Source organism: Cibotium barometz, chromosome 36 (assembly GCF_041138505.1).
Source record: "Cibotium barometz isolate CiBa-2024 chromosome 36, ASM4113850v1, whole genome shotgun sequence".
Taxonomy (NCBI): Eukaryota; Viridiplantae; Streptophyta; class Polypodiopsida; order Cyatheales; family Cibotiaceae; genus Cibotium; species Cibotium barometz.
This window is the reverse complement of record NC_141081.1, coordinates 27477912-27550000: the sequence shown is the minus strand read 5'-3', so window position 1 is coordinate 27550000 and position 72089 is coordinate 27477912. Positions and strand designations below refer to the sequence as shown.

At 41.5% G+C, this 72089-nt stretch overlaps 1 protein-coding gene across 2 annotated transcripts; it reads left to right on the top strand.

Annotated features, from left to right (window-relative positions):
* The first annotated feature begins 16977 nt into the window (after positions 1–16977).
* LOC147617716 (sec-independent protein translocase protein TATC, chloroplastic-like) lies at positions 16978–38912 on the top strand. 2 transcript variants are annotated; one of them, XM_086775967.1, is made up of 5 exons: positions 17389–17515; positions 17751–18172; positions 37235–37527; positions 37618–37908; positions 37999–38912. In XM_086775967.1, exons 2-5 carry the CDS (start codon positions 18091–18093, stop codon positions 38221–38223), a joined length of 891 nt encoding a protein of 296 aa, XP_086632093.1. In that variant the 5' UTR covers positions 17389–17515; positions 17751–18090; the 3' UTR covers positions 38224–38912. The 2 variants fall into 2 exon arrangements, with proteins under 2 accessions (XP_086632092.1, XP_086632093.1); XM_086775966.1 differs by lacking the exon at positions 17751–18172 and having other exon boundaries at positions 16978–17515.
* Positions 38913–72089: the final 33177 nt, after the last annotated feature.

Sequence of the window (72089 nt, the reverse complement as noted above, 5' to 3'; positions counted from 1 at the left end):
GGAGCATGTTTGGATTGGTAATTAGCGCCCAGTCCGGATTTTTCAATTCTCTTGGTGCTTAAGAGGCAATGGAAAATCCGGGCCTTCCCCATACCATCGTACCCAAACATGCTCCGATGGGGACCAAACTTTGCAAGCATGGGGGGGGACCCACCCCCACATGCTTGTAAAGTTTGGTCACAATCAGAGCATGTTTGGATTGGTAATTAGCACCGAGTGCGGGTTTTTGAAGTCTCTTGGTGCTTATGAGGCCATGGAAAATCCAGGCCTTCCCCATACCATCATACCCAAACATACTCCGATGGGGACCAAACTTTGCAAGCATGGGGGGAGACCCACCCCCACATGCTTGCAAAGTTTGGTCACAATCAGAGCATGTTTGGATTGGTAATTAGCACCCAGTGCGGGTTTTTAAAGTCTCTTGGTGCTTAAGAGGCCATGAAAAATCCAGGCCTTCCCCATACCATCGTACCCAAACATGCTCCGATGGGGCCAAACTTTGTAAGCATGGGGGGGACCTACCCCCACATGCTTGCAAAGTTTGGTCCCCATCGGAGCATGTTTAGATTAGTAATTAGCGCCCAGTCCGGATTTTTCAAGTCTCTTGGTGCTTAAGAGGCCATGGAAAATCCGGGCCTTCCCCATACCATCATACCCAAACATGCTCCGATGGGGACCAAACTTTGCAAGCATGGGGGGGGACCCACCCCCACATGGTTGCAAAGTTTGGTCACAATCAGAGCATGTTTGGATTGGTAATTAGCACCCACTGCGGGTTTTGAAGTCTCTTGGTGCTTATGAGGCCATGGAAAATCCGGGCCTTCCACATACCATCATACCCAAACATGCTCCGATGGGGGCCAAACTTTGCAAGCATGGGGGGGGGGGACCCACCCCCACATGCTTACAAAGTTTGGTCCCCATCGGAGCATGTTTGGATTGGTAGTTAGTGCCCAGTCTGGATTTTTCAAGTCTCTTGGTGCTTATGAGGCCATGGAGAATCCGGGCCTTCTCCATACCATCGTACCCAAACATGCTCCGATAGGGACCAAACTTTGCAACCATCGTACCCAAACATGCTCCGATGGGGACCAAACTTTACAAGCATGGTTAAGGACCCACCCCCACATGCTTGCAAAGTTTGGTCCCCATCGGAGCATGTTTGTGTTGGTAATTAGCGCCCAATCCAGTTTTTTCAAGTCTCTTGGTGCTTAAGAGGCCATGGAAAATCCGGGCCTTCCCCATACCATCGTACCCAAACATGCTCCGATAGGGACCAAACTTTGCAAGCATGGGGGGGGGACCCACCCCCACATGCTTGCAAAGTTTGGTCCCCATCGGAGCATGTTTGGATTGGTAATTAGTGCCCAGTCCGGATTTTTCAAGTCTCTTGGTGCTTAAGAGGCCATGGAAAATCCAGGCCTTCCCCATACCATCGTACCCAAACATGCTCCGATGGGGACCAAACTTTGCAAGCATGGGGGGGGGACCCACCCCCACATGCTTGCAAAGTTTGGTCCCCATCGGAGCATGTTTGGATTGGTAATTAGCGCCCAGTCCGGATTTTTCAATTCTCTTGGTGCTTAAGAGGCAATGGAAAATCCGGGCCTTCCCCATACCATCGTACCCAAACATGCTCCGATGGGGACCAAACTTTGCAAGCATGGGGGGGGACCCACCCCCACATGCTTGTAAAGTTTGGTCACAATCAGAGCATGTTTGGATTGGTAATTAGCACCGAGTGCGGGTTTTTGAAGTCTCTTGGTGCTTATGAGGCCATGGAAAATCCAGGCCTTCCCCATACCATCATACCCAAACATACTCCGATGGGGACCAAACTTTGCAAGCATGGGGGGAGACCCACCCCCACATGCTTGCAAAGTTTGGTCACAATCAGAGCATGTTTGGATTGGTAATTAGCACCCAGTGCGGGTTTTTGAAGTCTCTTGGTGCTTAAGAGGCCATGAAAAATCCGGGCCTTCCCCATACCATCATACCCAAACATGCTCCGATGGGGACCAAACTTTGCAAGCATGGGGGGGGACCCACCCCCACATGGTTGCAAAGTTTGGTCACAATCAGAGCATGTTTGGATTGGTAATTAGCACCCACTGCGGGTTTTGAAGTCTCTTGGTGCTTATGAGGCCATGGAAAATCCGGGCCTTCCACATACCATCATACCCAAACATGCTCCGATGGGGGCCAAACTTTGCAAGCATGGGGGGGGGGGGGACCCACCCCCACATGCTTACAAAGTTTGGTCCCCATCGGAGCATGTTTGGATTGGTAGTTAGTGCCCAGTCTGGATTTTTCAAGTCTCTTGGTGCTTATGAGGCCATGGAGAATCCGGGCCTTCTCCATACCATCGTACCCAAACATGCTCCGATAGGGACCAAACTTTGCAACCATCGTACCCAAACATGCTCCGATGGGGACCAAACTTTACAAGCATGGTTAAGGACCCACCCCCACATGCTTGCAAAGTTTGGTCCCCATCGGAGCATGTTTGTGTTGGTAATTAGCGCCCAATCCAGTTTTTTCAAGTCTCTTGGTGCTTAAGAGGCCATGGAAAATCCGGGCCTTCCCCATACCATCGTACCCAAACATGCTCCGATAGGGACCAAACTTTGCAAGCATGGGGGGGGGACCCACCCCCACATGCTTGCAAAGTTTGGTCCCCATCGGAGCATGTTTGGATTGGTAATTAGTGCCCAGTCCGGATTTTTCAAGTCTCTTGGTGCTTAAGAGGCCATGGAAAATCCAGGCCTTCCCCATACCATCGTACCCAAACATGCTCTGATGGGGACCAAACTTTGCAAGCATGGGGGGGGACCCACCCCCACATGCTTGCAAAGTTTGGTCACAATCAGAGCATGTTTGGATTGGTAATTAGCACCCAGTGCGGGTTTTTGAAGTCTCTTGGTGCTTATGAGGGCATGGAAAATCCGGGCCTTCCCCATACCATCGTACCCAAACATGCTCCGATGGGGACCAAACTTTGCAAGCATGGGGGGGGACCCACCCCCACATGCTTGCAAAGTTTGGTCACAATCAGAGCATGTTTGGATTGGTAATTAGCACCCAGTGCGGGTTTTTGAAGTCTCTTGGTGCTTAAGAGGCCATGGAAAATCCGGGCCTTCCCCATACCATCGTACCCAAACATGCTCCGATGGGGGCCAAACTTTGTAAGCATGGGAGGGGGGACCTACCCCCACATGCTTGCAAAGTTTGGTCCCCATCGGAGCATGTTTGGATTGGTAATTAGCGCCCTGTCCGGATTTTTCAAGTGTCTTGGTGCTTAAGAGGCCATGGAAAATCCGGGCCTTCCCCATACCATCGTACCCAAACATGATCCGATGGGGACCAAACTTTGCAAGCATGGGGGGGGACCCACCCCCACATGCTTGCAAAGTTTGATCCCCATCGGAGCATGTTTGGATTGTTAATTAGCGCCCAGTCCGGATTTTTCAAGTCTCTTGGTGCTTAAGAGGCCATGGAAAATCCGGGCCTTCCCCATACCATCGTACCCAAACATGCTCCGATGGGGACCAAACTTTGCAAGCATGGAGGGGGGGGACCCACCCCCACATGCTTGCAAAGTATGGTCACAATCAGAGCATGTTTGGATTGGTAATTAGCACCCAGTGCGGTTTTTTGAAGTCTCTTGGTGCTTATGAGGCCATGGAAAATCCGGGCCTTCCCCATACCATCGTACCCAAACATGCTCCGATGGGAGCCAAACTTTGCAAGCATGGGGGGGGACCCACCCCCACATGCTTGCAAAGTTTGGTCCCCATCGGAGCATGTTTGGATTGGTAGTTAGCGCCCAGTCGGATTTTTTAAGTCTCTTGGTGCTTAAGAGGCCATGGAAAATCGGGGCCTTCCCCATACCATCATACCCAAACATGCTCCGATGGGGACCAAACTTTGCAAGCATGGGGGGGGGACCCATCCCCACATGCTTGCAAAGTTTGGTCCCCATCGGAGCATGTTTGGATTGGTAATTAGCGCCCAATCCGGATTTTTCAAGTCTCTTGGTGCTTAAGAGGCCATGGAAAATCCGGGCCTTCCCCATACCATCGTACCCAAACATGCTTCGATGGGGACCAAACTTTGCAAGCATGGGGGGGGACCCACCCCCACATGCTTGCAGAGTTTAGTCCCCCATTGGAGCATGTTTGGATTGGTAATTAGTGCCCAGTCCGGATTTTTCAAGTCTCTTGGTGCTTAAGAGGCCATGGAAAATCCGGGCCTTCCCCATACCATCGTACCCAAACATGCTCCGATGGGGATCAAACTTTGCAAGCATGGGGGGGACCTACCCCGACATGCTTGCAAAGTTTGGTCACAATCAGAGCATGTTTGGATTGGTAATTAGCACCCAATGCGGGTTTTTGAAGTCTCTTGGTGCTTATGAGGCCATGGAAAATCCGGGCCTTCCCCATACCATCGTACCCAAACATGCTTCAATGGGGACCAAACTTTGCAAGCATGGGGGGGGACCCACCCCCACATCTCTGAACCGCTGAGCATCCTGCCCCGCAGCTGATGACGCCTCAAGGCACATTTCACACATGCGCCTGCACCATCATGCTCTCCCTTCCCGTGACTAGTCTCAAAGAATGACCAAATCACTGGGATACTAGACTGCACATGCCACCTATAAATCCATAAAAGATAGTCTTAGTTATTGTTTTCTTTAAGATGTTCTAGTGAATTTAGTTTAATTGTAAATGTAAGAAAACGATAAGTACTACCTGTAGAGCCAATAGAATTGTCGTGATGACTTGAAATGTGCGCCACAACCATCCGACCAAACCCATCGCTGGACACGTGTGATCCCACAATCTCCTAAAAAATCATCATGGAGACGAAAACAGTGTTGCACAAAATGTGCATCATGTGAACGATCATCCACTGATATAGAAATAATACTCTCGAATAATGACACGGGTCTCGGGGATACTCGCTATCCCATCTACATGAGCCTCTGCATGTCGATAGCTAATGTGGACCATAATAGCAACCTAGTGAGGTAAGCAATACCTACGTTTAGGACACAGAAAATCAAATAAGTAATGTAGCTCAAACATAAAACAAATAGTACAAAATATAACCATTACCTGCTCTGAGAAGTTATACTCAGATTGTATCTCCTGAAAAGGTGTGAAGGTGTAGTTCTCTGCAAAATCAATCACAAAGACGACCACACCAATAGGAAACTCTGCCAGGCATGCTCGGAACTAACGATCCTGCCACTTGGCACAATGACTGTGCCGTATATAGGGGTAGATCTGCTCCCTAAATGTGGCTGTGAAGTGACAACGTGGTGTATGTTTGTCCACGAGCTACAACTTCCTGGACTGTCCACCACTCTGGAGCTGGTGTGTCACATACTCATAACGTTGCCATGCCACTATCTCTTGGTCACTTGCATCAAGATCTACCATCTTTAGATGTGCAAGTGAACCACATGATGTGCAATGGCTCTCCACACAAGGCATCCTATGGAACTGGGCATCCTCCATGCGTGCACACAAAAGAGAGTGGATGAAATCACGTGGACTACGAGGCAACTCTCTATGCCCACTAAGAGAATGGAACACATCATAAAAAGTTTTGAACTCAACATGGTAGCGACAACAACATGTGTCACGCTGACGTGAGTACCTCACAAACCAACGCTTACACCCCTCAAATGACCTTTGCCCAATTTTAAGCTCTGGATACGAAGCCACAAACTGAGAATACAACTCAGTTTGGGTCATTTCAAGAAAGCAAGCACCGTGCTCAATGAACACTCCTCTTGTCACTCTCTTACGCAAAGCTTTCTTGAAAACTGGCGAGGCACGACAATTCTCCCCCAAAAACTTTCTATCAAGGTTCTAGTGGTTTCATCTAGTAGGCGATCATGCCTAGCTACACGACCACTACTCGCCCACGAAGCACCAACCTCATTGGCATCTAAACTTTGTCGTCTAATAGACCCAACTCTAAGTGCGTGTGGTGCTATGGAAAGGATGCGAGATGTGGCACTAACCTTACCCTTCATTTGGGAGCTACTTATGGGGCTGCCACAATAGCCCGTCGAGCAGCCAAAGCGTCTGCAGAGTTCCTCTTCTTGTTAACTATATAGGAATGACGAACACTTTGTAGCACCGCCATGCCAGCTCTCCTCTCTCTTCGACCTCCAATGTCGGAAAGCGCCCTGTAGTTGGCCATGTTGGGCAGATCAATCAAAGCATCAAGCACACATGCCTGTAATGAAGGCGTGAGGTCTTTGAAATAGGAATGGAAGATTGCATGGGCACGACGATGTGCCCCTGACTTTGATAGTTCTTTCCTATCCACACGAAGGGCGCCCAAAGGAGGGGGGGTGGGTTCTTGTAGAAGAGAGGACTCAGGAAGGGCGGGTTCATGTGGATTATCTAAACTAAGGGGTAGTGGGGGGGAAGAGGGCAAAGGGAGAGGAAGTGGAAGAGGAGCAGCAAGGCTTGGATCATCGCCAACGGAAGGTGTTGCTCGTTGACGTGCTCTCCACTCTCTCTTTCTCTCACGAGCTACCCTTCTCCTCTCCTCCTCTTGAACTTGGTGGACAGGGGGGGAGTCTAGTCCTATCACGTTTCCGACTCCTACGACTTTGAGAACCCATTCTCAAGGAAGCTAAGAGAGAAAATATTATAAAGGCTCAATGATGGGATAGTACTAGAGATAAGTGTGGGATAGTACTAGAGATGTGTGATTATATAGGAAAAATAGGTTATCCACTTCAAATCTCATTGGATTTCCTATCTAAGATTGATTGGATAACTAAGATAAACATAAAGATAATTAAAGATAAACTATTATCCACTTAAAAATTAATATTATTAATAATATTTATTAACAAGTCTAAATATTTATCATTACTAGATATATAAATATATCTTTAAAGATATCTTTTATTTTATAATTATATAATTGCTTTTTTTTAATAAAGTACTTTTTTCAAATTTTATTCAAAGGTTTATTCTGCATAAATTTTTTTCAAGAAATATTAAATTAAAAAATTTATTTTTAAAAAATTAATAATATAAACTTTAATAATAATATTATTGATTTAATCCCAAAATATAATCCTTTAAAATTAGTGATTTTAAATTCTTTTATTTAATAAGTTATATATATTTTATTATTTAAAATTCTATATTCTATTTCTCTAAATTATTAAATTAACTTTTTCAAAAATATGTTTTTGAAAAAAGAGGGGAGGTGGGAAGGAGGTGCCACGTGTCACATGCGTGCATGACACGTGGCATTCTCTTGACATGTGGCACTATTATGGTTGATGTGGCAATTCCATGATGTGGCATGCCATGTCACCAAGTGCGAGGTGGCATGCAAAGGTGGCAAGATGATGTGGCATTAATGATGACTAGGATGATGAGGTGGGAAGTCAACTAGGTTGATCATGTTGACATGGAGGGTGGAGGTGGCAAGCTGAGGTGGCAAGCTGCTTATGTGGATCCTCTCGATGCTCATGTGGACATAAAGTGGCATACATATATAATATTTGTGCCTACCCAAGCTTCACACATGGAATGAAACCTAAGCTGTGAAGTTTACCAAGCCTAGATTTCCAAACCTAACTAGGATTGGTTTTAGACTTGAAAAGGGGAGAGTGGACACAATATGGGAATTTTCACTTGGGAGGATTGAAAATGGACCTTCCCATACTCAAATTAAGCCAATTTTTTTTTTAATAAATTCACGGCAACAAGAGTATTGATCCCTTGAGTTTTTAGATTGAAAGATTCAATATTTAATTTTCTAGAATTAAATTACTATTGATTTAATGGGCCTCTAACAGTCATAATAAATTTTCCAAAGTAAATCTACAAAAATCCAACCGTTAGATTTGTAATTTTACCTTATACCCACATTATACTAATCTTTCCCAATCTAATCATCACTAGATCCATACAATTTGAGCATTTTAAATGGTAGATATGGTGGGAGGATAAAATAGTATGTTTTTTAACAATTCTAATACCTTTTAAATAATATAAAAAATAGTAGAACACATCAAAAATTACTCGATAAATCAAGTTAAGCTCTATGTTATTTGTATTTGTGATATGTAAAGTGGGAACATCATATGAGTAATAATGTAAAAGTTATAGGCAATTTACTCACATTCACTGTACCTGTCTAAACCTACGAGACAGGGCTTGTATACAAACTTGGTTCCCAAAGAAAAGGGGATTTGCAATTATTGGATATTCGATCAGATTATAGTTTTAGGTGCTCAACTTTGCATATAATGTTTCATTAGAAGACCTTGAAGTGAAACTCCTTAGCTAACTATGAGAGATTAGCTATTCTTCTTGAAAAAATGCCTGTTTTCCAGCTAAAGCCAAGGGCGCCCACTACATGAAACTAGATAACCTCATCTTGCAACCACCCCATAACTACATTTCCTTGCTACATGTAAGTGCTTTCATCCCTATGATCCATATAAATCCTCACTAGAAGTTGCATATAAGGATTCTTGATGTCTTAGGTCCAAAACAGTCTCCTCCATGTCTCATGAGAGATATGAGCCTAAGCTTGGCTAATATAAGAGGATATTGGATTATTCTCGTCGATGTACTATTAACCGAATGGACATGATCAGATGTATATCATTTTTCTAAGAATTTGTCCTAATCTCAAGTGCATTAGCTGGAATGGTTCAAAATTGAGAAGTTTCTTACTTATAATTATCACCCTTTTTCTCACCCTCTATATGACGTGTCAAATTTTGATTCTTCAAGTCATCAAGAATATATACTAGCCACAAATCTTATCACATATAATTGCACAATGTAGCATTACAAATACACTATTTGTTTTTATGAATAAAATTTAAGTTTTTAAGCAACTTTTTTGGGTTTTAACAAATGAATCAAGCATGAATACACCCAATATTTTAAGAGAAAAAAATGAATAGATGAATGCAAAAATTGAAAGAACTCAATCGTATTCTATACAAATATGTCCACATTGATAAGGTTTTCCCAAAGTTTCTTATGAATTATACAAGACACGCACTTAAGTCATATTTCCTAGTCTTCATCATCTTTAATAGTGTGCCATGTAATGTGATATAGTGAGCCTATTTTGTACGTGTCAGTGGATTATAGAGACATGGAAAGACGGTCTAGGCGAAAGTTGTGAGAATAATGCAGGGGAGAGGGTAAGCTTGAGCTCCTTATAAACAAACTTCTTCACACACACAAAAGAGTGGACAAGCACACAAGAGAAATGGATGGCTAATTTTTTTTTATTCTTCTTCACTTCTCTAAAACCATAACATGAAGATAAGAGTACATACTATATGAGAAAGTACTCTACTACTAAAACATATAAGGTCCAACCCAATTATATAAGTTAACCTTATAACTATGCCATTACTCTAGTAAACCAAAGTGGCTGTCATACAACCTGTAAACCATTGGTGGCACATTAATCATTATCTCACCAACCATGCCAGTAGCATAAGTGTGAAGGTATCATCTTGGTATGTCATCCATATCCACACTAGTAGTTGAGCTCGATATCTCAACACTCCCTCTCAAGCTTAAGTCTTTCATGAAGATCTCAGCTACCTGATCCTCTGTGCTAACATAAACTAAATCCACATCACACTTGCTAGAACCTTATACCTCACAAAATGCTAATACACCTCAATGTGCTTTATCCAAGCATGATACAATGGTTACTCGATGCTATGCATGTTGTCACAATAAATGAAAACCGTTCTATCCATTGGGCTCATCCATATCTACAAGAAACTTCTGTAACTAAGCTACTTAACATGTCACCATAGTAGCAGCACCCATGTACTTAGCCTATGTACGATATATCTTTAAGTAGCTTCTATAGCAGCACCCATGTACTCAGCCTATGTAACATATATCTTTAAGTAGCTTCTGTAGCTGCACCCCCTTTGTAACCCATGGCACCATAGCAGCACCCCTGTACTGACCTTTGTAACCCATACCTTCAAGTAGCTTCTATAACTAAGCTACCTCACATGCTGCCATAGCAGCACCCATGTACCTACGTACGAGAAAAAGAAACCATCAGCTTTTTCTCATTGTGGACTTTATGTGCATGTGCAAACAATAAAGGACACATGCAATGAAGAGAATCCATGGCTCTGATACCAATACAATGAAGAGATCCATGACTTTGATACCAATGCAATGAAAATATCCATGGCTCTGATACCAATGCAAGAAAGGAATCCATGGCTTTGATACCAATGTAATGAAGGGCTCATGTAATAAAGGGAATCCATGGATCTGATACCAATGCAATGAAGAGATCCATGGCTTTGATAACAATGCAATGAAGAGATCCATGGCTTTGATACTAATGCAAGAAAGGAAACATGACCAAGCTAAGATACTGGGATGGATCTACTCGAGGCATGGAGTAGGCATGGGTGTAGGTCACCATCCTAAGGTAATAGCCAAGAAGGACATGGAAGCTTGGGGCATGGAAGCTCCAAGAAAGCTGTATTATATGATAAAATGGCAAAGTGATAATAGGTATAATAGCCTAGACCACGATCACTTATATAGTGCTTGGACATTTTACATTGGCTAATCGTTATACCCATGTCCCAAATCTATTCTCAAGGGACCCAAGGTCCTTGTGTCTAGGCCCATACCCATACATGTGCATGTGCATATATAATTGCTTTATTACAACACGAGTATCCTTCTAGATGCATCTTAATTTGGATTCCTCGGGACTTACATATACTCACTCGATCAAAGCTTACACCATTGAGAGCTCAAATGTTTAAGATGATAGACATAATCTATCATCGACTCATGCTCTTGTTGCTTAATGTTGTAGAGCTATGCCATTAGGTTCCACCTGTCACCACTTCTAGCAAATCTTGGCACAAAGACGTTCTTAAGCAGAGTAAAATTGACCTTATCCTCCGTCTTAAGCATCCTACCACACTGATGTGCTTTCGCACCTAATGTTTGGGAAACAAATTGATCTTTGTGAGCTTATCAATGTATCCAATGCAACTAGCCTAGTGATAATCATGTAAATCAAGCTACCTACTATGCTATGCACCTATACATAGTAGGGTCCTCCAATATGTCACCAAGTATCAGTTACACTAATTAATGAGCATGAAAAAGACTGATAAATTTAGGACATCTATCAAAACTTAGGACATAAATTTCATATTTTTCATGACCTTATAGTCCTTTGATGAGTAGTGAGGAGATGAATGCCAAGAGTAAATCATCCTCCAGTAATATGCAAAAGTAGGTCTTCTACTCTAACACAAGTAGAGATAGAGGTAGGTCTTCATCTAGAGGTGGAGGTGTAGGTCAATGTAATAGGAATCATGGATAATAACAACATGATTCACAATCACAAAATAGGTGAAAGAGCCTGAGCTGAATGGTTAAGAAATCAGAATCAAAATAGCATAGAGTGCTCTTATTAAGGTAAACCAGGTCATATAGCAAAGGACTGCTATAAAAAGTCGAATGACATAAAAAGTGAGAAGTTGCAGTACAAGGGAACAAGTAAGCATGCTAAAAATAAAAATTAGAGTCGAAATATCAGAGTGCCATTATTAAGGCAAACCAAGTTATATAGCAAAGGACTACTATATAAAATGCAGAATGACGTAAAAGGTGAGAAGTTGTATTATAAGGGAACAAGTAAGAATGCTAAAGATAGAAGTAAGCAACTACTTATGATGTAACATATGCTTAGTTCCATGATTGTAGATACACCGAATTCAAGAGATGTATAGTGTAAGAGAACAAGTAAGCATGCTAAAGATAGAAGTGGGAAGCTACTTGTGATGTAACATATGCTTAATTCCACGTGAAGCATGCCAATTGGGCAAGTAGGATAAGTATTCATTTTTGTATAATAATAATGTAAGTCAAAGACCTTTGGATGTGGTGCATTAAAATGTTTGGGGACCAACAAAGATGACATCAATCAGATGATGCCATTATTATGTATCTTTCACCACACCGGGAAAGGGTAGGTGTACTTCATGAAAGAGAAAAGCGAAGTGTTTACTTAAAGCTTCAAAGCTATGGTAGAGAAAGATAAAGGCATACATATAAAATACCTAAGGTTAGATGGTGGGGTATAAAATTTCTCCTATGAATTTCAGTAACTATTTGAGAGAGCATGTGATAAAGAGACAATTTATACAAAGGTGCATCTGACATCAAAATGGGGTTGTAGAAAGGAAAAATTAGCATCTTAAAGAAGTCGCTAGTGCACTGATGAATAAGAAAGAGATGCCTTTCTGGAATGAAGGAGTAGCAAATTACAATTTATATAAAAAGGATGCCCACTGCAACAATTCATGGCATGATGCCTAAACAAAAGTTTAATAGAAGAAAACCAGATTTGGCACACTTAAAAGTGCTTGGGAAGCAGGTTAGATCCCAAGGTAGAAAAATATATAGTCATTGGTATTTCCTTGAGTAGAAAGGTTATAGATATTATTACCCCATTATCCATGAGATGTGAGTGAGCAGGGATGTTGTGTTTGATAAAATGAGTAACTGGTATCCGCCAGAGGTTAAAGCAAAGAATCAGATGGGTGCCTTACATGCAATCACATGCGCTTAGTGGACCAAAAGATAATAAAACACATAGATCTAGACATGGGTATGGTAGATTAAGGTGTGTAAAAATGGATTATTAGCATCAACATCTTAACATACTAGAAATGTAAGAAAGAGATTAAGATTAATGATAAAGTTAATGACAAAACTAGAGCATAATGACAAGGTAAGAGATTTAGCAAAAAGCTCATATGATAATCCATTAGATAGAGTGTCTTTTTATAGGCTTGAGTACAACTCCATTAGCTAACTAATGTTAGTCCTAAGCTTGATTAAGCTATCCCTAATCTTTAAGACTAATGACAAAGTTAATGGCAAATCTAGAGCATAATGACAAGACAAGAGATATAGCAAAAACCTCATATGATAATCCATGTGACATAATGGCAAGAGGTTTAACAAAAAGCTCATATAATAATCCATTAGATAGAGTGTCTTTTTATAAGCTTGAGTATAACTTCATTAGCCACTAATGTTAGTCCATAAGCTTGATTAAGCTACCCCTAATCTTTCCTAGATTTGAGCACCATCTTCCTTGAAGTGAGCACCCACTTGGCCTCTTTCCCTCCTTCTTCTAGATGCCTACTGTTGGCCTCCACATGGGCTGAACATTTCACACTTTCTTTTATATTTGGGCTCCCTCTGAGCCTTTGAACCATAGTCCATGACTTATATAACACATACAAATGATTGAGGGTCAGATACCACTCCCCCTTGCTCCCAACATCATTTGTTATTTCAATAGGAAAGTCCTCTAGTAACGGGTCTATTGTGAGACATTGGTCAAGCAGGTTAAGGCAAAGTGTTAGGTATGCTAACGTGTCATGTGGTGGTACTATAGGTGCTCAAAATTCAGCAAGTTCAAGGGAAAATAAAGTGGATTAGCCTTTTATGATGCAAGATGTTTTAGTAGGTCACTCCTTTGTTGATCGGGATAGTGGCTTAGAACAGAGCCTTGATGAGGAGTCTGGAATCCTACTCCTGGTGTAGAAAGAGGTAAAGCATTGTTGAGAACACCCAAGGTGAACTACTAGAGTTAGATATCCAAAGAAAAATTTGAGATAGCCCATCATTATGCATATATGGTCAAAGCTATATAAAGTCCACATGTTTTAAGGAGGTATATAGCACATCATTATGCATATATGGTCAAAGCCATATAGAGTCCATCAAATTGATAGGTATATAGCCCATCATTATGCATATATGGTCAAAGCTATATAGAGTCCACATGTTTTAAGGAGACACTTGGACATAAGCAGTAGAAAGATACCATGGGCGAAGAGATGGCTGCGTTACGTGCTAATGAGACATTCAATTACCTAAAGAAAAGAAGGCAATTTTGGATGTAAGTGGGTCTACAAAGTGAAGTATAATTAGATGGTTATGTTAGTAGGTACAAGGCAAGATTGGTTGCTAAAATGGATATGCACATATATATGGCATTGACTATGAGGAGACATTCAATCCGATTTGCTAGGATGGAAACTATGAGAGTAGTCATTGCTATGGGGGTGCAACTTACATTAGATGGATATGTAGAGTGCCTTTTTACATTGTAACTTACATGAGGAAGTTTACATGGTGCAACCACCGAGATATGAGGATATACACATCAAGATTTTGTTTGCATGTTACATAAAGCCTTGTATGGGTTGAAGTAGACACTTAGAGCATGGTTGGACAAGATAGGCGTGTATCTTATCACTATTGGATTTCAGATATCCAATGCTAATTTCTCACTTTATGTGAAAAAGATTAACAGGGGAATTATGCTAGTGGTTATCTATGTTGATTGGCATACGAGTCTGCGATGATGACATTCATAAGGTGAAGATACTTATTAAGAAGAACTTTAAAATGAAATATTTGGTTGATTTGGCTTTTGCAGAGATAGAATGCTTTGGACATGATGTCCAAGTATAGTATGAGAGGGTGTAAGCTAATCTGAGTGCCACTAGAGTAGAACACTAGGTTGATACAAGTGATCTCTTGGAGGATCCTACCATGTACAAGCGCATATTAGGTAGTTTGATTTACATGACTATTAGTAATCCAAATTTAAGCTATTCAATTGGATCAGTGAGTCAGTCTCTATGGAGGTCGCAAAAGGAAACCACATTTAGATGCGGCTATAAGGATACTCATGTATATAAAGCCCACCATACATTGTCGATTTTTTTATGGGGTTAAAGTATAACAAGAGTATAACTATAGGTACATGGGTACATAGATGCAGATTAGGCTAGTAGTGTCTTATACAGTAGATCCACATGTATATGAAGCCCACCATACATTGTCAACTTTTCTATGGGACTAAAGTACATAAGAAGATCTGTATGTTTATAAATCCCACCATACATTATTGACTTTTCCATGGGATTGAAGTACAACTATAGGTACTTGGGTACACAAATGCAGACTGGGCTGGTGTGTCTCAGATAAGAGATCTGCTAATGGTTATATATTCTCTTTTGGGAGTGATGTATCTAGTTGGAGCAACGAGTAGTAGGCCGATGGTTACTTTGTTGAGTACAAAGGCTAAGTACATAATAGTAGCTAGTAGTTGATAGTTACTTAGAGCAGCCAAGTAGTAAGCTGATGGTTAGTTTGTCGAGTATAGAGGCACTGCTATGGTGACATGTGAGGTAGCTTGGTTACACAAGCTACATGCAAATATGGGGATGAGCCCATGGATAGGGCATCTATCATTTATTGTGATAACATGGCCAGTATATAGTTGGTTAGAATCCGGTGTATCATGCTAGGATGAAGCACATTGAGGTGCGTTCTCATTTTGTGAGGGAGAAGATTCTAGTAGATGATTATGTCAGCATAGAGGACTAGGTTGCTAACATCTTCACAAAGGCATTGGATACAGAGAAGCTTCATAGGTTTAGAAGCTTATTTTGGAGTGCAAGGTGTATGGAGCTAAGCTTAAGGTGGAGTGTTGAGATATCGAGCTCAACTAGTGTGGATATGGATGACACCTTTGCACTTATGTCACTAGCATGGTTAGTGATAGTATGGTTGATATGTCACTAACAGTCTACAGAAGATGTATGGCATCATCCACTTTGGTTTATTAGAGTCATGACATAGTTCTAACACTAGCTCATATAGTTGGGTTCACAAAATAGGCCATGTATACTTTAGTAGCAGAGTACTTTTCCGTGTAGTATGTACTCTTATCTTTCTGTTATGGCTATAGAGAAGTGAAGAAGAAAGAAGAAAATTTAGTCATTCATCTCTCTCATGTGCTTGTCTACTCGCGTGTGTGTGAAGAAGTTTGCTTGCAAGGAGCTCAAGCTCACCTTGTCCCCCACATTCTTCTCAAGAATCCTTCACTAGCGTATATCATCTACTCATCTCATCAAACATAAAATCCCTGCTTACTCGCATCTCACAAGTAGTGGAGCTATAATATCTATAATCTCTCCGCTCAAGGCAATAACCAATGAATATACATTTTTCTACCTTGGGATCTAACTTACTTTCCACCTCATCTGCTACATGTACATAAGTAATATACCCAAACACTTTCAAGTGTGCCAAATCTAGTTTGTCGCTAATACACTTTTATTTAGGCATCATGCTACAAACTGTAGTGGTGGACATCCTATATTCATAATATAAACTATAGTTGCTAATGTCTTTAGTCTAAAAATAATGAGGCATCCCTTTCTCATTCATCAATGCACATTTAACTTTTGCAATATGCTTATTTTTTTCTTTATACAACCCCATTTTGTTGTGGGTGTACCTAAATCGAAATGTGTCTTTATCCTATGCTCTCTCAAATAGTGGACTGAATTCATTGGAGAAATATTCTCCCCCACCATCTGACCTTGGTCAATGTCATCTTTGTTGGTCCCCAAACATCAAAATTCACCACATAAAGTTCTTCGACTTACATATTTATTATGTAGAAATGCATACTTAGCTAGCTGCTTGCCCAATTGGCATGCTTCACATACTTTGTGTATTCTGTCCACTTTGAACTTTGGCATGCATATTCTTAAGCCGGCTGAATATTGACATGTCCAATGCATTTATATGACAACCATCCGAGAGAGAGCATAAGAAATTGAAATTACCATGGGGCCACAAAAAATGATTTTAGTGTCCAACTAATCAATTAAATTAAGTAAAAAACAATGTTGTGATATGCACAGTTATGAATCTACTCATTCTCCTATTAAAACCTGAAGATTATCAACAAACACATAATTTAGAAGTCAAAAGTGAGAGAAATAAAAGTCACTTTTACTTATTCAAATAAAACCAGCTTTATATCTAAAATCAATCTTTATTTTTATGTGTAGTCAAGTGATCACACGAGATATTTGCCCTATCCCTGTGTACTCGACACTTTGTTTTTTGTTCTCTTGAACTAACTACTTCATTTTGCAGCATCTAAATCATCATCGTGTACAGCAGGGAGCTAGAGTTTCGTGTTAAACCTTGGCCCTCTGCAGTTACCCATTTGGGTTTTTTAAAGGGTTACTCTCTCTCTTTCTCTCTCTCTCTCTCTCTCTCTCTCCAGTTATCATTTAGGGAGAGGACCCCAATGGCTGGAGCCGCCCATCTCATCAAGTCAGTTCGCGTGCCAGAAGCTCAACTGTGTGGATACACTAGTCCTGCTTACATATCTTCAGTGAATTGTTTATGTGCTTGTCCTGCCATATCCAGGAAATGGGTCATACCCTTGGATCACCATTCAGATCACAGACTGCATCTTACAAACAGTAAGGGCAAGCGTCACCATAGCTCCGGACAGTTCATGCTTTGCCGTGCGGAAAGCAAAGAGGAAGGCCCCAGCACTGGTCTTGGATCAGCAGTAGAGGAAAGACCAGTTGGTATTTTCTGATGACCTTATGCACTCACTTGATATATTTATTTTAATGTCACTTGCTAAATATTATGTGTCTTGCTGATTGCCATGTTGCAAAGAGAAGGGGTCTTTTAAACAGGGTCTAATATCCAATTCTGATGTGATGTTGGGTGTGAGGGGAACGTGAAGGAGGCTTGATTCTTTACTTTGGATCCATAAACAAATGTGAATTAAGTTGGATACCCTCTTGTGATGTACAGTAGATGTAGCACTAGGAACGATGATCTTTGCCACAAGGCGTCTCTAGTGGTGGATCAGCTCAATTTTTCCTCAAGGTTGTGCGGATGGCGGAGAATCCCAGGGCGTTGCAGGCCTCCCATCTGTTTTTCATGTGGTGCTAGGATGTGGTCAAGTTACTTTGAGACATAGAACATGAGATGTGTATGTGAGATATAAGTTTGCATAGCAATTGGAGCCAGCTGAGGTTTTTCTCTCTTCTGAAGAATGACTACAAGTGGCTAGAAGAAGAGGGTGAGACAATGTGCACGACAGTTGTTAGCTAGTTGGAATCAATTTGAATATCAGCACCATTACTTCCACATGCGCTCGAGGTTTTGTAGGAGGGAGTCCCTTGACAGGAGGAGGATACCATATGAAGGTGGCCATCAAATCCTTTGGCTTGGTAAGTGATGTGAAGGTGTTGATATTCTTTTATTTTTTACCAACCTACATCTCTTTTTATAAAAGGTGCGGATGTCCGCACAACTTGTTAGATAACCATGTGATGGAGGCAAGATGCATTAGTCCAAGTCCTCAGATCCAGATTCTTGGGAATAGTTATCCAAGTTCTTCTTTCCCATCTCCAATTTGAACAATTGACGAAAGTTGATAGAGACAAACTGTCTCTTAAACACATGCTGAAAGTTAGCCCATGTTGTTGGTTTCACATCGCTTTATGCTAAATCTGACTAATATGATGTGCATTAGTGTACTTGAACAGATAAAAAAAAGTGGGCTACTTCCCAAGCGAGCTATCGAAGTAAAGTTTCTCACACTCCTCACTGGAGAAAGGTTTTGGATGGAAGATAACCTGCTGAGTTACTAGTTGCAGCTTGGGGAGCTTGGGAGCGTAGCTAACTGTTTTTGTAAATCAAGCACAGTGGAATACAAAGAACACAAAAGGAGATGCAAAGGGGTTGAGGAGTGGGTGATGGTTGTCCATATGGTAGAGGAGGCTTCACATTGCCCGTATATTGATGATATGGCTTGAGTATTGAGAAAAAGCAGTGTAAAGACTAGGATCAATACCAGAACTTGCCATAGGAATCAGCGGTTCCAAATACCAAGATGGTACGTGAGGCTTCGAACTTGGGCACCATTTCCCAAGGATGCTTCAGTGAGGGCTGCTCAAAAATTGTAGTTCATACATAGTGATGTATGTGGTCCGATGAGGACTCCATCCATTGGAGGTAATCTCTACTTCGTTACGTTCATTGATGACCTTTCTATGCTATGAAATAGAAGTTAGAGGTGTTTATGTGTTTTAAGCACTTTCAGCTCATGGCTGAAAATGTCTCTGGATGTAAGATTCAGACATTACGTACAGATGGAGGGGGGGAGTACATGTCCATGAGTTCAATGCATAGTTGTCTCAGAAAGAGGCATTCAACATCATTGTACCGTGCCCTATACACCTCAGGAAAACAGTGTATTTGAGAGAAAAAATAGGTCTCTCATGGAAATGGCACGATGTATGGTCAAAGGCCAAAGCTTGCCTCACAAGTTTTGGATGGAAGCTGTCATGTGTGTAGCCTATGTTCTTAACAGATATTCGACCAAGGCTTTGTAAAACATCACTCCTTGCAAAACTTGGCATGATAGGAAGCCATCCAAAGCTTGCCTCACAAGTTTTGGATGGAAGCTGTCATGTGTGTAGCCTATGTTCTTAACAGATATTCGACCAAGGCTTTGTAAAACATCACTCCTTGCAAAACTTGGCATGATAGGAAGCCATTCGTGGTTCGCATGCGTGTATTTGGATGCTTGGCTTATGCTCGTGCCTGAGCAGCATCGCACAAAGCTTGATGACACTGGAGTGTTATGTGACACTGGCTCTCCATGAGTGCATCATTCATTATTAGGATTTACCTTCTTAGGAATATTTTGTCGTATGCCGTGGCCCCATTGTGCGCCCTAGTTCGGGACATGTCAAGCATGAGCTACATAGGTCAATCTCCACAGCCATATAGAGTCTGCATGTGTCGGTCCTCTTACCCACATGGAGGATTCATCAATTCATGCATGTAGAAGTTTAGCCATAGCAGTAGTGCATGTAGTTACATAGTAGACAGGCTTATGGGCCACCAAAGGCTAGCCCATGGCCACAAGATTCAGTTGACAAGCATTAGATGCTTGAAGCTTCATAGCATCAGCCGACAGCACTACCTGCCCATTAACACCCAGTCGGCCAGTATCAAAGTCACCCAGTTCTGGTCGGCCAGCATCAGGGAGTCGGACAGGCATAAAAAGCAGCAACAGAATTTCACACAGCATTTAATGCTGTAATTTGGGCTTTTTTGTCCACTTTCAGCTTGCTGACAGCACCTGGACTGAACCAACCAGCGGCCAACCTCATATAAAAGCAAGTGCTTCATTCCTTAGTAAATCATGCATCATTAGAAAAGTTCAGCAGCAGCCAACCTCAATAAAGGCAAGCACTTCATTTCTCAGTAAATCATTCATCATTAGAAAAGTGCAGCAGTAGCCAACCTCATATAAAAGCAAGCGCTTCCTTTCTCAGTAAATCATTCATCATCTAGCATGTGTGCATCCCTAAGTTTTGGGGTTGCATAGTGGTCATTGAAGAGCAATTGAACGGAGCTTGGAAAGCATATGTATCAGCCTACGTTTGGTCTACATCGTCCTTGCATTTGGTAGTCCTCAGTCATCTTTCATACTCATTGTAAGTTCTCCAAAGAAATATAAGCAAATACTCTTGCTTGTTGGGGGGGCTCTTGAGTGGGTAAATTGGGACCCAATATTGTGTCGACTCTTATTTTCTTTTTCTCTCTTCTACTCTCTCTCTCTCTCTAAGTGAAATTGTACAGACTCACGGGTATAAAGAAGGCTTTGTTATGCGTTACAACGATCAACCTCTTGCATGCTACGTTGGTATCAGAGCATGTCTAGGTCGTTCTTAGGAAAGTTTTGCATCAATGCTAAGGTTTGCATGTAAATCAGTAAATTAGGGTTTGTGAAACCGATCCCGTCAAGTGGGAAAGACTCCGTTGGACACCCACACGCTTAATAGCACAACTTTAAAACCACAAATTTGAAATGGACAACTTAATACAACTGAAATTGAAATGAAATGAAATGGAAAGATGGACACCAGCACTGGGGCCGGAACGGGCCGACCCCCCCTCAATATATGATATATTTATTGGGAGTATTTAATGAATACAATGCTCCATGGGTTCCAAGAACCAGATGATGTCCATGTACATATGAAAACAGTACCAAACAAATAGGCTCGAAGTCGAATTTCGATGTAGAAGCTCGAAGCAGAACGACCACTAGTGTGGTCCAATCTCTACGGTCCTGTGCTTTCACTGGACTCCGCGGAGAGTGCCTCACTGGTGTTCCGAGACCACGCACAAACAGGCGCTCTCGTACTAACGCCTGGCTCTCCCGATCTCAGTACCTTTGGACCGAGGTTCTCCAATAGAGCTTGGACAACCCGGCACCGAACGGGTGTTGGCCGAGCGGGATGAATCCCTTATCAGATTTAAACATAAAATACTTTACTTAAATCTGAAATTCACTTACTTGTAGATGGTTGATAGAAAACTAATACTCGTGGTATGATGAAGCCACCCAGGAGATGCGAAGTCCCCTTGATGAAGACTCAGTCGCCTCGTGGTGAACCACCAAGACAAGTATCACCGCCAAAGGCACAGCCGCCTGCTGTGAGAGAAGAAGCATCCACTTGCAAGGGAGGAGATGCTTGGCTGCAGTGTGGAGGAGAATGAGCAGCTTGCTGGATATGGATCGCACAGCCACCCGCCTTTAATGGAAATGGAGAGTACAGCCGCCTGCAGGTGGTGATGCTGTGCACAAACGCCTACAGGTGGTGATACTCAGCCTGTATAGGTAGGAGGATACCTGCGCAGCAATCAATCAAACTGCCTGTAGCCTGTGGAGTTGCCAACAATGGTGGAGAAGATAGTATGCGCAGCCTGTATAACTGTAGAAGGTGGGCAGCCTGCAGGTAAAGCTGGCGCAGAGGTTAGGGCAGCGCAGCCTGCTGGAATTTAGCCGCCTGTGGGAGCAGCTGCAGCACTTCAGAGTCGCCTGGAAGGGTTAGGCGCAGCAGTACATCAGCCGCCTGGTAGGGGAGGGAGAAGCAGCCGTACAGCAGCATGCGCAGCTTGTATGGAGAGAAAGAGCACACTCACGCCTGTATGGGAGTGAAACAGTCGCCTGCAGGAGAGGTAAAGGCATGCGCCTGGTTATTCAGAAACGCAGCCAGCAGCCTGAGATGCAGTCGCCAGCAGTAGAGGTAAAAGCATGCGCCTGGTTGTTGTAGGAGCAAAAGCGTAGGCGACGTTTTTTGATCTTCACGTGGATGGAGTAATCGGGTGATGTCCACGCTTGAAGGAGGAGGTATTCTTTTATAAAATTAAAGTGGAGTTTACTCCACGCTTGCATGTGGGTGGGGAGTTTGGGTAGGTGACCATGCCCACCCCCACACTCACTTAAGTGGGGCTTCCTACCTTGGTCCCTAAGTGGGTGCCCAAAGGGGGTGCCCACATTTAAGTGAATGTGAACACTTAACCTTATAAAACTAAAGGTTAGAATTAAAATAATAAAAACAACATGTGCAACATACTTACCACCTGTTCTCATGCACTAAAGCTCGTCAGAATACAGAGCAGACTTCACGACTCACTGGCAGGCGTCCTTGCTCAGTAAGTAACACGTCAAGCAGGCAAACACACAAATACATGTCATGCGAAAACAGTTTCAAGCATGCAAATCATGTGTGCATGTGCAAATAGTAACATGGACATATCTCCCGTTCATGGAACAAGTACAAAATATCTGTCGGCACAAAACTGGCACGACGTAAAAAAAAACATAAAAACCTGGTCTTCCTATGGAGTGACAGTCCCATAGGTAAGACACAGTTCCTGGCACGAGTCTCCCTATGGTGTGACAGTCCCATAGGCAAAACACGGCACGAATACTGGCTCTTCCATGGCGTGACAATCCCATGGGTCGAACACAGTCCAGGTCATACACGGGTGGCACTGGTCTGGCTCCTGTCCATACGACACCATCCTGCTAACACACGGGTGGCACCAGTCTGGTTCCTGTCCATGTCAGCAAAATACTGGCCTCTTCACACGAGACACCGGCCTGGCCTCAAGTGAACGAGACGCAAAAACTGGAGATGGACCAAATGGTCGGTCAATTGGTGACATCCCCCCGGGCTTCTAAAGAGTTGACCTCAACTGAAAAGCCTCAAGATATGCCTGCAACAATTGCGGATAATCTGCAAAATAATTCTCATTTACCCACTTGGCATCAATAGGCAAATAATTCTTAAATTTCACAAGGTATCTCTTGGAAAGCTTTCCTGCAGGTAGCTTTCTCTCCTTGTGAAAAACAATCTGTTCTGGCTGGAGGATCTCCTCAAGCTCTTCAATCTCTGGCGGATCTTCTGTGATGACAGGGTCATCAAGATCTGGCCCCACATATTTCCGAAATAGACTCACATGAAAAGCATTGTGAATCTTCCAATGACTAGGTAAAGCAAGCCTGTAGGACACTTCATTGATCTTGTGAATCACCTTGAAGGGTCCATAATAGCGAGGAGAAAGCTTAGGATATGATCCTTCTCGTCCTGGCCTCTTCCGAAGCCTAGCCTTCTCAAATTTCAGCAATACCCAATCACCTTCTTTGACTTCCATGTCCCTTCTATGCTTATCCTGAGATCTTGCAATGGCTGTCCGCACCTGACCAAAGGCAACATCCAAGTCACGAACATATTCATCAACTGCAAAAATCTCATCCTTAGTACGAAGGATGGGTGGCAAGACCACTCTGCCATAAATAATCTCAAACGGAGCCTTTCCTGTGGAAGCATGGATCGTATTGTTGTAGGCAAACTCAACAAGTGGAAGATACTTCTCCCATGCAGTCTTTTGATCTGCCACATAACATTTCAATAAATCCAACACAGCTGAATTTGCAGCTTCACTTTGGCCATCCGTTTGGGGATGATAAGCTGATGAAAACTCAAGCTTAGTACCCATATTATCAAACAAAGCCCTCCAAAATAAGCTTGTAGTCCTGGGATCTCTATCCCCAACAATGGATTTAGGCATACCATGATGCTTGAAAATATTAGCAAGAAAAAGCTTTACCATACGATCAGCTTTGATGGTTTTCTTGACGGGCAAGAAGTGAGCTTGCTTGCTAAACCTGTCCACAATAGTCCAAATAGCATCATTCCCATGCTGGGATCTAGGCAAATCCATAATAAAATCCATCGTGATACTTTCCCAAGGTTGCGAGGGAATAGGCAATGGCTGAAGCAAACCTGGAGGCTTTTGCCTATCAAATTTCACCTTTTGGCAAGTGACACATGATAAGCCTCAATGTCTTTACGCATGCTCGGCCAAAAGAAATACCTCTGAATCATGCGAGTAGTAGGCATAATACCTCTATGACCAGCATATGGTGGAGCGTGACATTCGTCCATAACCTTTGGACGCAAATCCTTCACCACACATAGGCAATTATCCTTCATAAGATAACCCTCGTTGATAACATAAGAGGCATGTGAATGACCAGCCATCAAATCAGTCCATATATGGCAAAAATCAGCATCCAAATGATACAAATCTCTCATAGCAGATAGATCTCCATGAGAGGCCACTGAGACTGCAGCAACATAAGGCCTCCTAGATAGTGCATCGGCCACCACATTTTTCTTTCCTGGAGTATGCACAATCTGAAAATGAAACATGGAAAGAAAGTTTGCCATTCTCATCTGCTTCTCTGAAAGCTTGGTTTGAGATAGAAAGTATCTCAAGCTTTGATGATCTGTCTTGACTACAAATTCAGCCCCAAGAAGGTAATGTTTCCATATCTTTAAAGCGTGAATTACAGCCAAGAGCTCTTTCTCATAGATATCCATATGAAGCTCAGCATCATGCAAACGACGGCTCTCGTATGCAACTGCATGTCCTTCTTGATTTAGGACAGCTCCTATGCAATCACCACAAGCATCACATTCAACCACGAATGACTTGTGTAAGTCAGGAACAATCAATACTGGACCACATATGATCGCATGCTTGAGCTGCAAGAAAGCATCTTGTTCCTTTGAAGTCCATTTGAAAGCAGTTTTCTTCTTCGTGAGATCATGTAGAGGAGTGGCAATCATGGCGAAATGCCTTATGAAACGCCTGTAATACGAACATAATTCCATAAAACTACGTACTTGATGTACGTTTTGCAATTCGGGCCAATTCCGAATGGTCTCTATCTTTGCAGGATCCATTGTAACTCCATCTTTGGATACAATATGACCCAGATAATGAATCTCTGAAAAGAAAAACTCACTTTTCTTGGCATTGACGAAAAGTTTATGCTTCCGCAACTCTTCGAACACTGTGACCAAATGAGTTCTGTGTTCCTGTTCATTCTTGGAGAAAACCAAGATATCATCAAAGAAGACTCCTGTGAACTCGCGATGGGGTCGGAATATCCTATCCATCATACGATTAAAAGTAGCAGGAGCATTGGTAAGACCAAAAGGCATTACCAAGAATTCATATAATCCGAAGGCTGTCCTGAATGCAGTCTTATGGACATCTTGTGGCACCACGCGTATCTGGTGATAACCACTCTTCAAATCAAGTCTGCTAAAACAAGCCGAACCATCAAGCTTATCCAAGATATCATCAATACGTGGAATAGGAAATCTGTTCTTGATGGTAAGCTTGTTCAAAGCTCTATAGTCTACACACATACGGAATGATCCGTCCTTTTGAACAAGAAGCACAGGAGAGCAGTAAGTTGAGGAACTGGGCTGAACCAAACCTTTTTCTAAAAGCTCGTTTACCTGCTTCATGATTTCTTCTTGTTGTGCAGCACTCACTCGGTATGCGGGTTTGTTAGGTGGAGAACTACCTGGCACAAGATCTATGCGGTGATCTTCGGGCCTTTGGGGAGGTAATTCACCTGGCAACGAGTTAGCAAAACAGTCGTTGAATGCATTAAGAAAATTCAGCCTATCATTAGACATAGCATCCACATTTTGATGATTTGGCACAAGACTATCACGCACAAAAACCAAGTACGCTGAAAGACTCTTTTTCATTGCTTTATTAATTTGGATGTGTGATACAAGTGGGATGGAATCCCCTTCTTTGCCAGCATCAATAAAATGCATGCGGCCTTTATGCATAAAAGAAATCATATTGGACTTGTAGTCTTTGCGGGGCTCAAGCCTATGGTGCCACGGCTTGCCCAACAATACATCACATCCATTCAGTGGAGCAACTAGAAAATGCTCATTATCAAGGTAGCCCTGGATATGGATACGCAACTTCCCTATCAAAGGGGTAACCTGCACCTCTTTACCAATAAATGCAGCTTCGGCTTCAATCTGAGGTCCCATGTTTTCAACCTCAATACCCAATGCAGCGGCCATTTGCATAGAGATGAAATTGTCAGTTGCACAGTCATCAAACATGAAGAGTGCGGGCTGATCCTTGATTTGCCCCCAAGCCTTGCAAACCATTCGCTCTTTTGCATCATGACCTGTATTTCCTTGCACATCAGGAACTGCATGTACATTAGCTTTGGTGTGCTTGTCCTCGTACTTTGATTTGCGATCTGGGCATAACCGAAACATGTGGTCTTTGCTACCACAAGAAAAGCATTTTCCATCCTTGGCATATTGCTCTCTTTGCTCCGGAGTTAAGCCAAATTTGTTCTTGCTTGGGCCCTGTTCTTTAGATGTGTTATTTTCAGCTTTACCACCCTTGTAAGGCTCTCGGAAGTTCTTTTTAGGTGGTTGTCCACCCTTTTGCTGATTTGGGACAGCCTTGTCTTTCCCCTTGGAACCTCCTTGATCCTGCTAAATCTTGAGCACCAATTGCTCTGTAGCAAGAGCAGAAGCTGTGAGTTGTTGCAACGTATGTTTCGGGTGCAATTCAATACCCGATCTATATGCTGGTTGCAGTCCAGAACGAAACTTCCTCTTTCTTTCATCCTCGGTGATTTGCATGAAGGGAGTCACTTCCAGCAACACTTTCCAGAATTTGTTAACATACTGTTGCACACTTTCATTGTCTCTTTGTTCCAGCCTGTCCCACTTTTGAGTGAGAGTTTGCTCTGCATTGGGTGGCAAGAACTGAGCATAAAATCTATCCTTGAATTCCTTCCAAGTGGAGATGGGATCCTTGGTGATCTTTTCAGTGATCCACCAATGAGCAGCAGTCCCTTTCAAAAACATGGTAGCATGGCGCACCTTTGACTTTTCTGTGAAATCCTCATCGCTAAAAGCAATGTCGAACTGTGTCACAAATGCTAACACCTTAGAAGCATCATGTTCACCATGAAAGACATCAAATTTGACAGATTTATCACCTGCTTTGAATTCCTTGAGCTTCCTGGCATGAGGCTCATGGTCTTCTCTTTTTCTTTTCCCCTTATCCAACGGGGCAGCCCTGTCTGCATGGGCTCCATGGGCCGTCATAGAAGCTTCATGGGGCACGGTGGCATGTGCTCCACGAACTCGAAACTCAGATGCATGTGACTTACCTGCATATGGCATGGTCTCTCCATGAGACAACTCAGAAGGCAAAATTTTTCTGGAAGTAGACCTGTCACCATGAGATACATGTCTTGCATGCATGTGACTTTCATGCCCTCCATGAGCACTGGCATACATATATCTGTCAGGCTTAGTGCCTTGGGGAGAAGCTGCATGTCGAGAGGTGACAGTCACCTCTTCCTTTTGCATAAAAGCTTTCAGCCTCTGGGATGTGGGATCTCCATGCTTCAAACGAGGTGGATTTCTGAATTTCAGCTCTCCGTCATTCCCCTCTTTGATATCACCTTTGCGAAGGAGATAGGCAAGTGCCAACTCCCTTGGTTTCTTGCCCACTTCACGAGCCATTGATTCAAAAGTTACATCTACCATAGCATCAGCCTTCCTGGCTTCAATAGCACTTTGCAGATGGGGATCTTCATGCAAAAACTTTAACTCTTGCTCTTGAGCCTGCAAAAGTTTTCTCATATGTTCCATTTCAGCCCTCATAGCATCAGGCTCTTGTTCAAGCATAACTGTCTTTCCTGGAGACAGTTGACCCTTGGATTCACTATCAATAACCCTTTCAAGGGGCTTGTGCCTACCACGCAGGGCATCAGACCCACGAGAAGCACTAGATGGACCCCTCGAATTTGGCACTTCCAAAGGGTTGCCTTGGCTGTCCATTGTGTTTAAAGTTTGCTAAAAGCGGAATGTCCAGTACACAGGTTCGTTTCCCCACTAGGAAGAGGGAAACAACCGTGCTCTGATACCAGTGAAACCGATCCCGTCAAGTGGGAAAGACTCCGTTGGACACCCACACGCTTAATAGCACAACTTTAAAACCACAAATTTGAAATGGACAACTTAATACAACTTGAAATTGAAATGAAATGAAATGGAAAGATGGACACCAGCACTGGGGCCGGAACGGGCCGACCCCTCCTCAATATATGATATATTTATTGGGAGTATTTAATGAATACAATGCTCCATGGGTTCCAAGAACCAGATGATGTCCGTGTACATATGAAAACAGTACCAAACAAATAGGCTCGAAGTCGAATTTCGATGTAGAAGCTCGAAGCAGAACGACCACTAGTGTGGTCCAATCTCTACGGTCCTGTGCTTTCACTGGACTCCGCGGAGAGTGCCTCACTGGTGTTCCGAGACCACGCACAAACAGGCGCTCTCGTACTAACGCCTGGCTCTCCCGATCTCAGTACCTTTGGACCGAGGTTCTCCAATAGAGCTTGGACAACCCGGCACCGAACGGGTGTTGGCCGAGCGGGATGAATCCCTTATCAGATTTAAACATAAAATACTTTACTTAAATCTGAAATTCACTTACTTGTAGATGGTTGATAGAAAACTAATACTCGTGGTATGATGAAGCCACCCAGGAGATGCGAAGTCCCCTTGATGAAGACTCAGTCGCCTCGTGGTGAACCACCAAGACAAGTATCACCGCCAAAGGCACAGCCGCCTGCTGTGAGAGAAGAAGCATCCACTTGCAAGGGAGGAGATGCTTGGCTGCAGTGTGGAGGAGAATGAGCAGCTCGCTGGATATGGATCGCACAGCCACCCGCCTTTACTGGAAATGGAGAGTACAGCCGCCTGCAGGTGGTGATGCTGTGCACAAACGCCTACAGGTGGTGATACTCAGCCTGTATAGGTAGGAGGATACCTGCGCAGCAATCAATCAAACTGCCTGTAGCCTGTGGAGTTGCCAACAATGGTGGAGAAGATAGTATGCGCAGCCTGTATAACTGTAGAAGGTGGGCAGCCTGCAGGTAAAGCTGGCGCAGAGGTTAGGGCAGCGCAGCCTGCTGGAATTTAGCCGCCTGTGGGAGCAGCTGCAGCACTTCAGAGTCGCCTGGAAGGGTTAGGCGCAGCAGTACATCAGCCGCCTGGTAGGGGAGGGAGAAGCAGCCGTACAGCAGCATGCGCAGCTTGTATGGAGAGAAAGAGCACACTCACGCCTGTATGGGAGTGAAACAGTCGCCTGCAGGAGAGGTAAAGGCATGCGCCTGGTTATTCAGAAACGCAGCCAGCAGCCTGAGATGCAGTCGCCAGCAGTAGAGGTAAAAGCATGCGCCTGGTTGTTGTAGGAGCAAAAGCGTAGGCGACGTTTTTTGATCTTCACGTGGATGGAGTAATCGGGTGATGTCCACGCTTGAAGGAGGAGGTATTCTTTTATAAAATTAAAGTGGAGTTTACTCCACGCTTGCATGTGGGTGGGGAGTTTGGGTAGGTGACCATGCCCACCCCCACACTCACTTAAGTGGGGCTTCCCACCTTGGTCCCTAAGTGGGTGCCCAAAGGGGGTGCCCACATTTAAGTGAATGTGAACACTTAACCTTATAAAACTAAAGGTTAGAATTAAAATAATAAAAACAACATGTGCAACATACTTACCACCTGTTCTCATGCACTAAAGCTCGTCAGAATACAGAGCAGACTTCACGACTCACTGGCAGGCGTCCCTGCTCAGTAAGTAACACGTCAAGCAGGCAAACACACAAATACATGTCATGCGAAAACAGTTTCAAGCATGCAAATCATGTGTGCATGTGCAAATAGTAACATGGACATATCTCCCGTTCATGGAACAAGTACAAAATATCTGTCGGCACAAAACTGGCACGACGTAAAAAAAAACATAAAAACCTGGTCTTCCTATGGAGTGACAGTCCCATAGGTAAGACACAGTTCCAGGCACGAGTCTCCCTATGGTGTGACAGTCCCATAGGCAAAACACGGCACGAATATTGGCTCTTCCATGGCGTGACAATCCCATGGATCGAACACAGTCCAAGTCATACACGGGTGGCACTGGTCTGGCTCCCGTCCATACGACACCATCCTGCTAACACACGGGTGGCACCAGTCTGGCTCCCGTCCATGTCAGCAAAATACTGGCCTCTTCACACGAGACACCGGCTTGGCCTCAAGTGAACGAGACGTAAAAACTGGAGATGGACCAAATGGTCGGTCAATTGGTGACAGTTTGCAACAAAATTAGGGTTTGTGTTTTTGCATTAAATCAGCCTTTTTGCATCAGCTTTTTGCTCATTGTTAGCATAGTATAGTACTAGAAAGTCTATATTTCAGTCTAGCATGGTTCTAGGGTATGTAGGATGCATGTAGAAGCCTAGGTCTAGGGTTTTGGGACTATAGCAAAAAAACCAGCAAGTGTTTCTTTATGGAAACCATAGAGGATATTTTCACTTTGATGAAAAGGCAAAGTGAAGCTAGTTGGACAATGTTCGAATGGGCATCCCAAGAAAGGGCAAGGTGTAATTGTTCGAGCATGCAGAGCCACAAACAGTTTGAGATTCCATGCGAGTTCCCGAGATCATCATAGCCATCAAGGAGGTGACAGCTCGCGAGATTCCAGTTATCTTTCGAATCCATTGACGAGGAGGAGAAGATAAGTACTTCAGTTTCTGAGGTGTTCATGGTATCTACCATGCCAATAGAGCTTTCAAAGGCAAAGGGGTAAATTCCATTGCTCGCAGTTTTCAAGGAGATAGTGGTGGAGACACCATATAGGAGATCGAGTCCGCAGTTCAATCGACAGCATGGAGCAAAGGTACATCATGTGCACCCTAGCTCTAAGTTTAGCAAGAGGGGATGCCACGTGCACACCTTAATCCGGTGCCATGTAGACATGATTATTTCTTATAGCCGCCTTAAGGGCAAAGTTAGAGGTCATATAGGGGCAATTTGGAGCCATTTTGGTGGCCCTATAGGTGCCCAGAGGTCCCAGGACATGCACCAACGGTTGGGACATATTATGGGCACAATATGAACATGTTTTGACATTTTTGATGACTTTTATGGCCTAAAAAGTGAAAACCGACCTGATTACGACTTGCTATCACTTTACTATATAAAGGTAGGTTATGGGTCATTGATGATCATTCAAAGACTGAGATTGTAGAGCCAAAGTCCAAGGGCATGCAGTCTAACAGTTTGGATCAGCCAAGTACATCTCCAAATCAGCGTTTTCCATTAACGCATAGTGGAGGACAATAAGCATAAGTTTATTCATAGCATTCATAGTCTAGATCTACATTGGATCTATGACAATCATTGTAATTGCTCAATTCATTTAGGAATATCTAGTAGGAGTAGGTTAAGTAAAGAGTCTCTCTCTTCTCCTTCTCTCTCTTCTGCGTCTCTCTACTTCTCTATGTCATGAGTATGTGATTAGCGTTAATCTTTATTGCTTTGCGTTAATCATCATTAAGCACGCTTCCACATAGTAGTCATGCTACATTGGTATCAGAGCTGCAAGTTGTAACCCAACTTGGCTACCCTAAAGTGAGAGCATTTTATGGATGGTAAAACTGCGGTCAGGAAAAACCACCCAGGTCTCCACAATGTCAAGAGAGATATCGTCACCAAGTTACAAGGAAGATATTGAAGAAGAGTTCTACAGGGAAGGCAAAACTCCTACAGAAACGCTTCCGCCAAGCAATGAAGACTTATCAAATTGCTCTTGGAGCAAAATAGGTTGCTACGGCAACAAATTGAAGCCAAAGAAGAAGCGGCACAAGAAAAAAAAGCTAAAGAAGAGGTTGAAAAAGCCAAAGCAATAGTTGAAAAAGCTAAAGAAGCTTGCCGTGAGGATGAACGAAGGGTCGAGGACGCTAAACTCTCTCTAATCATGAATGGTAGCAATGTCTTTCCACCGTAATCTAACAGTGGTATTAGAGCATCTAGCTTGTTAGGGTCTTCATGAGTCAAAGTTAATTTAGTTTATTAAGCCATCATTATTATCTTTAATAAATCCTATTAGTTTAACTAGGCATTGTAGATAATTTTGTGTTGTTGAGTTGTCCCAAATCTGTAGATGAAGCCCATTATTATCCATCAACACAAGGGCTTAATCTTCTTCATTCTTGGTGTTGAAAATAGCTTAATAGAGAACCGACACAAACGCCTGAAATCATCCGTCGGTGGGTTTATCTCAACTGCCTGTGGGTTCAAGCTCGAGACGGCATGTTGGTCATCGTACTTTTGTGCTCGTCCAAGAGACGCAGGAGTAGGAGAGGATCAAAAGTCGTGGCATCATCATCATCAACAAGGAAGCTTTCCATAGCTTCAATCTTTGCTACGCAAAATAGGCCATGGTGGGTTCGATTTTCGGACGGTGTGCTGCAGGTTACCTTGGCTCATCTTCGGTGGTGAGGTGCTATGGTCAAATCCCGCATGGCGCACATTGATTGTGATAATTTAGTTCTTTTTTTTTTTGTCACATTTGGTCGCCAAGGTCTCCTTTTCCATCAGCCTATGTTCCCACTAAAGGAAGTCATAAATAAAACTTTTCTTGCATTAAGAAAAATCATAAGAGGCTGTTTGCACCAAGCACCAAAGCACAAAAATGTCGAGCAAAATAATCTGTGTTGTGTACAAGCTACTACCTCATTAAAAACTATGTGTCATGCATATTTGTAAGGGTATACACATTGCCCCGGAACAAAAAATGTCTAGAGGTAAGACCTACTCAATGTAGTGCATAAATGTTGTTTGCCATTGTCTACCCTTGTTGGCCCAAGCCTTGAAAAATCGTGTCCCTACCATTTGTGTATACTCTTTTGTCAGGCCAAGCCTAGTTGTTGGGTAGTTTTGTTGGCACCAAAAAATCATTGTCCACAAGTTTGGCTTAAGGGGGGTGTTAGAAATGTAAGCCTAAACTTGTCTCCCTAAGCGTAAGTCTAAAGCCTAAGGTATGTAATACATGTAAAGCATGGTATGTATCACCCATACATGAGGTGTATGATCCATAGAAGGTCAAAAGGTATCCCTAAAGAGGTGGAAATCATAGGAGGAAGATCATTTGTCAAAAACATCATTGCTTATGTCATTTGTAACCTCCCCAACTCCTATATAAGCCATAGGGTGTTGTCTCTCTCTCTCTCTCTCCCTCTCTCTAATCATGAATGGTAGCAATGTCTTTCCACCATAATCTAACACAAAGTGTATGGAGAGAGAGGCTGAGGATGACAGCTGAACTACGGGGGCTGTTGTGTAATTTGTATGGAAGCAAGAGGTTTTGGAATAGATCCTCTTCAAAGGCCCCTTTTAATGTTTTAAACCCTAGGCTAAGGTTGATTGGTTATAGTGAGTCTTGCCACATTTTGGAGAGAGTTGACATTTGGTTATTCTTCCAAATACACAGATCCGCAACTCCTCAAAGGTTGTTATATGATGAGATGTCCAGCCCATGCTAGTAAAAATGGTCCAAGGGTCCTAATGAATGAAACTCGTAAAGAACAAGGTGCCCAAATAATGCTTTGTCCACCCTTCATAAGTGTGTGAAACCCTTAAAAACCAAGTAATAATTCGGCCACCCTTTTTATTAAAGATGTGAACACCCTAATATATGCCTGTTTCTAAGTCTGTGTTCATATGTGTATCAGTCCCCAAGACACCAAGGCTGGTTGGGGTTCTTTCTTGCATAGACACAGCCACCCAAGTCCGATCTTCTTGTCAAGAGTCCTGTTCGGGGCACCATGTCCAGGTTCGTGGCACTATATGCAAGTTCTTGAGTGCTTGGTTCTTGTACTGGATAAATCTCCCATTCCCAAAGCTTGTACATTCTTGCTCTTTTGGGTGTCTTGGTAACCCCATAACTTGTCCACATGTGAAACTGGGAAATGTCCGAAATTGTGACCTAGATCATCCTATGTCACCCTCCTTATGAATGGAGTATAGAGCATCAATGTTGACCTCCTGTTGCGGTGTATGTCTATGGCACCGAAGTATGGCCCAGATTTGGAGCTGGTGAGTGAAGGGTGTGGCTCTCCAGGGACCAAGATGGTTAGAAATGTTAGTACGATATGTACAATACGAGTTGGATACGAGTACAGAAAGTTGTGATAAAATAAGATATGTTAAGTACTTGATTTTCAATGGTCCTCAACATGCTTCTGATAGTATTTTAGTTGTATGTGATGGTGCTTGCTACTAGTCAGAGGGGTACTTCTTTTACACTAGAGGAGTTGTTAGGAGTTTTTTGAGTGTGGTTTTCTGGCATATGTACATATAGATGCATGTTCATATAGCACAGGGATGCCCATCATGAGGTTAATATGCCCATCTTAAGTTTGATAATATGGTTATAATTGGGAGCTCTATCTCTTGGTCAAGTATAACATGTTGATACTTGCAAGATAGGCTTTGATGCAGATATGTTTGTTGGAAACGGTGCAAGACTATAACCATTGTAAGGTTACATCAATGACATGATGTTGGCAACAGCATGGGGAACACATTGTGGAACACCACCAGAGTATGTTCATCAATGATCATGGTTGGGCTTCTTAAAATCCGGGAGCTCGTGAGCTTATTTATGTAGAAGAGCAGGAGTGGATCAGGTCTTTGTGGATGGTGCACATGCAAGTGGAAGTGTTCATCACCCAGTAGTTTCGCACCAATATCCAAGAGTATAATCACCAATATTGGAAGTGTTCATCACCAATATCAAGCCAAAGGTGTGCATGGGTTGGAACCCAAGGCTATAATGCAAAGGTGGCAATAATCAATACCATATAGTTTTTTAAAAGGGTGGCGGAATAGAAAACATCAACCAAAGAAATTTTCAACGCAAGAAGCTGGCGGGCGTGGTGGCTGCCAAATGCAGAGCAACAATCGAGGAGTTGCCGATTCCGCCAGAGGAACTCTTCAAGGCTCTAACAGTATAAAAGGAGAGGCGCTGGCAGAAGTTTGTAGTATTGTTGAGAGTGTGTTCTTGTTGGGGTTGCCGCCTCTGAGCACAGAGGTGTTGCATGTTTGTATAGCTGCCGGTGGCTGGTAGCACAGTGGCAAGTTGTTTTGTGGGTAGCCGCCTTTGAGAGGAGACTGGGTGTTGTTTGCATTTGCTGCCGCAGCTTCTCTGGTGTGAGGTATATTTTTTTATATAGCCGCCTCAGAGCGTAGAGCAGGTGTGTTTATTTTGTTTTCTTTGCCGCGTGTGGCTGGTCGCTCCAGGCGTCTTTCTTTGTTTGTATCTGCTGCCGCAGCTGAGGGAGATGTGTTGTTGTGTTGCCGAGTTCTCTACTGAGAGAGTCTTTGGCCGATAATGAGGAGGAGATGCTGCTTTTTTTTTCTGAGTGGAGAGTTGAGTATGCTATAGTATGGAGGGCCAGCGCAGCATGAAAATGCTTCGTGCTATTTGTTTTGAAGATTCTAATCGAGCTCTTTGAAGGCCATGATGCTGTCGGCTGAAGGTGGTGGATATATCAAGCGATAGTTGCTGAGGATCGAGATGATAAGCAACCTATCAATGCGGAAAGCTGGTGGAGATTGTGAAGTTGCTCGCTGCTGCAAACTCGAGGCTATGGTATTGTGTGTTCGAGTTTCTCATACTCGTATTCACAAGATTGTGATTATTAGAGAAGCATGGGCTGATGCTCGTCATCTCCACCCATTATATGTGATGGCAACCCAATAACTCTGATCCCGAGCATGGTCATTTTCATGATGTGTGGTTGCTATGATGAATGTGTGTATGAAATTGCCGGCTATCTACAACACTCTACTTCATATTCAATCAATAATACAGAACATCTTGGAATTTATGTGTGTGAGCCCAAGGGGCCTTTGTGTTACAAGTTTTTTTAAAGTTGTGGGTGAGGTGGGAGTGTAGATTTAGTGTGTGGGTGTGTGTGTGTGTTTGTTAATGTGCCCAGACCCCCTTGTGTGCACAAGGATGCCATTCACATGCTAATCTCTCGTTCTCTCTCTTTTCTTAATTGATCTATTGCTTAAGGCTGTTGAGCCTATGTAATCAACGTTTTTCACCCATATATAGCACCTACCAATGGAGTTGTGAGGTAGAGAAGTTGATGTACCCTTTTCCCTCTCTTCTCTTGGTGTGAATGTGTATTTTGGGCTGTGTTCTGTGTATCTGGATGGTTGGACGAGGGTAGAGAGTTGTTTGTGAGGATGTTGGGATTGTGAGTGTGTGAGTTCCCTTTTCCAGCTTTAGTAAAGGTTGGTGGTGCCCTTGTCTTGTTCTTTGAGTGTGTTCCGGCATGTGTGGGTGGATGCTGCTATAGAGGACTGCCCCTTTCCTTTTGCCCCACAGCGTGAGGTAGATGTGTCATGTCTTCTAGGGCAGCACACTAGGGTTAGGGCTTAGTAGAGATCAGGCCTTTTGTAATATTTAACGACAAAGGGCAGAGGCTACTAGGAGGGGTAAGATAGGGGATGCACATAGTTTAGGTTAGATTGCTTGCGTGTTGCTGGCAGATTTGACTAGAGGCATTGGCGTTTACAGGCCTAAGAAGGTGAACGTCTAAGCAGCTACTAGACAACCTGTTTGGAGTACCTTTAGCTAAGGTATGTGCAACTAGAAAACCTTTTTGGAGTACCTTTAGCTAACCTGGGGGCAGTGTGCCCAAGCCTTAGCAGGGAATATTCTAGTTTTGCAGCCCATTGGGTGTGAATATTTATTTCAGGTGGTTGTGGGCTGGTAAATAGTAGATTGAGCCAACTATCTGTCACCATTTGGGCTCCCACCTCCCATGCTTTGAGCCTTTGGGCTTTGGACTGGCACCTGTTTGGTTAGGGACTTAAGTCTTGTGCCTGGGGCGGAGGTTGGATCTGTGAGGATGGGGCAGAGTGTCGGTGCATGGCCAACCACCCCCACACTACAGGCGGCTCTCTTTCTCCTTGGCTAGGAGGCATGGCAACACATGACCACAAAATATTTCTTGGAGGAGTAGAAGTATCTAAGAAATATACCAGCGTAGAAGTGGAGCGTTGATGAAAATATTTCTTGTCTTGACTCTTGAGGAAAGGTAGAAGCACTTGCCTTTGTTGGCATGCTTGCATTGTCATGATTACATTTGATTTTATTGCATGATACTGATGTGTAGGGTTTATGTTTACTTCCAGTCGATACCCTGGATAATGAAGATGATCCAATCGAGCCAGCATCTGGAAACTTACCGTCTTGGCTATATCCAACAAAAGAAGAGCTTCCAGATGATGTGGAGATGACCCTCTTTGATCATTTGGAAGAGCTAAGGGATCGGATACTCATATCAATAGCAGTTGTTGGCGTGGCCATCTTGGGATGCTTTGCATTTGCCAAGGATCTCGTTGTGTTTCTGGAAGCACCTGTGTATTCGCAAGGTGTTCGGTTTTTGCAGCTGTCTCCTGGTGAATACTTTTTCACAACTATTAAGGTAAATTTCTGCATGTTTGTTGCTCCAAAGTAGGAAATGATGCGATTGAAGAAAAGTGTAGGTAATGCGGGTAATGTTTTCACATTGCAGGTGTCAGGTTACAGCGGTCTTTTACTTGGCAGTCCAGTGATCCTTTATGAGATCATTGCATTTGTTCTTCCAGGACTGACCCGAAGCGAGAGGAAGTTTCTTGGGCCCATCGTTTTTGGCTCGTCTATACTCTTCTACACGGGCCTCGCGTTTTCGTATGGAGTGTTGGCTCCGGCTGCCCTCAATTTCTTCGTATCGTATGCAGAAGGAGCGGTGGAATCTCTTTGGTCTATCGATCAGTATTTTGAGTTTGTTCTCGTGCTTATGTTCAGCACTGGCTTGGCATTTCAGGTGCGTAAGCGTAAAGACTCTAATCCAAAAAGATTTGCATAATGTACTACTGCCCAGGCTCCACACATAACCTTTCTGGAAATGATGCAGGTGCCTGTTATTCAGTTGTTATTGGGACAAACCAGGCTGGTTTCAGGGGACCAAATGCTGTCTGTGTGGCGGTATGTTGTGGTAGGTGCTGTTACAGCAGCAGCAGTGCTGACCCCCTCTACAGATCCTTTGACTCAGATGCTGTTGGCTGGCCCATTGATTGGCCTTTATTTTGGTGGAGCTCTTCTTGTAAAGTTGACAGTTCCAGAACCAGAAACCTCTTGACTCTTTTGTCTCTAGCAATAACTTTGTATTTATGTGGAGTACCAATTTTTGGCTTAAAGATGTATGCCTTTACGAGCTGCAGACATTTCGCTTCGATGCTCAATTTTCAGCCGGAAGGAAAATGGGGAACCTTGAAAAATGGGGGGTGGGGGGACAGAAGAAAGTAGAGAGCAGATTCCAGGAGCAAGAGAAGTATAAGGGGACTGGAGGGCGAGAAGGTCAAGGATGGTGAAGAAGATGATCAGAGCATGTGAAAATTTTTCATGTGCCACTTGTATAATTTTGAAGATTTGTCCAAGTACACAAAAATGAGTACAATGTGTTATCCAGAGAGAATTATTCATGGTGACATAAAAAATGCTAAGAGAGACCTACTTTCTTGAATAATGATTTGACAATAAACATGGATGCTCTGAGGGTGGAACAGCAAGATCCTCCAAGCGGCAAGAACTGTTGGTATATCATTTGTGAACCTCGAAGGTCCTCCCCCGGCCCCCTGTGCCCCCTCAAAGAACTTGTTGTGTAGTCGGGTGTCCAATCGACTATCATAGCGGAGGACCAAGTGCCCCTTCACAGTCTTATGTTTCTTGTGGTGCTCATCGAACTTGGTCTTCATCTTCAAGGCATGTCCTTCAAGCGTGCCCACTGCATTAGTTCTATACAAGAATTTAAGAGTGTAAGTTGGGCAACCCTTTGCTTCAATGCCTCTTGAACTCCCAAACCTCATTGTTATGCTGTGTGTAGGTTGGTGATCTCCAATTCTATGGGCACAATTGCTTCCAATCCATATGCACAAGAGTGAAACTCGTAGACACCTTATGAGTAGTGTGGTAAGCCCGTAAGCGCAAGGAAGCCACTTATCCCATGAGCGGCGACCACATGCTACTAACTTTGAAAGGATGCCATTTAAAAGCGTTTCACTGTGGGTAGTATGGTGAAGAATTCCTATGCTTGATAGTATGCAACAAACTCAATAAGACCTCACCATGAAACCTTGGCCCTAAGTAACAAATCCAAGGGAGTGCTAAATCTTGAGCTTATGCATTCAATAAGAAAGTTTACCACTATTTTAGTCTTGGCATTGGTGGTTATCTTTGCCCTTGGCCATCTCATCACATAATTTGTGGCCACCAAGATGTAGAGTTTCCCCAATGAGGAACAAGGAAGATCCCCACATCTGGGACAAGTCCAATCCTCACTTTTGAAAGGAGCCATTAGAGAGTTGTCTCCTTCCGAAAGCTTGTACTCTTCACAAAAGCAATTGCAAGCTTGCACATATTTATGGAGAATATGCCAATGACACTCCAACATAAGGATCTTTTGCATTGACAAGTCAGGTGTGAAGTGTTTGCCACAAATGCTATCATGGCAAACCTTCAAAACTTCCTTGGACTCATCCTAGCCCACCACTCAACAATGCATGTGGTCTTTACTCTCATGAAAGAGGTCCTCCTTGGATGATAAGGGGTCATCCCTTATAAGAGTGTATGCACTTGACTTCTTGAGAAACATTTGCTTGGCACCTTCAAGCAAATATCATAAATGGGTCAAGCACTTTAAGCCCCTTAAAAAGATGTCAGAGCTCAAGAGGGTCTTAGCCATTGTCCCCTTTGTTCTCCTCTCTTGAGATGTGAACCACTTGATATGCATCCGAGCCTTTCAATAAACCCATGGCTTCGTCAAAAAGCATAGGGCCTTTTATTACATACTATGTTAGCAGATAACAAGTATGGAGTCTCCTTGACAATGAGCATTTGGTGGATGCCAAGCTACTTGAACTTTTGAAACTCAAGCCATAAGGAACTACACTCTCCTTTAGTATTGTAGTGTGCTTATCCAACAAGACCTTCTTGGTAAGGATCTTCACCTCTTGCACGTCAAGAATCACCACCCCTTTTGTTGCTTGCCTTATGTAGCATAAAGTGCCATGAAAATACGTGCATACATACTCAAGAGAGAGAGAGACAGAGAGAGAGAAAGAGCTACGGATGGCTTAATTGCCCTTGCAATGCCTCCATTCTTTTCATTGTGCTCCTTTTGAGCCAACATATTTGACAAGGTGGCTTAGGTGGAGCCCTCTATTAAGAAGAGAAGCAATGTTTCCTTCTCTTCATTGTGCTCCTTTTGAGCCAACATATTTGCCAAGGTAGCTTGGGTGGAGTCCTCTATCAAGTTCTTTACAACCCCAAGATTCATTTAGTCCACTTTCTTGTAGAGGTCATCCTCAAATTAGAGCTAGAGAGTATAGTGAAGTGACAATTCATGAGGTAAGAAAGGAACTTACAAATAACAAGACAAACCCACCTTTTTTGTCTTTGGGGTCATTTACTTAATCAAGAAAGTCACAATTGAAGAGCTAGAGAGTACAGTGAAGTGATGTAAGAACTTGTAAATAACAAGACAACCCAACCTTCTCTGTGTAACCTCTCTAGTTGGAGGCTAGCAATAGGCCTCATATAGCCAGCCACACCCCTCTAGGAAAGAAAAACCCCCATAACACTCAAAGAGTTCCAGATCCCATTCTTGATGCTTCAAAATAGGAGCAATAGGCACTGCTTGCTTCCCAAAATGAAAGATTTCATGATGCGCCTTCTCCCAATGAAAGCCTCCAATGGGATGGGTTGATTATTGCAAGGTGTAAACTAATAGTGAAAGCTCTTCCAAGAATTGGCAATAATACTTTACCTTTCATGCAAAAGTTTTCAATTTCCTTACATTTGTGGGATTAGACAAGGTAATAATGGCTTCAACCTTGGTGGGTTCCATAACAATCCCTCTCTCCAAAATTGTGTGGCCAAAAAGAACTACTTCCTTCTTGGTGATGTGGTACTTGCTTGGGTTGAGATTGCTTGTTGCAATATAAAAGCCATACATGCCTTACAATTTATAGCTATAAATGCAAAAATCATCATCAAGGTAATACTTGAATAAACTTATCGAAATAAGGTCCAAACAAAATATTCATAAACCGTTGGAAGGTGGTCAAAGAATTTATGAGGCCAGATGGCATCGCATGATAAGCGAAGGTGCCCCAAGGAGTAAAAAATGTGGTATTCCATTGATCCTTCTCCACTATGCAGATTTGGAAGTAGCCTATGTAGCCATCACATACTATGTTCATGACCTACTACCTCATTCAGTAGCACATAATGTGTTACTCTCATGATTTGCTACCTCATTGATTATACGTCTTGCCAAATTGACTAAGCGTTTATGCTACATGCTTTTCATCAGGCTTAGGTTAAAATCTTATGCCGCACTAACGTATCCAAGTATTTCTCCTTCTCCTCATGCAAAAGATCCTCAGAAAGCATGCAAACATTCCTTTGGTGGTGCCTCTTGTGTTTTCCTCCAACCCTATCTTAGTGATCCAAGGTCATCCCAAAGAGGTCTAGGGAGAACCTTCTGAGGGAGTTGCCTTCATATTATGTAGAAGAGGGGTTAAAGAATATTCCAAAGTGGTATCATACCCCGTTTCCTCATCATCATCATTATAAGTGAATGACTCCTGTGAAGAGCATCTAGAGGTTACCACCTGTTTCTCAACATTCTTGAGGTTATACCTCACTATCTTCTTGAGATGCAGGTTACCACTGCTTGTCAACATTCTTGAGGCTAACATGTATGAAAATAAGTTCTCATGTTTGCCAATTTTGAGTAGCTTGCAGAGCCACAAGCTCTTCCTAAAACAATAGGGTAAGATGTGCTTTTGTTGGTTTTTGTTGGTATGACATGAATTTGTGTTACTTGCACCTCACATACATCTGTTTCTATGTTTGAAAGGAACCCAACAATATTCATCTTAGAGTTATCAACAAGTTTGATGTGAAAAGAGGAGCGGGAATTGTCTTATTACACCCACATGATGCAGAGAAGCTCCTCCATTCCTCCATCAATATACACCCTCTTGATTTAGGAGCGTTTTGGACTTAAAAAGGGTCACTTTTAAGCAAGGTCTGTAGCATAGCACTAATCTAATCAGATGTTGAGGTGGAAAATAGTAACATGCCATTTACACACCAATGTAACATTGGTGGTCCCCTATACTTACCCCTCTCCTTTTTTCTATTTGGTTGGAGTTATGGATCACTACTAAAGTTATCCTATGTTACCATGTTTAGAGTATCACTAGGGATGTTTTAGACTAAAAAGGGGCCACTTTTAAGCAAATTCGTTAGCACTAATCTAATTAGGTGTTGAGGTGGCAAATAGTAACATGCCATTTACACACCAATGTGACATTGGTGGTCCCCTCTACTTACACCTCTCTTATTTTCTAATTGGCTCAAGTTAGGGACCATTATTAAAGTTATCCGATGTTACCATGCTCTTTTTAAAGTAGGGGCTGCTTCAAAAAGTGGTCCATCCCCCCCCCCCCCCCCCCCCCCCCTTTGTGAATTTCGTAGCCTACTCTCAGGCCCAAAAATTAAAATTTTGGGTTCCCTCCCAAAAAGACAAATTCCCTTTAAAAATATATCTTTTCATGTATACATCCATTTTTTCCACTTTTTTGCCTCATTTGGGATTTCTACATACTCTTGGAACCAGTTTCTTCTCTCTCTCTCTCTCTCTCTCTCTCTCTCTCTCTCTCTCATCTTATTCACCTTTTTGTTAGAGCATCTTCCTCTTGGAGCTTGTAGCCTGCTTCTTTTTTCTCTCCCTCATCTTTCTCACCCTTTCTTGAGAGATTCTTGTGCTTGCAACCTCCTTCTTTTTCCTCTCTCTCGTTTTTATTTCCCTTTATTGAGACCACCTTTTTGCTCTTGGAACCTACAACCTCTTGGAGCTTGTAGCCTGCTTCTTTTCTCTCTCTCATATTTCTCACCCTTTCTTGAGAGTTTCTAGCTCTTAGAGCTTGCAACCTACTTCCTTTTCTTCTCTCTTATATTTCTCACACTTTACTGACTGAGACAACCTTCCTACTTTTGGAACTTGTAACCTACTTCTTTTTTATCTCTCCCATTTTTCTCACCCTTTCTTGAGAGCTTCTTACTCTTGGTCTCTCTTATCCTCCTCACCCTTTCCTAAAAGCTTCATTTTCAATGGTAAGCTCAAGATCCCCTAATGCTTTATCCTCATGAATTTTGCGTAATGTTAGATAGGAAGGTATGTGAAGGCCTTTATATTGCAAGCTCAATGATTGGATTAGTGGCAACCCTCCTGTAGAGGTCCTCATGGGTTGAAGAAGCAAAGAAGCGGCTTGGAACAATACCACTAGAACGATGCACTCTGGAGTTCAAAATAGGATGTGATGGGTGGTGGTTGAAGGTGCAACATGTTTACATGGCAAGGGGGACATGAACTTGGATCCATCTGTCACCAAGTGCACCTCCAAGCCCATCGTAAGCTACTTGTGTTTAATGAATGGATTCATCATGAGGGTTTCTTTTTTGAGATGTTTTATTATTATAGATATACCTATTCGTGTGTGTGTGGTGTTTTTGTTATGGTTTGAGATGCCTATCCATCATCAAGTATTGAGTGGCAGCCATTGGTGGAGTTATTTATCGATACATTTGAAGCTATGCATGTCGATTTTGGGAAGGTTTTGTTTCTATAGAAGCCCTCTTCTTTTCTTTTATCAACACAACTTTATTTTTGCATAACTCACAGTACATTTTTCCTCCCAATGTCCAAGCTTATGAAAAACTTGAAACTCTTCCTATTCCAAGTCTTGCTTCTATTATTGATTGGGATTTGCTAGACAGAGGTACAAGTGCGTAGCCTTCCACCCTTATGGGGTGCCCATTACTAGTTCTCTTCTATTTACAAGCCTTATATGGCTAGCTTTCATTACAATGTTGGGCATATGACTATATGTAGAATGAGATTCCTAGATTACATCATGTGTATGAAAAGTATAGTAGCAATAGGACATGAACTCCTTCTTGATAAACTTTCCAAAGCTTCCCTCTGCCGCCTAGTGAAGCCATAACAGAAAAGTAGATGGATGCTCAAGGTAATGAAAATGTTTGGTACATACCTTCCCATCATCAATAGACTTTTGAGAAGCGCGTTGTGATCCAATTCTTCCATTGTGGCATGTTGAAGATCTTCCAAGCATTCTATATCGATCCTCCACTTCGACATGACACCATCAGAAAAGTAGATGGATGCTCAAGGTAATGAAAATGTTTGGTACATACCTTCCCATCATCAATAGAATTTTGAGAAGCGCGTCGTGATCCAATTCTTCCATTGTGGCATGTTGAAGATCTTCCAAGCATTCTATATCGATCCTCCACTTCGACATGACACCATCAAAACTTCTCACTCCCACCTCTTGTAGTATGGTAACGCTTCCAAGGATGGAAGCTAAACTAGGCAAGGGGGTTGTTACTCCTTTTCTGTACATATTTTGTAACCCCTATCCTAGCCTAAGTATTTCACATTGTATATGGCCAGGGGCCCACCTTTGTAATGGAAGCCATAAGGCTTATACATATGAAGAGAACATGTTTTGGGGGCACTGCATAAGTGTCGGCGGTCGGGCAAAGCCTAGATGCATATAAGTGACTTATGAGGGTGTGGAAAGACACTGTTGGCAATACAATCTACAATTGAGCTCAAGATTGGGAGCTCCTCTATTCTTGCTTTATCGTGTTATCTTCTTGTTTCTTGCATGCTTCCAGGTCTACGTATGTGCTTGGCTATGGAGTCTTATAGAGCTTGCTTGCTTGCATGTGTGAATGCTTGAGTGTGTGTGCATGCATAAGGTGAGCTTTCTTGCTTGATTCTTGCTTTGAGAATAGCTAGGTGTGGAGTGTAAGTGAGATATTGAGAGAGACAAAGAGATGGAGTGAGTAGAGAGGAAGATTGCTAGCTTCTCCCTCTTATGTGGAGTGTAAGTGAGAGATTGAAAGAAACAGAGAGATGGAGTGAGTAGAGAGGAAGCTTGCTAGATTCTCCCTCTTATGTAGTTGGATTACAAAGGTCCAAGCATTGGATTAATAGAGCTTGATGGCTTGACAACCCTTGAGGTCTCCATTCCTACAGCAGGCGATGCCCTATCACGACTCTAGATGGGTTTGCACTTCTATTATTGACATTGCTTATTAAGAGAATACAACTTCTCTACACACCTATTCCTATTCCTCTCTCTGTCTCTGTCTCTCTCCATCTACCTATCTCATCCTCTCTCTCTCTCTCTCTCTCTCTCTCTCTCTCTCTCTCTCTCCTCTTTCTCCTATTTATCTCTTCACTCCCTTTGGTCTCTCTCCCTATCTCCATCTCTACCTCTCTCATTGTCATCTCTCCCTCTCCATCTCTCTTCTCTCACTCCACATTGTAACCCATGAGAGAGAGAGAGAGAGAGAGAGAGAGAGTGACTAGCAAAAAAATTAGAGAGGAGGGTGCATGGGTTGGGGAGAGAGAAAGAGAGTAGCATAAAAAATTTCCCTCCCCCACTTAGGGGGTGGGGGAGGGGAAAAAGTCATTTTAATAAAAAAATGTTTTTTAAAATTAATTTTGGATCTTTTTTTGTAAAAATTCCTCCCCCACCCCCAATTAACAAGCTTACCACTTGGGGTGTGTGGGAGGGAAAAATAACAATATTTTTTGGGAAAAATATAAAAAAAAAACTTTAACCTCCCCACCCCTAAGTGGCGTGCTCACCACTTGGGGGTGGGGGAGGGAAAAAATAAAAATAAAAATTTTATTAATTAAATATTTTTCAAAAAATTCCCTCCCCACTTGGGCTAGGGGAGGGAAGAAAATAACTTTTTTTTCACATTTTTAAATCTTGGTCTCCTTCCCTCTCTCTCTCTCTCTCTCTCTCTCTCTCTCTCTCTCTCTCTCTCTCTCGGGTTACAACATAGAAGAGCTTTTTGGAAGAAGGCTGTTGGAGTACCCGACTGTTCCAAGAGATGTAGTGGTAGACCTCTTTGTTGGACTCGCGAGACGAGAGTTGCGAGAGATCTAAGGAGAGACATAGTTTGTGTAGAACCAGATGAGCATATGTTAACGACATTTTAGTTCCATTGAGCAAATTGTAATGGATATAATGGTTGACAAATGAATTTTTTTAATGTTTGTACTCTCTTCTTCTTGCGAGATCAATACTTGATATCAAATGTTCTCTTCTCTTCTCTCTCTCTTTGGTTACTAATATCCTCTTTGTACTGGAGAAATTTCTCTAAGTCTGTGTTGTCTTTCCATGGAAAATTATATATATATATATATATATATATATATATATATATATATATATAGAGAGAGAGAGAGAGAGAGAGAGAGAGAGAGAGAGAGAGAGAGAGAGAGAGAGAGAGAGAGAGAGAGAGAGAGAGAGAACCCATCAAATCTGTGACTAAAATGGTTCCTAGCAATGAACTCGTGCTTGATGTGCGACTATAGTGGGTACAAAAGAAGCTAGCTCTCAAGGTTGTGAAGCTAAGAAGAGAGAAGAATAAGTGGGTGAGTGAAATGAGAGAATAAAAGTGACATTAGGCTTTTGGGGAAAATGTCCCATCTTGAAAATTTTTAAAACCAAGAATAGTAGTAAGTTGCAAGACCATTAAAATGACAATATGAACACAAAGGTTGGACAAAAAGATATATTAAATTCAACCTCAAGTGCCAAAGTAAAGACACTTGATACAATTTAAGATCCATTTAATCTAAATTTAGAGTTTTCTGGTATGCAATAAAGAAACAATTCTAAGGATTCATGGACATTGTGAATTAGCCAAGAGTGTTAGTTGTTTCCTGAACCTAATTGAATATTGTGTTCAAATTGCATCAAACTTTCTTCTTCTAATGGAACCCAACATCCTTTGGTCTTCTTTAACCATCTATACTCTAAACCCACACCTTCTATTCAATTCCAATAACACTATTCAAAACATTCTTTACACATTTTTGCATAACCACATGTCTTCATTCTCTCCTCATATTCGCATCTATAAAACATGCTATAAGTACATGAAGTGGGACAAACCATGATAGCTTGAGCCTCTTACAAACTTCGTAGATTTGTTCTTGTTTTTGAATGAAGTTATGTGTATAGACACTTTTGGTAATATAATCTACATTTGAGCTCAACATTGGGAGTCCTTGATTCTTACTTGTCTTGATCTCTTCTTAATTCTTTCATCCTTTCATGCTTATGTTAGTCATTAACTATGGATTCTTGTGGAGTTGCTTGCTTGCATGTGTGAGTACTTGAGTGTATGTGTGTGTGTGTGCTTGAGGTAAGCTTGCTTGATTCTTGCTTATGTGATTAGCTAGATGTGAAAGGTGAGTACTTGAGTGTATGTGTGTGTGTGTGTGTGTGTGCTTGATTCTTGCTTATGTGATTAGCTAGATGTGAAAGGTGATTGAGAGAGATCGAGTGAGAAGAGAGAAATCTTGATAGCTTCTCCCTCATGTGTAATTAAGTTACGGAGGTCCAAACATTGGATTGGTAGAACTTGAGGGTTTGAAACCCCTCATGAAGGAGAAGCTTGCTAGCTTCTCCCTCATGTGTGATTAGGCTACGGAGGTCCAAAACATTGGATTGGTAGAACTTGAGGGTTTGAAATCCCTTGAAGTTTCCATTTCTACATTCAATGTGCTTTCATGCTCTAGCCGGGTTGTACTACTTGGTGAAGATAATGCTTGTTATTATGAAGCTAGAACTTCCGTGGGGGTGAGCAAGAGTCATTGCTATTGTGCCCGAAGGGTAGAACTAGTTCTAGGGTGGAATAGAGACACTCAATTGATCCATTGTTTGTTTTAGTTTGCCCATGAGTTGTAAAACTTGTGGTAGATTTACTTAGGGTTAAGATTTGAAGTGATTAGTGTGGTAAATGCGTGATAAAAGTATGAAGTTTGAGTGGATTTTGCTAACTTTAACCATCTTCATGTCTGTTGTTTTTTTTTAATTTTGATCAATCGTGATGGAAGAAGGACGAGAAACCCTCCATGTGCTTAGGTTGAAGTCCCACGACCTCCCTTGGTACCAATTTCATAATCAATTGTTTCAAATTTGCCCAATTTTTGCTTAATTAGGCTAATTAAGAACCTTCAATCTTTAATTTTTAGGAGTTCTATGCTTAATTGAGGGAAATGTTCCATCAAGTTGAGTCTCAAAAGGTGATGAATTTTGCCCAAATGAGGGGCTAAAGGTAAAACTATGCAGAAAAATGCATGCAAAATTGGCCCACTACAAAGTCCAATCATTGTTCCACAATCCAATCGCCATGTCTACGATCACTCAAAAATGAGTAAGAGTGGACTCTGAAAAGTCAAATTGTAGGCAATTCTGGTCTGTAGTACTATAAATGGTAAGTGAATCCACTAAATGGGGAGTTATGTTAGAAACTGACCAAATCAAACAAAGAATATTAAGGGGACATGCACGTTGAATGCAAAAAAGTCTAAGAAAATCTACCAGATTGATAATCAGTGTGCAAGTACTGACATGCTAGAAGTGTAATCATTAGACATAGCAATCATGGTGTGGTCCAATCATTGATCGCTCATAACTTTTGATTTCTTTAGAAATTCTAGCCATTTTTGTACGATTGATTGGATGTACGAGTAGCTGTGGAGTCCGATCGAATTGTACTCAATAATCCTATAATCACCTTAACACACGAGCAATCATGTACGGCCAGTTGCTGTATCACCAAGGAGTCCAGTTTATAGAAAGTCTAGAGACTGACCTAATCCAATTTCTTGACCAATACAAGACCCAAGTACCCCAAGAAGACCAGTCATCTCCCCAAAAAACATAGAAGGATATCACCAAGTGATTCTTGCATTGAGTGCGTATGCATTTACCTTTAGGCTAAATCATAGCTACCACATTCTCAAACTTGATGTTGAACACGAAAAGTTATTATACGTGCCAACATATTTAACCACCCTAGTAACTCCAGATTCGAGTTCTCAGGAACCAAACCAAGAATCCTTCACCATGGAGGAGGAACCAGGAGTGTGCAACATACTTCCAACTATAGGAATAGTCGAACGAGCACTTGGAACGTTTAGAGAAGAGTCTTCGAAAGGAGATAAAGGGCACCAATTTATAAAAACAATGGGAGAGAAGGGACTTAAGGGGGCAAATCGGGGTAAGAACTCTACAAAGTGGGGCTAGGAGAACCTGTGTGATACAATGCTATGGCTACCACAAAACAACTAATGTTTTCGTATACATTGATGCAAAGAGGACACTCTTAGAGCACTATGAACATTGCCGACATTGTTGTGTGGAAATGAAATTGCAATCTTAGATAACTCGATAGTAATGACATCCCATAATGACTAGGAATTCTATTTAGACTTCCATGGAGCTATGTATTTTGCTGTTAAAATTATAGCAATGTGATGAGCTATGTATTGTGGATCAAATGCTAGAATCAACATCATTAACAAAGTGATTAGATGATAATTAAGACGTGATTAGTGAGTAATTAACAAATAGCTTAATGTAGGCATGGATAATCAAAAACCAGCAAATTCTCATTAGGCCAATGCCTCAATTTATAGAGTTTACATCCAAGCATCTAATCCCACTGATTTCTCCTTGATTCACTCCACCTCTTTTGCTTGATTCTCTCCACCTCTTCACTTTTCCCAGAATATCTCCACACCTCCTAAATCTCCTCATGCTACCCTTTATTCTCTCCCAGTAGATTCTTCTCACCTTTTCATAGGTTCTCTCACATTTACAGATTCTCTTTTATAGCCTCTAGCCAAGGGCTTGTTCCCGAACACACCCTATTCACTTGTATATTTCAACACCTCCCCTCAAGTGAATACTCCTAGCACACCTGGACCCTATACCAAGTTTCCCTCTTACTCGATAGTCCGCGTGACCAGTGCTTAACACACCTCCCCTCAAGTGAACTTAGCACACCTGGACCCTATACCAAGTTTCTCTCTTACTTGATAGTCCGCGACCAGTGCCTCAAGTCCCTAAACTCATAGTCCTTGACACACTCTCTCTCTATGTGTCCAAGGCTCCTACAAGTGCCCGCGACCTTGACTAATTACTCACACATACATCTACCACGTGGCCTACATCATCGGTGGCTCAGAGGTGGTTTTACTTTGTTGGGGCAGGTTACATTGGGTTGTGGGGTCTCTCTCTCTCTCTCTCTCTCTCTCTCTCTCAGAAAAGATGATCCGACTCCACTTCCTTTGGAGCCTCCATGAAGTTTGCCGATGTCGTTCCTTCTCCACTGGGTTTGCTGTAGCAGTCTCTTGCCATGTGTCCTGGCTTTCCACAGTTGTGGCAAGTGAAGGTCCTTCCTCCTACTCTGTCTCTTCCTCGTCCTCGTCCTCGAGAGAATCCTCCTCAGGTGAAGAATGTTTTTTCTTCTCTCTTGCTGTTGAGTCGAGCCATTTCTTCTCTTTGCCTCTACTCTCTTGCTCTAGTAGATCTCCTTCTATCTCGTGTAGCTTCAATTCAGGTACATTCTTTAGTGTTGCTACAATGTTTTCATATTCACCTTTGTCCACACTCTTCAGAAGCACTGCTAGTGCCTCATCATCTTCTACCTTTTTGCCAATAGCTGCCAGTTGTTGCTTAATGCTTTTATATCTATTCAAGTGTGTGATTAAAGGTTCACTTTTCTTTATATCCAATTTGTAGAATTGCATTAATAGATTTATCTTTGAATTTTTAGCTTGTGTGCCAAATAATTTATTGAGTTCATCCCATGCATCTTTTGCCCAATTGTATCCCTGTGATGTGATAAATGATTTCATCATTTAAACTGAGTGCAATAAGTCGTAATGCTTTTTCATTCCTGCTCTTCCACTCATTTTTCCCTCTCACCTCTGGGCATTCATCTCTTCCCTCAACTAGCCCCCACATATTTTTTCTCATGAGCAAATACATGGTTTTTGTTTGCCATGTGTAAAACTGCTCCCCATTAAATTTGGCTATTTCTTGTGCTGTACTCATGATGATGTGAAGGGGGTCTTACCTCGATCCAATTTCAAGATTCAAGGGCAATGTCTACCCTTTTACAACTCAATCTGGTGTTTAAGAGATGATTACAACAGATATATCAGCATAAAGTCACCAGAAATTACATTAAATAAAGGGTAACCAATTTGTACGGAATGGTTGGAGTATCAAACCATCTTCGAATTGAAATCTGAAGTTATAAGGATCTGTATCATATACCTAATGGTTAATTTGAACCCTCAATTGCACCAAAATACAGTGATTAGCACTGATTAATCACTGATTATCAAATTAATCCTCTATTTTGTGTGCAAAAAATAGAGTATGCGGGGAGCCCAGATCTGAGGCCTTAGAGTTCAAATGAGCTCAAATCCTTTCAAGACCATCAATAGCGATTAGTCTAGTAGAGGATTAAGCCAAGAAACACAAGATTTGACCAAACATTGAATGCTTAATCTCTGTTTTACCAAAGTCACCTGCAGATTTGATGAAGAGCTTGGATCTCACTGTAGACTTGATCAAATCAATTTCTGACTCCACCAGCTTGTAGAGCATGCTTGAAAACCTCTGGAGCTATGAGGAATTAGACCAATTTGATTTGAAGCAGCTGAAATGTCAAATTTTCTCAAAAAAATAGCGCTGCAAAAAAACGTGATTTCTCCTAGATGCGCTGGCGGTTTGCGCTTCTGATTCGACTGGCTGGAGCACCATTGAGTTAGCTATCTATGGCTAGAAGGGTTTGGGCTAATTTTGAGTATTCAAAGAGAGGGAGCTCCTCCACTGGCTGGGGGTACAGAGGTTAGTTGAAAATAACTAAAAAAATTTGATTATTTTCTAATTATCTACTAATCTTAATTAACTAGATAATGGGCTCATAAACTTGATGGATTCTAGGCTTGGCTCTGATACCATGTTAAAATTACAGCAATGTGATGAGCTATGGTGGATCAAATGCTAGAATCAACATCATTAATAAAGTGATTAGATGATAATTAAGATATGATTAGTGAGTAATTAACAACAATGTGATGAGCTATGGTGGATCAAATGCTAGAATCAACATCATTAACAAAGTGATTAGATGATAATTAAGATGTGATTAGTGAGTAATTAACAAATAGCTTAATGTAGGCATGGATAATAAAAAACCAACAAATTCTCATTAGGCCAATGCCTCAATTTATAGAGTTTACATCCAAGCATCTAATCCCACTGATTTCTCCTTGATTCACTCCACCTCTTTTGCTTGATTCTCTCCACCTCTTCACTTTTCCCAAAATATCTCCACACCTCCTAAATCTCCTCATGCTACCCTTTATTCTCTCCCAGTAGATTCTTCTCACCTTTTTACAGGTTCTCTCACATTTACAGATTCTCTTTTACAGCCTCTAGCCAAGGGCTTGTTCCTGCACACACCCTATTCACTTGTATATTTCAACACTTGCCATAAACCTTGAGAGCATTAGGTCGCTAGCCATGATAACCAAAATCAAAGGACCTCAAAGGGCTCAAGAGGCTATAAGGGCTCAAGTGAGCCATTTGAAACTCAAACCCCTAGCAATATGGGTGACTTCTTCCTTAAGAGAATCATGAATAAGATGGGAGAAACAACGTAGGTATGAGGATGCCAGTGGCAACCTCTACAACATGAAAAGTACATATAGGGATTTGGACAGATCCTTGAGATCCCCACAGCTTCCCTTGGTCAAGAAATGTTACCATTAAGTCATTGACCAAACTGTGTACTTTGACGAAGAGGGTAACACCTATCTCCCAAAAACGAAATGAGGAGGTAAGAGATACCAAGGGTCTAGATAGGGGGAGTTTTCCCACTCACATTTGTGAGAAGCTTCAAGAGCTAATAATGGAAGGAAATCCGAAGTAGAGATAACTTCAAAACCACGTAGTCTGGTGGTTTGATGCGACTTCTCCTTCCAACCTAATGGTGAACCAATCTATAAACAAGGGGGTGAGGTCCTTCTTCTCTTTCTAACCCAATGGTGAACCAATCTATAAACAAGGGGGTGAGGTCCTTCTTCTCATTCCAACCCAATGGTGAACCAATCTATAAACAAGAGTGAGGTCATTCTTCCTTCCATTATAGACCTGATCGAGCAGGAACCCCAAGTTTCATTACAGGCCATATCCATGTAAAGGGAATCCATTCCTATCTTATGAGAATTGGAGGTGCAACCCTAATAGTACCCATCATACGTATTCACCTAGAATGGGAAACAAATAGATGAGATTGTCAAGAACATAGTGTTCCAGGTGCATTTGTGACTAGTGGGATACCATTTTACGGATCTATGGATACCCCATGATACATATAGTAGTTGTGTCTCTAGAACCTGCACGAGAAATATTGTTAGAGGGACAAGTCTACAAGGTTGCATATTCACCTTCTTGTGCTCTAGAATATCCTAGAGATGAGCTAAGATATGCAGTGACCAGGACTCCTGAACTTATCACATTGAACCAACAAAACAGGGAGCTCATGCTCATACTCCCGAGCAAGCAAGAAAATCTATAGACACCATTCCATTGGTGGTTAAACCGCCAAGAGGAATGAGAACAGAAGATGAACATGACCATCTGAGGATAAGAGCCTCACATAAAGATACCAAGGGAGATGTAGAGCTAACATATACCATGAGACCAAGTTTTGTGAAGGTAACTTGAACCCCAATTCTAGAGAAAAAAATAGATCTTACCCCACTAGGGGAAGAATATCCAAATCTAGAGAAATAGTCTTTCAATGAAGCCATCAAAGCACCAATCCAAGGCTTCCAGTGTAGGACTTGAGCCAAGTAGTACCTTTGAATATGAGGATATTGACGAGGAAGAGGTGAAGCTTGAAACATGGGATGATACTGCTCATTCAATTGCCCATGTTGGAAATGTGCCAGTCTATGTAGGATGGTAAGGTGAAGTACCTTGTAGATATACTTCACATTTCAAATATTACAAAGAATCTGGTTTCTGTTGGTTAGATGATTGAGCAGGGTTTGCAGGTGTGCCTTTAACCCTAATGGTTGTTATTTCGAAGACTTTAAAGATAAGTGCAGGTTGGTTGCAAAAGGTAATAGAGTGGATATAATGTTTACACTAGATGTAAATATGCCTGAAGTGAAAGCTGCAATGTTTGCAAGGGATTAGGAGTTGTTATAGCAGATATAGACATTTGGTAGCATAAGAGAATTGGGCATGTAAATGTGTAAAGAATGAAGTCTATACAGACTAAAGAAATTGTGATAAGACTGCCTAAGTTTAAGGTTGATGGTTTGTAGAAAGTATGTGAAGCATGTCAATTTGGAAAGTAGACAAATAATGTATTTCCATATGATAGAAATGTGAGCAGAAATGTACTAAATGTTGTGCATTCAGATGTATGGGGTCTACCAAAAACTACATCTATGGGTGGCTGTAAGTATTATATAGCATTCATTGATGACCACACGAGGAAAGTGTGGATGTATTTCATGAAGGAGAAGTGAAGTTTTCACTGATTTTCAAAATTTTAGAGTGATGGGCCAAAAAGCAGACATGAAGGCATGTGAAGTGCCTAAGGTTAGATGGAGGGGGAGAGTACTTATCCAATGAGTTCTCTGATTTTTGGCAGAAGAATGGCATTCAGAGACAGTTTACATATAGATACACTCCATAGGAAAATGGGGTTGAACGAAAAACAGGCACATTGTAGAGATAGTGCGAGCATTGGAGATAAAGAAGAATATGCCACATAGCTATTGGGTTGAAGCTGTTTCTACAGCAATTGCTCTACAGCAATTTATATCATGAATAGGACTCCTACTGTAGCCATACATGATGTAATGCTATAGGATAAATTCATTGACAAGAAATCTACTTGTCTCACTTGAAAGGTTTTGGATGCATTGCCTATGTGCATGTGCCAGATGATTTATAAATCAAGTTGGATCCAAAAGCAAAAAATGTGTGCTTATTGGATATTCCCTTAAGCAAAAGGGATATAGATGCTATAACCCTACTACACGTGAGTTGAGGTAAGTAGAGATGTTGTGTTTGATGAAATGAGTAACTGGTATGCTGTTGGAAAAGATGCTGTTGGGGTTGATGTAACTGGAAATGTGATTGCACAGAATGCAAGTCAATGATCATAGTCATTGAGTGGACCTTGAGAGTCCTCTTGTGTTGGATCTATTGATAAACCATGGAGTGGCAGGCTACGTAAAAACACCAGTCCTGAAAATGTAGTTGGTACATCACGTAAAGGCAAAGAGAAGGTTGGTGAGCCTCTTGGTATGCCTAACATTTCTACAGGGCATTCTTTTGTTGATGGAGAGTCTAGTGGCTCAGATCAAAGTCTTGATGAGCTTGGGCTTTGATCTATTAGAACACCTGGTGTAAGGAAGGCAAGAGAAGCTACAAAAACATTATGTAGTGATCATGGACAACACAGGTTAGGGAGATTTAGAATACCTGCTGAGACAGGTTGACATATGATGATTATGTGGCTCATCATTATGCATATATGACTAAAGTTGTGTAAGATCTTGAACCCACATGTATTGAAGAAGCTATTGGGAATGTAGATTGGGAGGAGAAAGCCATGGATGAAGAAATGGTTGCATTGGATGCAAATGAGACTTGGGAACTTGGTGCTATTGCCTGAGGACAAGAAGGCTATTGGATGCAAGTGGGTATACAAAATAAAGCACAACTCAGATGGAAGTATTAGTAAGTATAAAGCAAGATTGGTTGCAAAAGGTTATGCTTAAAATTATGGCATTGATTTTATGAGGAGACATTCAGCCCTGTTGCCAAGATGGCAACCATGAGAGCTGTTATTACAGTGGCTGCATTAAAAGGATGGGTTTTATATCAAATGGATATTAAGAATGTGTTCTTGCATGGTGATTTGCAAAGAAGAAGTGTATATGGATCAGCCAACCAAGTTATGACGATGTGGGTCACCCTGATTTTGTATGTAAGTTGCGTAAAGCCTTATATGGTTTGAAAAATAGGCACCGAGAGCATGGCATGATAAGATAGCACAATATCTTATCACCATTGGCTTTCATGTGGAAGATGCTGATCATTCACTCTATGTGTGGAAGAGTGATAAAGGCCTTGTGGTCATCATAATTTATGTGGATGACTTGCTTGTTGGGGGTGATAGTGGAGAGGAAGTTGAGAGTGTGAAATGTCTCCTCAAGCAGAAACTTGACATGAAGGATTTGGGTGAGTTGAGATACTTTCTTGGCATTGAGGTTATTAGGATGGCCAAAGACATATGGCTGTTAGAGGTAGTATGCATTGGATTTGGGTGAGTTGAGATACTTTCTTGGCATTGAGGTTATTAGGATGGCCAAGGACATATGGCTATTAGAGGTAGTATGCATTGGATATGCTGTGCAAATATGGTTTGGCTGGTTGTAATCCAATTTCTATGCCATTAGATTGAGTGCAGTTGCGGGTGAGATCTTGGAGATCCTCACTATGTACATGAAGATAGTGGGTAGCTTGATCTACATGATGATCACCAGGCCAAGTTTGAACTATACAGATGGATTGGAGAGTCAGTTTATGTGGTTCCTCGGAAGCCACATTTGGATGGTTGGAGGCACACATTGCACTAGGTGAAGTCTACATTAGACTATGGTCTCTTCTTAGCAGGAGACATTGATCTCATGTATGTTAGCACAGAGGAGCAAGTAGCTGACATCCTCACGAAAGCCTTGGGAGGGAGTAGAGAAGCTTTGCAAATTCCGGACTATGCTTGGAGTCCTAGAGATGGACTTGAGCTTGAGGGGGAGTGGCGTGTTTGGAAGGATGTTGACATGATGGATCTTTGCCAGTGATTCTACAACTGGACTATGCTAGCTACTAGTCCACCATTGAGTTATGGCATACTTATCTTGCCAGTACACTCACTTAGCATGTTCACATTATGGATCGCATGTACATAGTTAGTAATTATGTTGTATTTTCCTTATCCTTTTGGGAGAACTTTTTTTGTTGAGAAGAAGAAGAACAAATTTTCAGCCTCTGATCTTGTGTGTTCTCTTCTAGGGTTTGTGTGAGTGTGTGTGTGCTTGTTGTTGCAAGAGCTCAAGCTCTCTTCCTCCCTACATCTTTTCAGCCATTGTATGACCGCATAGGTTTGTGATCAACAAGCCGGTGCCATCATCCATAGTGTAGACTTGACCCCCCCATAAAGATGTACTAGATATTGCATAGTAGATTCCCACCTTCCACATCCATATGGGATTATGTTGGGCCCTATTCAAGCTCCATAATGTCAGAACAATTTAACCAAGAGTAAAGTCTACCTACTCTATGTGTGGACCGTTATGAGATAACGGTCTAGTGTAGCATGTAGCCTATTTGGTAGTATGCCAAATCTAGCCTAAGCCATCTCTAAAGCAATTGACCTCTTAGGCTACCTTCCCATGTGAATATGGGGATGTGGGACATCCGAGTTGCTTAACCATGACTCCTCCTCCTAATGGGGGCCATACAAACATGAGCTAGCCAATGCTTGGACAATATAATATGCGGGTGGAGCATTGATTCCAATAGGATTTGCTTGAAGTAGAAAAAATTAAAGTGTGTTCACACACTTGAATAATGTTGGCTAAAATGAGAGAGAAAGCGTGTATGAATTTATAGTTTACATAAAACATTTGAATGTAAGACATGAGGACAAAGAGTGATGATTAATTGTTATAGTAATTTCTTTCGGGATTGAGTAGCACCAAGTTACATAATCACATGCTAGAAAGTGGATTACAAACTTTGGATGCTTGTTGGGATTTGGCCATTAGACTTGATGATAACATGAAAGATAATTTTGAAAAGGATTTCGTAACATACACCCCTCGGGTTTCTCTCAAGAAACTCCTTAATCCCCTAATTTAACTCCCAAGGACTAATCACTCCAATTTTACCTGACAAGCCTAGTGAAGCATTGTCGTACTAATTCAGAGTAGAACTTAAAGTCAGAGAAGCCCAAGATTCCATGGGGTATGCATATTTGTATCCTTGTAGATATGCCCTCATAATAATACAAGCACATTAAATGTCCTCATAATAATACAAGCACATTGAATGTCCTCATAATAATACAAGCACATTGAATGTCGTCAATTAAGTTAAATGCTATCATAGTATTGTGCACACTATGTGCAATGGGGTAACCAAGATACCAGTAATGTCGTTATCCTTATATTACAAATTCCTTGCCATTCCAACGAAGAGAACCACTTGCTTTGCTTGCACCTCTAGAGCCAACCACATCAATAACTCAAGCTCAAACACAAGCAAATGGTGCCTTGAATGTCCTTAATATTGAGATAAAATCTATCATAGTATGGTGCCACACTGTGCAATGGGGTAATCATGATACAAGCTGTGTGTCATTATCCTCTTATTACAAATTCCATGCCATACTAACAAAGAGTGCTTTGCCTATAACTCTAAAGACAACCACATTGGTAACTCTATCTAGTAACTTAAGCTCAAACATAATAATTTCACCCATAATAATTAAAGGGGAGTGCATAGGTTTCCTATTTCCTTATCTCCACCACTAGTTCAACCATCATAGCCTCCAACCAAGCTTCAATCAATAAAGTGCTAATTGATTAACCCATGGAAAATGAGATATAAGTTGAGATTGAACCAAATCCACTGTATGTAGACGAATGCCTTGAATATTTGCCTAGTTATTATTAGGAGTAGAGAGTAATTTTAATTCCAATTTTCCAAGAACGAGTATAACCTTGAGGTAGGGATATCAATTCAACAACATGTAGACCTCCACTGCATTGCTACTATTGTTATGGTCCTCATAAAGTATTTGAGTGTCTAGCCTAAAATGCTTTAACAACTTAAGTAAACAGCCCCAATGGCTCTAGCATGTAATAAATGTGGCATGGAATTTGTAATCCCTGGATGCCCCTGTGGATGCACAATGAGCTTTATAGATCTAGCTTGAAAATTAACATTCTTACCCGTGAAAAAAGGAAAAGTGATTGTGACACCTTTACATGCACTCAATAGGTTACAAGCAAGGCATTGAGATCCATATCCCTATTGGACATAGACAACTAAAATATTGAGAAGAAGAAGAAGAGTAAAGAAAGTGGGAAAAGTTGAGGAGACCGAGTTCTAGTCCAAAAGCCATTCAGTGAAGATATAATAACGTTACGGAGAGACCCATTATTGGAACATGCTTAGTAGACTAAGTAGAAGGCTAAACCAATTACAACATAGAAAGAAATTCCATTGAAATCTTTAAAGGGGCTTCAAAAGGAGCAAGAGATTATCCCAAGGCTAAACTAATTACAACAGAGAAAGAAATTCCATTGAAAGCTTCAAAGGGGCTTCAAAAGGAATAAGAGATTATCCCAATGTTGAACAAGAGATTATCCCAATGCTGAACAAGAGATGAGTAAAGAAGCTACCAAATTTGTTTAGGAGTGCCAAGAAAAGTGAAGTAAAACTCAAGGTAAGAAAGGGCACAAAAACTAGGCATCCTAATGTCATACCAACATTGTAAGCCTTTGGATATTCCAAGTTAAATCGTAGAGCTTCCAAAAGAGCAATCAAAAGATTGTAGTAAACATGATTTGATGTCCAAGATGTTGATGAAGGATGTCATGCACCTTCAAAGGAGGTGAGATAAAATACCTCAATAATGTTGATTACTTGAGGTATGCTTGGATGGTGAAGTTAAACTCTTGAAGTAGCAACATCCATCATGCTAACTTTCCTACAAGGTTAGGTTTGTTCACCAAATGACGAAGTGCCTTGTGGTCCACATGGAACTCAAAAATATTCCCATAGTGCTTGAACTTTTTGATGGAATAGATAATCCCCAACAATTTCTTTCTATGGTGGAATAGTTCCTCTTTGCTTTTGGATAGCCTTCTACAAGTACACTGGTTAGAACCATACATGAAAGGTGAGGTCATAGTTGGGTTTTTAAAGTATGGGAGTGAAAGCCAATATTTTCTGGTAGTGGACAAGTTAAGATATAGTCCATTACTAGGCATATTTGGTTCAAGCTATACAAGAGGTAGAGTAGCCCACATGTTTTGAGGAAGGCACTATAAAATAATTATGGGGAAGATGATATGGATGAAGAGATGGCTATGTTAGATGCTACGTTAGATTCTAATGTGACACAGGATTTGGTGGCTTTGTCTAAGGCAAATAATATAAGGTGGTCTACAAAGTGAAGTGCCTAAGGATGGATTCATGCCACTAGCTTTACCAGCATGCTCGACTTGTAGACGATATGCTGAGAGACACCATATGTAGGTGAATGCTTTGAATAATTGCCTAGTTATGCCTAGTTATTATTGAGATAAGAGAGGAATTTTTATTCCAATTTTCTAAGCACGAGTATAAACTTGAGGTAGGGACAACAATTCAACAACATGCAGACCTCCACTGCATTAATATTATTGTCAAGGACCTCCATATGAGGACCCTCACCTTCTACATCAGAATATGGCTACAGTGGAGCTCTCGTCAAGGGAGAGAGTGTCACCTAGCACAATTGTGATCCTCGAACCAAGAAGGTATGCACTACTAAGCTTAAACACTTTGAGACCACTATGCCTTCCAACAAGAAGCCCACAAGTCTCACACCTAGATCATGCATTCATGTAAATCACATGGAGTTGCTTCTAAGACAGCCACATCACTCCCAAGGAATGAATGGTTTTACGACAGCCACACCACAAGGAATGAATGCTTTGGCGAACACTCAGTCCAAATCCCTAGACACTAGTATGAATAGGAGCCACCTCTCATCCATCACACCAACCATGTCAAGAGCACACCTATGTCTACTTCTAAGATGGGTCAAGGTCTCAGATGACCATCTTAGCGATAAGATTCACCACTAAAATGAAATCCGTCCGGCAACACAAATGCCTGTGTGCTACCTTCATAGGCTTCCATAACTACAATGAATATAGAAAACATGATCAGGTAGTGAATATAATGACTACAAAAAATAATCAATATAGAAAACATGATCAGGAAAAGATGGATCAAACATGCACTGAGATTGATTAAACCTTTGCAAGCTCAATGAGATATTCTCTTCTCTCCATGGAATCTCCGAACTCTAATTTGTCATGATCCTCTCTCGATAACTTGATCCAGTATCATTTTAAGTCATGATCCTCTCGATAACTTGATCCAGTATCATTTTAAGTCATGTGCCGTGACGTGCTTTGGAATGATAAATCTTCTAAGGTCTTAATAACTCTAGGGTCTGTCTTTTATCTTCAAGAGCTAATTCATCTCTTAGGTTTTTAGGTACAATCACTTGTTCTGTTTGAGACTCTCAATCGTAAATTTTAACCTTTCCCTTAAGATTTATTTAGGTTTAGGTCAAAATTATGTATATCCTCTCAACTTATCATTATTTGTTAACTCAACCTTTTTGTGGGCTAAGGGTCATGGTTCTAGTTAAATTTTATTAAAATGTAGACTAGACTAAAGTTTATGTATTATACGAGTCACCAACACTAAATAAACTAATGTGAAGAAGAGCTTGACACCACTTATGCACAAAACTACTAACCAAAACCTTTTTGTGGGCTAAGGGTCATGGTTCTAGTTAACTCTTGTTAAATTGTAGGCTAGACTAAAGTTTATGTATTGCATGAGCCACAAAACACTAAATGAACTAATGTAAAGAAGAGCTTGACACCACTCATGCACAAAACTACTAACCAAAACTGCCAAAACCATTGTCCCATACCACTTAGTAAATAACCAAAACTACCAAAACCATTGTCCCATACCACTTAGTAAATAACCATGTTTTCCACCTTGGTTTTTCCATAAGCCATGGTTTCTTTAAACCTTAAGGCATTTAATTAATTTACCTATGGCGCACACACTTAGGATAATTCAAATTAATTTATTTTTCTAAGGGTCTATTATTATTTTTGGCCAAGCACATGACCTTATTATTTCGTATTAAATTATGGGATTTATTTTCTTGAATTCCTTTAAGGTTAGGGTGATTTTACACATGTACATACGACACCTCACTTAGCTTTAGTTAATTTTTCTAAGTAGGTGAACCTTAGGCAAACAATTCCATTTGAACAAGGCATTAATTCTAATTATTTTTGCTCTTTAAATTCTCAAACTATCTAACTCAATTTTACACCTTTCTCACCATTAGGGTGCACATACATGTGCACATGTGCTACCCTAAGCCTCAAATAATTACTTAGTGTATATGAACCTTAATGTTTAGGGTAAAACTTAATATTCTCAGTGTAATATAAAAAAATTTAAGGCTTTCTCAAAGCTATCCAACCTTTGACATGTGTATATACTTAGATTGTGAAATTTTCTCTCTCCCCAGAAACGCACAATTTTATCTATATAAAAAACTTTTGTCTAATAATTTATTTTACAAAAAGGGAAAGGATGGGATCTTAAAATTGCATTGCTATTACTATTAAGGACCTTGTGAAATATCTGAGTGTCTAGCCTAAAATGCTTTGACAACTCAATTAACAGCCCCAATAGCTCTAGCTTGTAACAAATATGGTGTTTAATTTGTATAATGTAGGCACCCACAATGAGCTTTATAGATCATTGCTATTACTATTAAGACCTCATAAAGTATCTGGGTGTCTAGCCTAAAATTCTTTGAAAACTCAAGTAGAAGCCCCAATGGCTCCAACTTATAACAAATGTGGCATTTAATTTGTATAATGTAGGCACCCATAATGAGCTTTATAGATCTAGCCATAAGAAATAATGTTCTTAGTGTAAAAAAAGGAAAAACAATTGCAATAACTTTGCATGCACTCAATAGGTTACAAGCAAGGCACTCAAGAGTATTTGTTGTCCTTGTCCCTATTGGAAAAGTTATCTTTGCATACACTTAATAGGTTACAAGCAAGGCACTCAAGAGTATTTGTTGTCCTTGTCCCTATTGGAAAAGTTGAGGAGATTGAGTTCTGGTCCACAAACGGTTTAGTGAAGATACAACAAACTACTTCTTCTATTCCCATCATTGGAAAAGGTCAAGAGATTGAGTTTTGATCCAAAGCGGTTCAATATAATAACAACTTCTTCCTTCAGAGAGAGACCCACCATTGGATTATGCTAAATAGACTAAGTAGACTACAATCAAGGATAAGCCAATAAGAAGTTCTACCAAAAGCTTCAAAGGGGCTTTAAATGGAGCAAGACACTATTCTGATGCTTAACAAGAGATGCAGACTTGAAGAATCTACCAACTTGGTTTGGGAGTGCCAATAAAAGTTTGAAGCAAAACTCAAGGTAAGAGAGGGCGCAGAAATGATGCATCCTAATGTCATACCAACCTTGTAAAGACTTTGGATATTCTAAGACAAATCTTAGAGCTTCCAACAAAAGAGCAATCAAATAAGATACTAAACCTAAATTAATGTCTAAATGTTTGATGAAGGATGCCATATGCCTTTAGAGGAGGTGATAATACCTCAATCTCTTATAGTGATCTTATAGATCATGAGTGAAAGATGAGAAAGTACCTAAGGGTTATAGTAGGACCCATTGCATTTGATCATCATAAATTAAAATGCATATTCAGTCTTTACTAATCTATAGGAATCCAAATCTAGAGGATAGTAGCTTTACTACTTTAGAGGATGGTAGCTTTATGAGTGATAAATGAAGCTATTATTGTGGAGTGGCTACCTACATAATAGGGAGTGAGCCCACGTGTCATAGAAAATCTACAAGGATAGAATTTGGCCAACATATTGGTGCCAATCTTGGTGAATATTTTGAGGATTGTTAGCCACTCTGGTTAACATTACTTTTCAAGTGTGGCTATGCTCATTGTAACTTATCTTTTATAACCACCCAAAGCTCTTAATGATAAAAGAGACATGGGAAGACCAAGCTTACGTCTTGTGTAATGTTAGTCATAGGCAATAGTTATACATAGAGCTACTTAAGCCCCCAATTGTAAATGGGCGCCTGGCCATTGTAAACTAAGAGCACTTGTATATAAGACATTTTATGAAATATGAAAAGGGACAATCCCATTAATCTCATTTGAGTTTACCTCTCTCTCTCTCTCTCTCTCTCTCATGAGCTTATGGATGCATGCTTGATTGTTGTTATGTATGCTTTTAGGGATGGTGATGATCTAGCTTCTCCTCTCCTCTTTCCTCTCTTTCCTTTGTACCAAGGTCCCTCTTGCATGCATGTGGCGGCATGGAGTGACGGTTGAGATTTCCATAGCTCCCTCCTTCTTGCTCTCTACCTAGCTCTTGAATCTCCACTTGGGTGACACAAGTGGTGGAGGTGGAGTGAGCCCCTAGCGGCCTCACAAAGGGGAGTTATCCCTCAATACGGTTGGCTAAGTGCACATCTCCAAACTCGACCCTTGCATGTTGTTTATCTTCTTCTCTCCCTGTCTCTTGTGTGTAAGGTTGTATATTAGGATTAACATCTTTGGTGCCGTCTCACCAGTGATAACACTTAGCTTAGGGTCCTCCACTTATTTCATTTTCTAGAGTCCTCATTTGGCCCAGTTAGAGTGCAAATCCATCGGTTGTTAGCTTGTGTTTGAGTTTGTGTTTGTTTGTTTGATGGTGTCCATGGAGCTATGGAGGTCAATCGGAGCATTGGAGCATTGAGGTCTTCACCAGTGTTGTGTAGGACAAGCAAGTAAGTGTCCATGGAGTTATGGAGGTCAATCGGAGCATTGGAGCATTGAGGTCTTCACCAGTGTAGGAGAAGCAAGTAAGTATTCAATCTTTGCCCTTGACATTTATGCAATTTTTTGATTTTTTGTTCATCTTTCATTAAATTTGCACCATAACTTAATTATCAAATTAATCTTAATTTGTTAGGTTTCATTAAGCATTCTAGGCATCAATAGATAGCTAGAGGCTAACTCTAGCTCTCTATCAAATCAAAAATCCAAAAAAACATTGGGAAGATTCTTGAAATTACAAAAATTAGAGGAGGAAACAGCGAATGAACGTTCCATTCATAGGCCACACTCGTGGCAAATGTGCCACACCCGTACCATTCCATCTGGGTAGATCTTGGGAAATCTTCAGCCTTGAATATGGCAGTTATCATTAAAAATAGAATATTTGCATTAAGTAGGCGTAAATTGCATTTGTTAGGGAATATTGTAGGTGCCAATCAGACCTGCAGCCTTAAATTCTCTAAAAAATCTTTGAAATCTGACAGTGTCACGACCGTTCCATTTGGGCCACGGTTGTTTCTGACCAGAGCGTACGCCCGTACCAACATGTTCCTCTCACTTTCCACGTCCGTGTCAGTTTTGCCATGCTCATGTCATCTTCTTTTGCCTCGGCTCAAACAAGCATACGGCCGTTCCACTTGCCACGCCCGTACCATTTTCTTGCCACACCCATATGTTCTCCATCCAAAAGCACACGCCCGTTCCTTCTTGAAGCCACGCCCGTTAGGAAGCGTACACCCATACCATCTCAAAGCATATGGCCATACCATTAAAAAAAAAGACTGTTCACAGGGGGTAAATTGGTGTGAAATATCCCTCTTTTTGACGATGTAAACTCTCCTGAAGCTTCCTCGCTCATAAGGTCAGACCCATCGGCGGTCAACACCGTGTGAAGCCAAAGGGTGCTCATCCTTGACAGCACTAGTGAGAGCAAAGACCATCCCAGCATGGGATGAGAAACCCCTGACCTGGAGATAGGAGAACCCGAAGCTCAGTGTATGGACAGAACACTTGTCCAAGAGTAAGACCCTACCTCTCCCACACATTCACAGAGAAGCCTTGCTTCGAGGCTCCGTAACTTTATCCTGGGAAACACACAGTTAGAAGAGTCACAGCCTAGGGCAAGAGGTATGGAACATCAACAAGAGAGTGAGCCCACATCGTCTCTAGATCCTAGAGTGGAAATAGGGCAGAGAGAGAGCCACCAGACCTAGACCCAACCACCAGTTTGTAGAGCTATGCCTGACTCATCAGGAGTGGCTAATTCATTTAGGGCCGAAAGACCCACAAAAAACCTAGGTCCAGGCAGGTCTATCTTCCCAAGGACCAAAAACATCGTACCAGAGAGAAAGGGCCTACCCGACCCCATCTCATCAGCCCAATCCACTTGTATATCAATAGTACCCATCACATGGAGCATACCCCAGGGTACCTCATGGGACCACAAGGGGAACAACCTAGCTCACCCATAAGACAAGGGCCTCCAATGGTCTATTATCCGCCTTGCCCTGCTCCTCCGCCAATCATTCAAACACCCGCTCTAGCCATGGTAGGGCTAACACCAGAAATGTTAAGATTAGCCCATGAAAATAGGGAGGGGGTGGTTGCGAGCATCATGCCCCCAGCCCCAACTCAACCAGCACTAAGACCCAGACTAGAGCGGAATAAACCCACAAACATCTCAAAACTACTCACTAAATTTGATGGGACTAGAGACCTCATCCCACACGTGGAGATGTTCAACCAAATGTGTGAAGCCTTTGGCCACGTGGAAGATCAAGTTAAGGTCAATGCCTTTGGCCTCACCCTAGATGGTAAAGCAGGCCAATGGTTTAGGTCCTTGAAAGCTAAGGACAAAGCTACCTTTGAAGCCTTGAAAGAGGCCTTCAAGGTCGGATATTCTCATCAAGGTAACAGATGGAGTCCGATGGAGCAGCTACACAATGTTAGACAAAGGGATGGTGAAACCATCCGAGACTATATCAAAACAGAGTCAGATATCTCCACTCCTGCAGTGCCAGAGACAAGTTCTTTGGTGAAAGATTAATAGGGAGACTCCTGGAAGGGTCTGGATGACGTACCCTTACACAATTCATTGTATGCCTTGGCCCATACCTCCTTCGAGCAATGCTACAAGAGTGCTATGGATGTTGAGGATAATTTCAAGGGAACACGTTCTTGAGAACTCCATGAGGGTACATCAGAAGCCTCATTCAAGACCATCAGCACAAAATCTGATGGAAAGAAAAAAGAGTCCACATCTGGACAACAAGTTGACTAGTTGGTCGTTGCATTAATGCAATAGATGACCCAACATTGGAGAACCGGCCAAGGCCGAGATCGGGTCAGCCAACCCCATCTCTATTCGAAGAAGGAGCTAGTATGGTGCTTGATCTGTCAAGATAACCATACCAACACAGAGTGTCCACATTTGAGACCCTGTCCCACCCTCTATTGTACATATTGCCAAAGATGGGGAAATCACAGTCTCACAAACTACTATCAGCAAAGGGCTGCTCAAGCCCATGCTCTACCTCAAGTCTTGCCTACAAATCCAAGGCAACCGCTACCTCTGCTAGCACCTGCTCTTCACAATGCACCTCAACCAGGCTAAGAAGTGGCCCAAAGAGGAATTCTAAGGGTACTTGATGGAGTGTCTGAGGGTGTGGCCTGTGTAGTAGTGGGTTGTGATGGGGCTGTGAAGAAGTGCCAACACCTCCCACAAAGTAGGGTTGATGAGCCATAGCCCTTTTCTTGGAGCTTATCTGCGACATGAAATGATAAAATTGGCTCGGGGACATTACCTGTGGTATAGGCAAGGTGGAGAGATTGGGGCTATATCCGGGTGTGTCGTCAGGTGTACGATCCATGGTCTACACACATACCATCACAACAAACACAAACCAAATAAAGTATATTAGTTACTTTTGAAGCTCTATGAATCAAGGCATACCTATGCATGCATTAAGCTTTATGCATAGAGCTTAATGCATAGATTAAGCCTTAATCTATATGAAGCTTAATACATGGATTAAGATCTAAACATGTAGCTTAATCTATGCATGCATTAGGCTCTATGCATGTAGCTTAATCTATGCATGCATTAGGCTCTATGCATAGAGCTTAATGCATAGAGTAAGCCTTAATCTATGCATAGATGAAGCTTAATGCATAAAGTAAGCCTTAATCTATGCATAGATGAAGCTTAATGCCTAGATGAAGCTTTATGCATGCATGCATAGAGCTTTATGCATAAGCCCTATACATAAGCCTATGCATAGAGGTAAACCTAAGCTAAACCTAAACCCAGCACCCAAGGGTGCAATAAAGGAAAAACAAGCTGTAAGCAATCAAAAAGAAGAAGAGAGCTTACTGCTCTTATGTGAAGCCAAAAGAGAGGATTAGTGCATGAATTACAAAACAAAAGAGGCAATAACACAAGGATTCTCTAATAGAAGAATGCTTAAAGCTTAAACAAAAGATGAATGTTGTGATATTAAAACATTGTCTACAATATTGATTAGACAAGTAAGGTGGACATTGCCCCTTTTGGATGATAGCTTCTGAGGACTTTCAACACGCTTCCCACTATTAAAGCCCAAGGCAACTACTCTTTTACAAGATAAGGATAGTGAAAGATCGAGGGCTCCCCCTCCACTATAACCACCTACTTGTGGATAACCACTCCTAACTTGACTTAACCAACATTCTAGATGACCTACAATAATGTCCCATATCTTTATGCATAAGCCCTATGCATAGAGCTTTATGCATAAGGCTTATGTATAAGCTTCCTTAAGGTTTAAGATAATATGGTTAACCCTAAATGATTATATAAATAAGAGAGCTTACCTCGACAATGTTAAGCCGAAGAGGACAACAATGCAAGACCTACAAAACATAACACGAGAAAAAGTGATTAGTAACACATTTATGAGAAAATCTTTATGCATGATCTATATGCATGCATGCATGGTGCCTATGTATGCTCTAATATGTGAGAGGATCCATCCATGCATAGCATAGAAACTTAATACATTTAAACTCCATGCATACATAACACTCCACATCAAAAAAGAATAAACTCTTTGCATAAGCTTAAGCCTTATGACCAAACGACTTTTTAACTTCTAAGATATGAAAAGTCCCCAAAATAGACTAAGGATTCATACATATGATAAAAGTAATTCCTCCTAAGGTCTAGCCTAAACACCTGGCACAGCTCGGTGGTGGCTTGAGCCAAAGGCTGACATCGGACCCACAATCCCTTGATCCGTAAACTAGATAGGCAAAGAATCTTGCAAAGATAAGACAAAATCAGCATAAACGCCATCAGAACATCCTCCTCTTTGAAATTTTGCATAAAACAACCTTTGTCAAATAAATCTGAACCCAAATCTGCCAAATAGTTAATTTGATCACCAACTTTCTTCACAATGAAAACATTTTGAAAGTTAGACTGAACATTTCTCATCAACATCAGAGATTCAGATACTTCAAAACCAAAACTTTGACCCTCAATAACTTTTGCAACTTCCCTCATAAGAGTTTGACATTCCGTTTGAATCCTCCAGGGATCAAAATCAGTCTCAATCAACTTGTGTAGGTTTATTTGGCCATCTGCTATGAAAATGTGACACCAATATGCAAGAAACCTGCTGAGATGTATACAAACCAAGTTTGCTCTGAAATCTAAAAATTCCATAAAAATCAAGAAAATAATCCGCATATAAGCCTCTGGAATCCTCTGAACCTGTTTAGATGTGATCTGATCCACAAACCTGTTTAGATGTGATCTGATCCACAAACCATAAAAATTGGTCACTATGCATCCTATAATGCAATCTTCGTTGCCCAATCAGCAACTTCAAAGTTTGCAACACATAAATCTGAATTCTGACAATCTGCCATCATATGTATTTTAGAATTTGTCATCCACATTTGATAACCCATTCTGTAAGAATCCACTTCTATTGGCTCATCAGCTTTAAAACACACATCCTCTGAAAAAAGTACGTTTGGGTTGACAACAACCTGTCCCACATCTCATTCAAAATGCACGTCCATCGAGCTAAAGCTCGAAATTGCATCATCCTGCATGTCAAACATCATATGCTGATCCTCCAAACTTGTCAAACCTGCTTTGTACTCTTTAACAACTTGCTCTTGACAATCCTCTTGCTCAATTTGATCCATAAGACCTGTATTTGATTCAGACCAAAAATCAATCCACTTTTCAAATTCTTTGCAACTGAAACATCTCCTTGCTGAATATCAACCTATGACATCAAAATATGTCCTTTAAAACATTCAGAGTTAAAATTTTACTTTCCCTGATCATCTGCAATATCACTTATATTAGTCGAAAAATCCGCTTGAATCCACCAACTATCAAAATTAGCATCTGGAAACTCCTCTGGTATTCCTGCAGCACCTAAAATGTGACCATAACAATTATCTGCAAACAACCATGCTTTGATGTACAAGAACGGATTTTGCTCTTGTTCTGCCATATTCCTCTGAAATACACCTGCTAGCTAGAAATTCCTCCCACTGGTTTTTTGATTGCAAAATCTGTTTATAGGGTTCAAATATCAATTCTGCAATATCTTTTGGCTGCAAATCCTCCTGTGCGGATCTTTTTGGTGGAAATTCTTCTTGAACTGACATATTTGCCAAAAATTCCTCTTCAACAAATCTGATTTCAGGGAATTCCTCCTGATTTGATTCTTTATCTATAATTCCACACACATCATCTATGAAACCTAGAAACAACTGAATCACATCCTCCTCTTCATTCATCTTGGTATCTGCCTCTTCAATTGCGCTTTGAATGACATGAACAACATCATTGCTATGTATGATCTACTTCTCCTCACAACATTCCTCAGATGCAAGTGACATATGTAACCTAATGTTGAGCAATGAATCTTCCTCTTCCACTCCATGAACATACTCTAGTGGTAGGTTAGGGGTATCTAGGGGCTCTTCTAGGCTCTCTTGGCCAACCTCCTTTTGCACCTCCTTCTCCTCCATCTTTGGTATCCCCACTTGATGGATTTCAAACTCCATGCCAATCCAAATGTCATCATCATCACTTGACTCCCCTTCAAACTCATCCTCATGTGCATCCCTCAACTTCTCACATGCTCTTTGTAACTTCCCAATGCTGATCCTACTTGAACATGACCTTCGCCTGTCTCCTTTGTGATCAGCTAACCATTCATATGAATTCTCTAAGTCATCCTCAAAATCTGCCAACCTTTCAAATGCAGTCTCCATTTCCTCCCAAGATGATGCTTTATGCACTTTATGGATGATTTTATGAAACTTTGTGCATAGGTCAACCATACACCATTTCCTACATGCATCTTTATTTGAGCACTCATCAATTGCACATGGACAATCATCCACCTCATGCTTCCTACTCATGCAAATCTTGCACGTCTGCTTCTTCTTCTTTTTACCTCCCATTATGATCACGTCATTAAAATACAACAATCATATTCAGCCCTCAAGAAAGATGCACCACACCAATCTGAGACCCATTAAATTTGCTAAACGGAGAGCCACGGATGCTATACCCGGATCTGCAAAGTTCATTTAATTGGCTGCTTAAAATTGATTGAAATATTTTAAATTGATAATATTATGATTTCTCCTTGAAAAAATTACCATAAAAAGTTACCTTCTGGCAAGCAAATTCAGTCTGCAAATCAGAAAAACTGTCAAACTGTGTTGTCAAACTACACTGTCAAAATCTGCCATACTGCCAAAATCCACCATGATCCTCCTTGCTATGAACCTTGCCACCTTACTATATTGATCTTACAAAATAAGAATATGAAGGCTATTATGAATTCTCTAGAATGTATTACCATTCAGCATCTGACTTCCAAGAACCATAACTGTCATCATAACTGCCACCATAACTGCTGCTCCGCATGTTCTTGGCACTCATCCCCCTTATAGAAGAAAGCAAACTTGACCATGAACACCCTTCATAATAAGCACCGTCATTCAAATTACACCCTTTCTTAAAAATAGACAAACTGATTCTTCTTCAATCTTCTGCACAGCCTGATTATGTTTGAATCAGATTTTGCCTCCTAAAACTGATTTCGCCTCCTGAATCTGATTTTGCCTCTTGAATCTGATTTTGCCTCTTGAATCTGATTTTGCCTCCTAAATCTGATTTTGCCTCTTGAATCTGATTTCGAAATA

What these genes read in the sequence shown, in the direction of transcription:
- LOC147617716 (XM_086775966.1), top strand. Translation starts at nt 17,227, where the DNA reads ATGGCTGGAGCCGCCCATCTCATCAAGTCAGTTCGCGTGCCAGAAGCT. An exon ending in AGTAGAGGAAAGACCAGTTG is followed by an intron (nt 17,516 to 37,234) that starts GTATTTTCTGAT and finishes GTTTACTTCCAG; the next exon opens with TCGATACCCTGGATAATGAA. An exon ending in GCACTGGCTTGGCATTTCAG is followed by an intron (nt 37,909 to 37,998) that starts GTGCGTAAGCGT and finishes GAAATGATGCAG; the next exon opens with GTGCCTGTTATTCAGTTGTT.